This window comes from Hordeum vulgare, chromosome 4H (assembly GCF_904849725.1).
Source record: "Hordeum vulgare subsp. vulgare chromosome 4H, MorexV3_pseudomolecules_assembly, whole genome shotgun sequence".
Taxonomy (NCBI): domain Eukaryota; kingdom Viridiplantae; phylum Streptophyta; class Magnoliopsida; order Poales; family Poaceae; genus Hordeum; species Hordeum vulgare.
In genome coordinates this window covers 32,365,822-32,437,910 of record NC_058521.1, presented here as the reverse complement: position 1 = coordinate 32,437,910, position 72,089 = coordinate 32,365,822, and the positions used below count along the sequence as shown (strand labels likewise).

The window sequence follows — 72,089 nt, the reverse complement described above, 5'->3', positions numbered from 1 at the left end:
AAGTGCGGGAGGAGAGGAGGAGCAAAGGAAAGGAGGAGCAAATGAAGATATACCTCGAGCTCCAAACAAAGAAGCTTGAAATGGAGGAGGCCGCAAAGAAGATGAAGCTAGACATAGAGGAGGCCATGGAATTCAAGAAGCTCGAGATTGAAGCCACCAATGCTGACACCAAAGCAAAAGAGGTTGCACTAGCGATCATGACCTTTGACAAGAACAACATGTCACCGGAGAGGGAGGCTTGGTTCACGAACCGGCAGAAGGAGATGTTCGCCCGTTGATACGTCCATTTTGCATCATACTTTCATGTTGATATTTATTGCTTTATGGACTTTTATTATACTTTGTGGTACCATACTTATGCCTTTTCTCTCTTATTTTTCAAGGTTTATTTGAAGAGGGAGAATACCGGCAGCTGGAATTCTGGACTAGAAAAGGAGCAAGTTTGAGTCATCTATTCTGTGCAACTCCAAATGCCCTGAAAATCAACGTGGAATTTTTTGGGAATATAAAAAATACTGGGTGAAAGAAGTGCCAGAGGGGAGCTGCCAGGGGCCCACAAGCCTGGTGGTCGCGGCCTGCCCCCCTGGCCGCGGCAACAGGGCTTGTGGGCACCCTGGTGGCCCACTGGCCCCCCTCTTTTGCTATATGAAGGGTTTCGTCCGAAAAAAATGAGGACGGAGCTTTTTTCGTGGATTCTCCGCTGCCACGAGGCGGAACTTGAGCAGAACCAATCTAGAGCTCCAACACGACGATCCTGTCGGGGAAACTTCCCTCCTGGAGGGGGAAATCGTCGCCATCGTCATCACCAACACTCCTCTCATCGGAGGGGACTCGTCTCCATCAACATCTTCATTAGAACCATCTCATCTGCAAACCCTAGTTCATCACTTGTAACCAATCTCCGTCTCGCGACTCCGATTGGTACTTGTAAGGTTGCTAGTAGTGTTGATTACTCTTTGTAGTTGGTGCTAGTTGGATTGCTTGGTGGAAGAGTTTATGTTCAGATCCTTGATGCTACTCATTACACCTCTGATCATGATTATGATTATGCTTTGTGAGTAGTTACTTTTGTTCCTGAGGACATGGGATAAGTCATGCTAATAATAGTCATGTGAATTTGGTATTCGTTCGTTATTTTGATATGTTGTATGTTGTTTTCCTCTAGTGGTGTTATGTGAACGTCGACTACATAACACTTCACCATTATTTGGGCCTAGAGGAAGGCATTGGGGATTAGTAAGTAGATGATGGGTTGCTAGAGTGACAGAAGCTTAAATGCCAGTCTATGCGTTGCTTCGTAAGGGGCTGATTTGGATCCACTAGTTTAATGTTATGGTTAGACATTGTCTTAATTCTTCTTTCGTAGTTGCGGATGCTTGCGAGAGGGGTTAATCATAAGTGGGATGCTTGTCCAAGTAAGGGCAGTACCCAAGCGCCGATCCACCCACATGTCAAACTATCAAAGTAACAAACGCGAATCATATGAACATGATGAAACTAGCATGACAGAAATTCCCGTGTGTCCTCGGGAGCGTTTTTCCTCCTATAAGACTTTGTTCAGGCTTTTCCCTTGCTACAAAAGGGATTGGGCCACTTTGTTGCACCGTTGCTACTACTTGTTACTTGTTACTTTTCACCTGCTACGGTTCACCTCACTACACCATCACTTGTTACCGCTACTTTCAGTGCTTGCAGTTATTACCTTGCTGAAAACCGTTTATCACAGCCTTCTGCTCCTCGTTGGGTTCGACACTCTTACTTATTGAAAGGACTACGATTGATCCCCTATACTTGTGGGTCATCAAGACTCTTTTCTGGCGCCGTTGCGGGGGAGTGAAGCGCCTTTGGTAAGTGGAATTTGGTAAGGAAACATTTATATACTGTGCTGAAATTTATTGTCACTTGTCACTATGGAAACTGTTCCTTTGAGGAATTTGTTCGGGGTATGTTCACCACGAACGGAAGCACGAGGAGTTGCTCCTAAACCTAAGGTACCTACTGAAAATATCTTTTATGAAATTCCTTCGGGTATGCTTGATAAACTGCTGGCTAATCCTTTTACAGGAGATGGATCATCACATCCAGACTTGCATCTAATCTATGTATATGAAGTTTGTGGTTTATTTAAGCTTGCAGGTTTGCCCGAGGATGAGGTAAAGAAGAAAGTCTTTCCTTTATCTTTGAAGGATAAGGCGTTGACATGGTATAGGCTATGTGATGATACTGGATCATGGGACTACAATCGGTTGAAATTGGAATTTCATCAAAAGTTTTATCCTATGCATTTAGTACATCGTGGTCGGAATTATATTTATAACTTTTGGCCTCGTGACAGGGAAAGCATAGCTCAAGCTTGGGGGAGGCTTAAATCAATGCTATATTCATGCCCCAATCATGAGCTCTCGAGAGAAATTATCACTCAAAACTTTTATGCTCGGCTTTCTCATGAAGATCGTACCATGCTTGACACTTCTTGTACCGGTTCTTTTATGAAGAAGGATATTGACCACAAGTGGGATTTATTGGAAAGAATCAAACGTAACTCTGAAAATTGGGAGCTTGAAGAAGGTAAGGAGTCAGGTATGAATTTCCAGTTTGATTGCGTTAAATCTTTCGTTGAAACAAACACTTCTAGAGATTTTAGCGCTAAGTATGGACTTGACTCTGAGATAGTAGCTTCTCTATGTGAGTCTTTTGCTGCTCATATTGATCTTCCCAAAGAGAAGTGGTTTAAGTATCATCCTCCTGTAGAAGTCAACATAGTTAAACCCAATCTAGTTGAAGAGAAAGTCGTTGCCTATAATGATCCTATTGTTCCTTGTGCCTACACTGAGAAACCACCTTACCCTGCTAGGAAAAAGGATTATTCTAAAGCTCCAACTGTGATACGTAGGGGTTACATTAGACCACTTGCACCCCCTGAGGAAATTAGAGTTGAACCTAGTGTTGCTATTATCAAAGATCTCTTAGCCGAAGATATAGATGGGCATGTTATTAAATTCTGTGAGGACTCCGCTAGAACAGCTAAATCTCACGCGAAAGGCAAATACGGACCTGTAGTTGGCCTGCCCGTTGTTTCTGTCAAGATAGGAGATCACTGTTATCATGGTTTATGTGATATGGGTGCTAGTGTTAGTGCAATACCCCGGTCCCTATATGATGAAATTAAAGATGAGTCACACCTGCTGAGTTAGAACCCATTGATGTCACTATTATGCTAGCTAATAGAGACACTATCTACCCTGTGGAAATTGTGAGAGATGTAGAAGTCTTGTGTGGTAAGACGAAGTATCCTACTGATTTCCTCGTCCTTGCTACTGCACAAGATAGCTTTTGTCCCATCATATTTGGTAGACCCTTTCTCAACACTGTCAATGCTCATATTGATTGCGTTAAACAGACTGTCACTGTTAGTTTCGAGGGTCTGTCTCATGAATTTAACTTCTCCAAGTTTGGAAGACAACCCCATGAAAAAGAGTCGTCTGGTAGGGATGAAATCATTGCTCTTGCCTCTATTGTCGTGCCTCCTACGGATCCTTTAGAGCAATATCTACTTGAGCATGAAAATGATATGCATATGGATGAAAGAGATGAGATAGATAAAATTGTTTTAGAACAATATCCTATTCTTAAGAATAATCTGCCTGTTGAACTGCTTGGGGATCCTCCCCACCAAACGGTGATCCTGTGTTCGAGCTAAAATAGTTACCAGATACACTTAAGTATGCCTATCTTGATGAGAAGGAGATATATCCTGTTATTATTAGTGCTCACCTCTCGAATCACGAAGAGAAGAAGTTATTAAAAACTTTGAGGAAGCACCGTGCTGCTATTGGATATACTCTTGATGATCTTAAGGGTATTAGTCCCACTCTATGTCAGCACAAGATTAAAACAGATCCTGATTCTAAGCCAGTTGTTGATCATCAACGGAGGTTAAATACTAGGATGAAAGAGGTCGTGAGAAAAGAAATATTAAAGCTTCTGGAAGCAGGAATCATTTATCTTGTTGCTCATAGTGATTGGGTAAGTCCAGTACATTGCGTACCCAAGAAGGGAGGTATCACCGTCGTTCCTAATGATAAGAATGAACTAATCCCACAGAGGATTATTACTGGCTATAGGATGGTGATAGACTTTCGGAAACTGAACAAGGCAACCAGGAAAGACCATTATCCTTTGTCGTTTATCGACCAAATGCTAGAAAGGCTATCTAAACACACACACACACACACTTATGCTTTCTAGATGGTTATTCAGGTTTCTCGCAAATACCTGTTGCACAATCTGATTAGGAGAAAACCACTTTCACCTGCCCCTTCGGTACCTTTGCTTATAGACGTATGCCTTTTGGCTTATGCAATGCACCTGCCACCTTTCAAAGATGTCTGATGGCAATATTCTCTGACTTTTGCGAAAAGATTGTTGAGGTTTTCATGGATGATTTCTCCATTTACGGTTCTTCCTTTGACGATTGCCTCAGCAACCTTGACCGAGTCTTACAGAGATGCAAAGATACCAACCTCGTCTTGAACTGGGAGAAGTGCCACTTCATGGTTAATGAAGGCATCGTCTTAGGACACAAAATTTCTGAGAAAGGCATTGAAGTTGATAAGGCTAAGGTTGATGCAATTGATAAAATGCCTTGCCCCACAGATATCAAAGGTATACGAAGTTTCCTAGGTCATGTTGGTTTCTATAGAAGGTTCATTAAAGACCTCTCTAAGATTTCTAGGCCCCTTACCAACCTCTTGCAGAAGGATGTTCCTTTTGTTTTTGATGAGGATTGTGAGGAAGCTTTCGAAATACTTAAGAAGGCCTTGATAACCGCACCTATTGTTCAACCACCTGATTGGAACTTGCCCTTTGAAATCATGTGCGATGCTAGTGATTATGCTGTTGGTGTTGTTCTAGGACAAAGAGTTGACAAGAAGTTGAATGTTATTCACTACGCTAGTAAAACTCTAGACAGTGCCCAAAGAAACTATGCTACTACGGAGAAGGAATTTTTAGCAGTCGTGTTTGCATGTGAAAAGTTCAGATCTTATATAGTTGACTCCAAAGTCAGTATTCACTCCGATCATGCTGCTATTAAGTACCTTATGGAGAAGAAGAACGCTAAGCCTAGGCTAATCAGATGGGTTCTCCTGCTACAGGAATTTGATTTGCACGTTGTTGACCGAAAGGGTGGTGATAACCCTGTAGCAGATAACTTGTCCACGCTAGAGAATGTCCTTGATGACCCACGGCCTATTGATGACAGCTTTCTTGATGAGCAATTGAATGTCATCCACACTTCACATAGTGCACCATGGTATGCTGATTACGCAAACTATATCGTAGCCAAATACATACCACCCAGTTTCACCTACCAGCAAAAGAAGAAATTCTTCTTTGATTTGAGACACTACTTTTGGGATGATCGTCACCTTTATAAGAAAGGAGCAGATGGTGTTATTAGACGTTGTGTGCCTGAACATGAACAGGGACAGATCCTGCGGAAGTGTCATTCCGAAGCCTACGGAGGACACCATGCTCGAGATAGAACTGCTCATAAGGTATTGTAATCATGTTTCTATTGGCCCACTCTCTTCAAGGATGCCCGTAAGTTTGTCTTGTCTTGTGACGAATGCCAAAGAATAGGGAACATTAGTAAACGTCAGGAAATGCCTATGAACTATTCACTTGTCATTAAACCATTTGACGTCTGGGGCTTTGATTATATGGGACCCTTCCCGAGTTCCAATGGGTATACTCACATCTTAGTTGTTGTTCATTACGTCACTAAGTGGGTAGAAGCTATCCCCACTAGAAATGTTGATCACCACACCTCTATTAAGATGCTTAAAGAAGTCATTTTCCCAAGATTTGGAGTCCCTAGATATCTGATGACTGATGGCGGTTCACACTTCATTCATGGTGTTTTCCGCAAGATGCTCGCTAAGTATGATGTCAACCATAGAGTTGCATCTCCTTATCATCCTCAGTCTAGTGGTCAAGTGGAGTTGAGTAATAGGGAGATCAAATTGATCTTACAAAAGACTGTCAATAGATCTCGAAAGAATTGGTCTAGCAAACTTGACGATGCACTATGGGCTTATAGGACTGCTTATAAGAATCCCATGGGCATGTCGCCGTATAAAATGGTTTACGGTAAGGCCTGTCATTTACCTCTTGAGCTAGAACACAAATCTTATTGGGCAATCAAAGAGCTCAACTTCGATTTCAAACTTGCCGGTGAGAAGCGGTTGTTTGATATCAGCTCATTAGATGAATGGAGGGCCCAGGCATATGAGAATGCCAAGTTATTCAAGGAAAAGGTTAAGAGATGGCACGATAAAAGAATACAAAAACGTGAGTTCAATGTAGGTGATTATGTCCTGCTATACAATTCTCGCTTAAGATTCTTCGCAGGCAAGCTTCTCTCTAAATGGGAAGGTCCCTACGTTGTCGAGGAAGTATATCGTTCTGTGCCATCAAAATCAATAACACGGAAGGTAATTTTCCTAGAGTGGTAAATGGTCAAAGAATCAAGCATTAAATCTCTGGTACTCCCATAAATGTTGAGACCAATATCATCAATATCATAACTCCAGAGGAGTATATAAGGGATGTTTATCAGCCTGTTTCAGACTCTGTAAACGAAGAGATATGTGTTTCGGTAAGTAATTGGACCCCAAAACTTTTCCAGTAGGAAATTTTCTCCGTTTTGGAATTTATGGAGAAATAGAAAAATAAAAAGTAGTCCGGAGAGCACACAAGGCGGCCACAAGCTTGGTCGCCGCGGCCTGCCCCCTGGCCGCGGCGACAGGGCTTGTGGGCACCTCGTGTGCCTCCCGGACTCCGTTTTCTTGTGGAGCACTCCTTCTTGTCCAGAAAAAATCATTATATATCTGCCCGAGGGTTTTGATCTCCGTATCACGCAGTTTTCCTCTGTTTTCGTTTCGAGCCTGTTTCTGCTGCAGATCTAGACTGCTATGGCGTCCCCAAAAGCTCCGAAGGACAAGGTCTTTGAGAAGGTTATCAATCCTTACCTCGCGGAAGTGTTGCAGCACCCTCAATCTATCAAGATGAGTAAGGGGATGTTGCACATCCGTGATGTTGAGGGGCCTAAGAAGACCGGAAGCGTGGAGACGAGGCTCGAAGCAATGGAGCAACAAGTCTTCAAGTGCCAAGGGATGGTGGAGCATGGACTCAACGCCAACCACATGATGATCACGGAGTTCACCAACAAGCACAAGATGGATGCCAATGACATTGGAAGCACCTCTCGAGGCTCTATGACAGGGTTGATCAACTCCAGGGCCAGATCTATGACCTGCAGAACCAAAAATGTGAGTATGAGTATAGATTTAAATCAATACTGTTGGCTGCAGATTTGAGGATTCCGGCGACTCGTTCATCCTGCCATGATGGAGCACCTATGCCTTGGAAGACGGAGGATCAGACTCATGTTGCAACTCCTCCACCACCACCAAAGGAAGACAACTGAGCATTGGTATGAGCAATCCCCTTGGCTTTTGCCAAGCTTGGGGGTGTTGCCCTGGTATCGTATCACCTTTATATCTTTTGCTTTTACCTTTGTTTTAGTTCTTTCCTTTTCAGTTTTTATTTCTTCTCTTAGTGGGATAAGTCCTTAGTGTTTAGTTTGAGTCTTTTGCCTTGTGTCTCCCCCGATGTATTCGAGCTTGCGAGCTATATAATAAAGAGTATCTTAGTCAAGGGCTTTGTTTTGTGCCGTGATCAAAAGTATGAAAAGAACGATAGCATGAAAGATCATGAGATGATCTTATGAAAAGTGATAGCTTCATATATAACAAGTATGATGATTGAAACTTGTTGAGAATAGACCAACATAGACCCCAGTCATTGTTGCAATTAATAAGAAGTAATAAGGAAAGAGAGGTTCACATATAAATATATCATCTTAGACACTTTCTATAATTGTGAGCACTCACCAAACTATTACATGATTAGAAGTAGACGTTGGACAAGGAAGACAACATAATGAATTGTGTTTGCTTGATTCCAAACAATGTTATATGATTGGAGATCCCTTAGCATGTGACGATTGCTTCCACCTCATATTATCCAAAACTCCCGCACCAAGTAGAGATACTACTTCTGCATCCATAAACCTTCAACCCAGTTTCGCCATGAGTGTCCATCATACCTACCCATGGATTGAATAAGATCCCTCAAGTAAGTTGTCATCAGTGCAAGCAATAAAAATTGCTCTCTAATATGTATGATCTATTAGTGTGTGGAAAATAAGCTTTATACGAACCTGTGATGAGGAAGACATAAAAGAGACAGACTGCATAATAAAGTTCTTTATCACAGGAGGCAATATAAAGTGACGTTCCTCCGCACTAAGAGGACACGCATCCAAACCTCAAAAGCGCATGACAACCTGTGCTTCCCTCTGCGAAGGGCCTATCTTGTACCTTTACTTTTGTCCTTGTGAAAGTCTTGGTGATCAACACCAATTCCCTATTCCGTCTTCATCTTGGTGAACGTCATATGCTAGGGAAAGATCTATATTCATATATCAACTTGGACATGAGTACTTATGCTTTATTATTGTTGACTTTACCCTTGAGGTAAATGGTTGGGAGGCAAAATTATAAGCCCCTATCTTTCTCTGTGTCCAACTAAAACTTTGATACCATGAGTACCACGTGAGTTGTAACAATTGTGGAAAAAAAAGACGATTGAGTATGTGGATTTGCTTTACAAGCTCTTATTTGACTCTTTCTGATGTTATGATAAATTGCAATTGCTTCAATGACTATGGACTGTTGTTGGCTACTTCTCGGAAAGGTTTTTGATTCATACTTTGCTTTGTGAAAGAATTGTTACTTTCCCATAAGAATCTTTATGATTTATTGTTGTTCTATGTGTGATCATGATGCCCTCATGTCCGTATTATGTTTTATCGACACCTTCATCCCTAAACATGTGGACATGTTTATGGATCTTGGTTTTTGCTTGAGGACAAGCGAGGTCTAAGCTTGAGGGAGTTGATACGTCCATTTTGCATCATGCTTTCATGTTAATATTTATCGCTTTATGGACTGTTATTATACTTCGTGGTACCATACTTATGCCTTTTCTCTCTTATTTTGCAAGGTTTATTTGAAGAGGGAGAATACCGACAGCTGGAATTCTGGACTGGAAAAGGAGCAAGTTTGAGTCCTCTATTCTGCGCAACTCCAAATACCTTGAAAATCAACGTGGAATTTTTTGGGAATATATAAAAAATACTGGGCGAAAGAAGTGCCAGAGGGGAGCTGCCAGGGGCCCACAAGCCTGGCCGCGGCAACATGGCTTGTGGGCACCCTGGTGGCCCATTGGCCCCCCTCTTCTGCTATATGAAGGGTTTCGTCCGGAAAAAAAATGAGGGCGGAGCTTTTTTCGTGGATTCTCCGTCGCCATGAGGCGGAACTTGAGCAGAACCAATCTAGAGCTCCGGCAGGACGATCCTGTCGGTGAAACTTCCCTCCTGGAGGGGGAAATCGTCGCCATCGTCATCACCAACACTCCTCTCATCGGAGGGGACTCGTCTCCATCCACATCTTCATCAGCACCATCTCATCTCCAAACCCTAGTTCATCACTTGTAACCAATCTCCGTCTCGCGACTCCGATTGGTACTTGTAAGGTTGCTAGTAGTGTTGATTACTCTTTGTAGTTGATGCTAGTTGGATTACTTGGTGGAAGAGTTTATGTTCAGATCCTTGATGCTACTCATTACACCTCTGATCATGATTATGATTATGCTTTGTGAGTAGTTACTTTTGTTCCTGAGGACATGGGATAAGTCATGCTAATAATAGTCATGTGAATTTGGTATTCGTTCGGTATTTTGATATGTTGTATGTTGTCGTTTCCTCTAGTGGTGTTATGTGAACGTCGACTACATAACACTTCACCATATTTGGGCCTAGAGGAATGCATTGGGAAGTAGTAAGTAGATGATGGGTTGCTAGAGTGACACAAGCTTAAACCCTAGTTTATGCGTTACTTCGTAAGGGGCTGATATGGATCCACTAGTTTAATGCTATGGTTAGACTTTGTCTTAATTCTTCTTTCGTAGTTGCAGATGCTTGCGAGAGGGGTTAATCATAAGTGGGATGCTTGTCCAAGTGAGGGCAGTACCCAAGCGCCGGTCACCCACATGTCAAACTATCAAAGTAACGAACGCGAATCATATGAACATGATGAAACTAGCATGACAGAAATTCCCGTGTGTCCTTGGGAGCGTTTTTCCTCCTATAAGACTTTGTTCAGACTTGTCCCTTGCTACAAAAGGGATTGAGCCACTTTGTTGCACCGTTGCTACTACTTGTTACTTGTTACTTTTCACCTGTTACGTTTCACCTCACTATACCATCACTTGTTACCGCTACTTTCAGTGCTTGCAGTTATTACCTTGCTGAAAATCGTTTATCAGAGCCTTCTGCTCCTCGTTGGGTTCGTCACTCTTACTTATCGAAAGGACTACGATTGATCCCTATACTTGTGGGTCATCACCCGCGATGGCCTGAACTAGGTGAGACCTCGACCGTGGACTATGGTTGTTCATTTTGAACGCTAGCTGGTGTGTCAGTCGCTGGCTTTGTTACCAGCGCCAAAAAAATGTTTATTTTGAAGGTTGGCTCGTGTGACGACGGCTAGCTTTGTTGCCGACGTTAAAAAACATGTCCATTTTGATGGTTGGCTAGTGTGTCGACCGCTGGCTTTGTTGCCGGCATGAAACTAGAGGCCGCTGGCTTTATTTTCGACCGGCATGAACTGACCTGAACAATAACCGCTATCATCTAGATACATTTTTTGTTTGCTTTCCTATTTACATGCACGCGGGACCTCCCATAGATGCGGCGATATGTTGGACGCCCGTTCAAAGCATCCATAAATCCAGACGAAGAACTGAACAAAACTGACTTTGTTTTAGATCATGCGCTGGAGTTGCCCTTAGATATTTAGGACAATGCATGACACACTCCAGATTGGTTTTAATGCAAAGATACAAAATCGGGGCATCTACAGCGACCCCCCCGTAGTAAAACCTCTAGATCGATCCCATAGTCCTTTGTACGAGTTGCGTCGTTGGTGATCTGTCTATTCCCATTACACTTTCTTTATAAATATATTTCCCTCTATCGCGTGTCCCACTGCCATATCATGCCGCCCGGGGTTTAGATATTTCCACCTCTATACAATCCAATCGAGCAGTGGGGCCGGTTGGCTGCATCCTTATCCGCCACGACTGTCCAAAGCCCGGGCTCGTCACCCAACCTTATCACCCCAGCGCTGGTTCCGCTCACCGTCCAGTGCAAATAAGCTAACCTCACCGGGATTTTTCTTCTCTAGGGAGGCACTGAGGACACGCCACACTCCTTGTGTGTACAGGTGTCCGTGTCTGATCTACAGCGGTAAGGCAACGCGAAGGTGACCACACCTCCGTCTCTGCATGATTTAAGTGTTCCCCGGTCTCACCTAACGCAGTCGGCCAGTGCACTTGATCTTATCGGTGGTGGCAGTACTCTACAAGCTAGTACGTGACACAAGTTCTTGCACCGATCAGATCCACCTACAAGATGCTGGACAAGCTGTGGGACGACGTGGTGGCCGGGCCTCGGCCGGAGACGGGCCTCGACAAGCTCCGCCGGGCCGCCGCCACCCAGCCCCTCGCCATCAACACAGGTACAGTACGTCTACATACGTTAGTACTACGTCCAGAGGTGCCGACATGGCTTGAAAGTTGAAACTAGCGAGAAGAACGTGAGAACTGACGGCGGTTTTTATTACGTGGGTGTTGGTGGGGGTGCAGCTGCGGGGGAGGCGATGAAGCCGTCGCAGTCGATGCCGACGACCCCGACCACGCCGGTGACGCCGTCGTCGTCGTCGACGACGCCGCCGCGCGGCGGCAGCGTGTGGCGGAGCGTCTTCCACCCCGGGAGCAACCTCGCCACCAAGGGCCTCGGCGCCAACCTCTTCGACCGCCCCCAGCCCAACTCTCCCACCGTCTACGACTGGTACGTACGCTAGCTCATGATCCATCTCGCAATATAAAATGGGTTTTTGATAGCACTGTCTACTGGGGCTTGGAACGGGTTAGCAGCATGCATGGAAATAATAACGGTGCAACGTACGTGCGTACGTTTGATGTCCAGGCTTTACAGCGACGAGACCAGGACCAGGAGCAACCACCGCTAAAGAAGAGGAAGACGGGGGTGCTCGATCGACAACTTCGATCTGGGACGACGCCATGTTTGCTGCTCTTTTGGTTATCTAAATCCTGCGTACGTACGTTGCTGTCCGAGGCTGCATGTAGTTTCTCCTAAGCTTAGTAGCAGTACTACTATACTAGTGCTTGTAACTTTCTTTTGTTACCTCAGTTTGCTCTTTGCTCGCCGCATGCTAGCGAGTGATGGGTGTATGTGTGTACTTTGTGTGCGCTCCATGTGTAAATTCTCTCGTGTGGGTGGTGTGGTCTTCTCAATGTTTAACCGACTATGGTAAGATAATAACAGCCTCAGAGCAAGTTCTTTCTTTTTCTGATACCTTTATTTTAATAAAAAGTACGTACAACCTAAAATATTAGACATGGTAATTATCGAGGAAAACAAACTGGGCACATGAGACGGACATAAACAAATATGACCGACGCGTCCTGAGGCATAGGATGATATAAAAAATTCAATTGGATCATTTTTTATATATATTTTTATCTGATCACTTATAGAAAAATTCAATTGCATCATTTTCTATATTTTTTTATCTGATCACTTATTCTACGGACGAAAGTCGAGTTATAGATGCTCTAATAACTAGACGCGAAACGAGCAATACATTGAGAATCATAGCAGCCTCGTTCTTCTTCTTATCCTACGCCTGCCGTCCGTAGGAGATTAATTGCACGAGACGTTGTACTACTAATTACACTGGACCAATAGATTAATGTCATGAAGTTTGGATATAGGTCCTGTTTGAATCAATGGATTAAGTTAGTTCGGATTTGGATCAATGGATTAGATTTAGTTCGGATTAGTTTATACTCAACTAATCAAAAATATCAAACAGAAGGGTTAGTTTGGCCATATGAAAAAACTAAAACTAACTCATTCAAAAGATGCTTATTTGGGTTAGTTCTTTTCGGGATCATTAAAAACACTTCTCTCTCTCTTCCCGCAGTGGATCCCTCCCCATTTCCTCGAAGCTTCTCGTCCTCTCACTCCCTCCATATCGCACCGTCATCCGCGCTCCCGCCTGCCGCCGGTAAGCAGCCCCGCCCTATCCTCCCGTTCCAATCCCCTCCCCTCGCCTCCCTGCGCCCCGTCCGCCCACCGGTAAGAAGTTATGGCTCCTTGCGTGGACCATCCCCATCGGCCTCGGCCAGGGCGGCTCCTTGCGCAGGGACGACGGATTCGGTCGGCGGGCTGCACGAGAGGCCATCGCAGCTCCTTGCGCGGGCGCGTCCTCGTCTGCCTCGGCCAGTGCAGCTCTCGGACAGGGCTTGCTCTGCTAGCGCAAGAAGGCGAACCTCTTGTTGAAGATATCAACATGAATGCCTTCCGGGATGAGTTAACTCATGCTTTTGTTGGGGAACGTCGCATGGGAAACAAAAATTTTCCTACGCGCACGAAGACCTATCATGGTGATGTCCATCTACGAGAGGGGATGAGTGATCTACGTACCCTTGTAGATTGTACAGCAGAAGCGTTAGTGAACGCGGTTGATGTAGTGGAACGTCCTCACGTCCCTCGATCCGCCCCGCGAACAATCCCGCGATCAGTCCCACGATCTAGTACCGAACGGACGGCACCTCCGCGTTCAGCACACGTACAACTCGACGATGATCTCGGCCTTCTTGATCCAGCAAGAGAGACGGAGAGGTAGAAGAGTTCTCCGGCAGCGTGACGGCGCTCCGGAGGTTGGTGATGATCTTGTCTCAGACGGGCTCCGCCCGAGCTCCGCAGAAACGCGATCTAGAGGAAAAACTATGGAGGTATGTGGTCGGGCAGCCGTGAGAAAAGTCGTCTCAAATCAGCCCTAATACCTTAGTATATATAGGATGGAGGGGGAGGGAAGAGGCAGCCTCAAACCCTCAAGGGTTGGCCGAAATTGGAGGTGGAGGAGTCCTACTCCAATCCTACTTGGAGTAGGATTCCACCTTCCCACTTGGAAACTCTTTCCACCTTGTGTTTTTTCCTTCTCAAACCTTATGGGCCTTAGTGGGAACTTATTCCAGCCCACTAGGGGCTGGTTTATCTCTTCCCATAGCCCATGAGACCCCTTGGGGCGTGACACCCCTCCCGATGGTCCCCGGCACCCCTCCCGGCACTCCCGGTACACTACCGATGAGCCCGAAACTTTTCCGGTAATGCACGAAAACCTTCCGGTAACCAAATGGGGTCATCCTATATATCAATCTTCGTTTCCGGACCATTCCGGAAACCCTCGTGACGTCCGTGATCTCATCCGGGACTCCGAACAACATTCGGTAACCAACCATATAACTCAAATACGCATAAAACAACGTCGAACCTTAAGTGTGCAGACCCTGCGGGTTCGAGAACTATGTAGACATGACCCGAGAGACTCCTCGGTCAATATCCAATAGCGGGACCTGGATGCCCATATTGGATCCTACATATTCTACGAAGATCTTATCGTTTGAACCTCAGTGCCAAGGATTCATATAATCCCGTATGTCATTCCCTTTGTCCTTCGGTATGTTACTTGCCCGAGATTCGATCGTTAGTATCCGCATACCTATTTCAATCTCGTTTACCGGCAAGTCTCTTTACTCGTTCCGTAATACAAGATCCCGTAACTTACACTAAGTTACATTGCTTGCAAGGCTTGTGTGTGATGTTGTATTACCGAGTGGGCCCCGAGATACCTCTCCGTCACACGGAGTGACAAATCCCAGTCTTGATCCATACTAACTCAACTAACACCTTCGGAGATACCTGTAGAGCATCTTTATAGTCACCCAGTTACGTTGCGACGTTTGATACACACAAAGCATTCCTCCGGTGTTAGTGAGTTATATGATCTCATGGTCATAGGAATAAATACTTGGCACGCAGAAAACAGTAGCAACAAAATGACACGATCAACATGCTACGTCTATTAGTTTGGGTCTAGTCCATCACATGATTCTCCTAATGATGTGATCCCGTTATCAAGTGACAACACTTGCCTATGGCCAGGAAACCTTGACCATCTTTGATCAACGAGCTAGTCAACTAGAGGCTTACTAGGGACAATGTTTTGTCTATGTATCCACACAAGTATTGTGTTTCCAATCAATACAATTATAGCATAGATAATAAACGATTATCATGAACAAAGAAATATAATAATAACTAATTTATTATTGCCTCTAGGGCATATTTCCAACAGTCTCCCACTTGCACTAGAGTCAATAATCTAGTTCACATCACCATGTGATTCCAACGAATCCAACACCCATATAGTTATGGGGTCTGATCACGTCTTGCTCGTGAGAGAGGTTTTAGTCAATGGTTCTGAAACTTTCAGATCCGTGTGTTCTTTACAAATCTTTGTGCCATCTTATAGATGCTGCTACTACGTGCTATTCGGAAATGCTCCAAATATCTACTCTACTATACGAATCCGTTTCACTACTCATAGTTATTCGGATTAGTGTCAAAGCTTGCATCAACGTAACCCTTTACGACGAACTCTTTAACCACCTCCATAATCGAGAAAAAATTCCTTAGTCCATTAGTTACTAAGGATAAATTTTGACCGCTGCTAGTGATTCAATCATGGATCACTCTCTGTACCTCTCAACATACTTTGAGTCAAGGCACACATCAGGTGCGGTACACAGCATGGCATACTTTAGATTCTACGGCTAAGGCATAGAAGACGACCTTCGTCTATTCTCTTTATTCTGCCGGGGTCGGGTTTTGAGTCTTACTCAAATTCACACCTCACAACGCAACCAAGAACTCCTTCTTTGCTGACCTATTTTGAACTCCTTTCAAAAACTTGTCAAGGCATGCATCTTGTTGAAACTTCCGTTAAGTGCTTTTCGATCTATCTCCATAGATCTTTGATGCTCAACGTTCAAGTAGCGTAATCCAGGTACTCCTTTGAAAACTTCTTTCAAAACAACCTTCTATGCTTTACAGAAATTCTACATTACTTCTGATCCACAATATGTCAACCACATATACCTATCAGAAATTCTATAGTGCTCCCACTCACTTCTTTGGAAATACAGGTTTCTCATAAACTTTGTAAAAAACCCAAAATCTTTGATCATCTCATCAAAGTGTATATTCCAACTCCGAGATGCTTGCACCAGTCCATTGAAGGATCACTGGAGCTTGCATACTTGCTAGTATCTTTAGGATCGACAAAACCTCATGGTTGTATCTCATACAATGTTTGCTCAAGGAAACCGTTGAGGAAACAATGTTTTGTCATCCTACATGCAATATTTCATAAATAATGCAGCAACTACTAACATAATTCTAACAGACTTTCAGCATCGCTACGAGTGAGAAAGTCTCATCATAGTCAACTGTTTGATCTTGTCGGAAACATCTTTGCGACAAGTCGAGCTTTTCTTAATAGTGACTTATCACTATCATCGTCTGTCTTCCTTTTAAAGATCCATCTTTACTCAATAGTCCTATGACCATCAAGTAGTTCTTCCAAAGTCTACACTTTGGTTTCATACATGGATCCTCTCTCGGATTTCATGGCTTCCAGCCATTTGTCGGAACCCGGGCCCACCATCGCTTTCTCCATAACTCGTAGGTTCACTGTTGCTCAACAACATGACCTCCAAGACAGGGTTACCGTACTACTCTGCAGCAGTACGCGACCTTGTCGACCTACGAGGTTTTGTAGTAACTTGATTCGAAGCTCAATGATCATCATCATCAACTTCCACTTCAATTGGTGTAGGCGCCACATGAACAACTTCCTGCGCCCTGCTACACACTGGTTGAAGTGATGGTTCAATGACCTCATCAAGTTCTACTACCCTCCCACTCAATTCTTTCAAGAGAAACCTTTCCTCGAGAAAGGATCCGTTTCTAGAAACAAACACTTTGCTTTCGGATCTGAGATAGGAGATGTACCCAACTGTTTTGGATATCCTATGAAGATGCATTTATCCGCTTTGGGTTCGAGCTTATCAGACTGAAACTTTTTCACATAAGTGTCGAAACCCCAAACTTTCAAGAAACGACAGTTTAGATTTCTCTAAACCTCAGTCTATACTGTGTCATCTTCAACGGAAATACGCGGTGCCCTATTTAAAGTGAGTGCGGTTGTCTCTAATGCATAACCCATAAACGATAGTGGTAATTCGATAAGAGACACCATAGTATGTATTATACCAAATAGTGCGTGGCTATGATGTTCAGACACATCATCACACTATGATGTTCCAGGTGGCATGAACTGCGAAATAACTTCCACATTGTCTTAACTGCGTACCAAAACTCGTAACTCAGATATTCATTTCTATGATCATATCGTAGACAGTTTATCCTCTTGTTACGACGAACTTCACTCTGAAACAGAATTGAACTTTTCAATATTTCAGACCTGTGATTCATTAAGTAAATACTCTAGTATCTACTCAAATCGTCAGTGAAGTAAGAACATAATGATATCCACTGCGTGCCTTAGCACCCATTGGACTGCATACATCAAAATGTATCACTTCCAACAAGTTACTATCTTATTTCATCTCAATGAAAACAAGGGCTTGCTCATGTGGTATGATTTGCATGTCACTAGTGATTCGAAATCAGGTGAGTACAAAGATCCATCAGCATGGAGCCTCTTCATGCAATTTATACTAACATGACTCAAGCGGCAGTGCCACAAGTAAGTGGTACTATCATCATTAACTCGTATCTTTTGGCACCAATATCATGAACATGTGTGACACTACGATCAAGATTCAATAAACCATTGAAGGTGAATATTCAAGAAAATAGAGTAACCATTATTCTCTTTAAATGAATAATCGTATTGCAATAAACACGATCCAATCATGTTCATGCTTAACGCAAGCACCAAATAACAATTATTTAGGTTTAACACCAATCCCGATGGTAGAGGGAGCGTGCGACGTTTGATCATATCAACCTTGGAAACACTTCCAACACGTATCGTCACCTCGCCTTTAGCTAGTCTCCGTTTATGTCGTAGCTTTCATTTCGTGTTACTAATCACTTAGCAACCGAACCGGTATCTAATACCCTCATGCTACTAGGAGTACCAGTAAAGTACACATCAACATTATGTATATCAAATACACTTCTTTCGACTTTTGCCAGCCTTCTTATCTACCAAGTATCTAGAGTTGTTTCCGCCTCAGTGACTGTTCCCCTCATTACAGAAGCACTTAGTCTCGGGTTTGGGTTTAATCTTGGGTCTCTTCATTAGTGCAGCAACTGCTTTGCCGTTTCACGAAGTATCCCTTCTAGCCCTTGCCTTTCTTGAAACTCAGTGGTTTTACAAACCATCAACTATTGATGCTCCTTCTTGATTTCTACTTTCGCAGTGTCAAACATCGCGAATCGCTCAAAAGATCATAGTATCTATCCTTGATATGTTATAGTTCATCACGAAGCTCTCATATCTTGGTGGCAATGACTTTGGAGAACCATCACTATCTCACCTGGAAGATTAACTCCCACTTGATTCAAGCGATTGTCGTACTCAGACAATCTGAGCACACGCTCAACGATTGAGCTTTTCTCCTTTACTTTGTGGACAAAGAGTCTTGTTTGGAGGTCTCGCACCTCTTAACAAGGGCACAAGCATGAAATCACAATTTCATCTCTTCGGAACATCACTTATGTTCCGTGACGTTTTACAACGTTTTCGGCGGCTTGCTTCTAAGCCATCAAGTATTTTGTACTGAACTATCATGTAGTCATCAGAAACGTGTATGTTGGATGTTCACAACATCTACAGACGACGCTCGAGGTGCAGCACACCGAGTGGTGCATTAAGGACATAAGCCTTCTGCGTAGCAACGAGGACAATCCTCGGTTTCACAGACTCAGTCTGCAAAGTTTGCTACTATCAACTTTCAACTAAATTTTCTCTAGGAACATATAAAAAACAGTAGAGCTATAGCGCAAGCTACATCGTAATTCGCAAAGACCATTAGACTATGTTCATGACAATTAGTTCATTTAATCATATTACTTAAGAACTCCCACTCAAAAGGTACATCTCTCTAGTCATTTGAGTGGTACATGATCCAAATCCACTATCTCAAGTCCGATCGTCACGTGAGTCGAGAATAGTTTCAGTGGTAAGCATCTCTTATGCTAATCATATCAACTATACGATTCATGCTCGACCTTTCGGTCTCATGTGTTCCGAGGCCATGTCTGCACATGCTAGGCTCGTCAAGCTTAACCCGAGTGTTCCGCGTGTGCAACTGTTTTGCACCCGTTGTATGTGAACGTTGAGTCTATCACACCCGATCATCACGTGGTGTCTCGAAACGAAGAACTGTCGCAACGGTGCACAGTCGGGGAGAACACAATTTCGTCTTGAAATTTTAGTGAGAGATCACCTCATAATGCTACCGTCGTTCTAAGCAAAATAAGGTGCATAAAAGGATTAACATCACATGCAATTCATAAGTGACATGATATGGCCATCATCATGTGCTTCTTGATCTCCATCACCAAAGCACCGGCACGATCTTCTTGTCACCGGCGCCACACCATGATCATCCATCAACGTGTTGCCATCGGGGTTGTCGTGCTACTTATGCTATTACTACTAAAGCTACATCCTAGCAAAATAGTAAACGCATCTGCAAGCACATATGTTAGTATAAAGACAACCCTATGGCTCCTGCCGGTTGCCGTACCATCGACGTGCAAGTCGATATTTCTATTACAACATGATCATCTCATACATCCAATATATCACATCACATCATTGGCCATATCACATCACAATCATACCCTGCAAAAACAAGTTAGACGTCCTCTAATTTTGTTGTTGCATGTTTTACGTGGTGACCAAGGGTATCTAGTAGGATCGCATCTTACTTACGCAAACACCACAACGGAGATATATGAATTGCTATTTAACCTCATCCAAGGACCTCCTCGGTCAAATCCGATTCAACTAAAGTTGGAGAAACCGTCACTTGCCAGTCATCTTTGAGCAAAGGGGGTTACTCGTAACGATGAAACCAGTCTCTCGTAAGCGTACGAGTAATGTCGGTCCAAGCCGCTTCAATCCAACAATACCGCGGAATCAAGAAAAGACTAAGGAGGGCAGCAAAACGCACATCACCGCCCACAAAACCTTTTGTGTTCTACTCGAGAAGACATCTACGCATGAACCTAGCTCATGATGCCACTGTTGGGGAACGTCGCATGGGAAACAAAAATTTTCCTACGCGCACGAAGACCTATCATGGTGATGTCCATCTACGAGAGGGGATGAGTGATCTACGTACCCTTGTAGATTGTACAGCAGAAGCGTTAGTGAACGCGGTTGATGTAGTGGAACGTCCTCACGTCCCTCGATCCGCCCCGCGAACAATCCCGCGATCAGTCCCACGATCTAGTACCGAACGGACGGCACCTCCGCGTTCAGCACACGTACAACTCGACGATGATCTCGGCCTTCTTGATCCAGCAAGAGAGACGGAGAGGTAGAAGAGTTCTCCGGCAGCGTGACGGCGCTCCGGAGGTTGGTGATGATCTTGTCTCAGACGGGCTCCGCCCGAGCTCCGCAGAAACGCGATCTAGAGGAAAAACTATGGAGGTATGTGGTCGGGCAGCCGTGAGAAAAGTCGTCTCAAATCAGCCCTAATACCTTAGTATATATAGGATGGAGGGGGAGGGAAGAGGCAGCCTCAAACCCTCAAGGGTTGGCCGAAATTGGAGGTGGAGGAGTCCTACTCCAATCCTACTTGGAGTAGGATTCCACCTTCCCACTTGGAAACTCTTTCCACCTTGTGTTTTTTCCTTCTCAAACCTTATGGGCCTTAGTGGGAACTTATTCCAGCCCACTAGGGGCTGGTTTATCTCTTCCCATAGCCCATGAGACCCCTTGGGGCGTGACACCCCTCCCGATGGTCCCCGGCACCCCTCCCGGCACTCCCGGTACACTACCGATGAGCCCGAAACTTTTCCGGTAATGCACGAAAACCTTCCGGTAACCAAATGGGGTCATCCTATATATCAATCTTCGTTTCCGGACCATTCCGGAAACCCTCGTGACGTCCGTGATCTCATCCGGGACTCCGAACAACATTCGGTAACCAACCATATAACTCAAATACGCATAAAACAACGTCGAACCTTAAGTGTGCAGACCCTGCGGGTTCGAGAACTATGTAGACATGACCCGAGAGACTCCTCGGTCAATATCCAATAGCGGGACCTGGATGCCCATATTGGATCCTACATATTCTACGAAGATCTTATCGTTTGAACCTCAGTGCCAAGGATTCATATAATCCCGTATGTCATTCCCTTTGTCCTTCGGTATGTTACTTGCCCGAGATTCGATCGTTAGTATCCGCATACCTATTTCAATCTCGTTTACCGGCAAGTCTCTTTACTCGTTCCGTAATACAAGATCCCGTAACTTACACTAAGTTACATTGCTTGCAAGGCTTGTGTGTGATGTTGTATTACCGAGTGGGCCCCGAGATACCTCTCCGTCACACGGAGTGACAAATCCCAGTCTTGATCCATACTAACTCAACTAACACCTTCGGAGATACCTGTAGAGCATCTTTATAGTCACCCAGTTACGTTGCGACGTTTGATACACACAAAGCATTCCTCCGGTGTTAGTGAGTTATATGATCTCATGGTCATAGGAATAAATACTTGGCACGCAGAAAACAGTAGCAACAAAATGACACGATCAACATGCTACGTCTATTAGTTTGGGTCTAGTCCATCACATGATTCTCCTAATGATGTGATCCCGTTATCAAGTGACAACACTTGCCTATGGCCAGGAAACCTTGACCATCTTTGATCAACGAGCTAGTCAACTAGAGGCTTACTAGGGACAATGTTTTGTCTATGTATCCACACAAGTATTGTGTTTCCAATCAATACAATTATAGCATAGATAATAAACGATTATCATGAACAAAGAAATATAATAATAACTAATTTATTATTGCCTCTAGGGCATATTTCCAACAGCTTTGTTTCATGAAGTGCAATATTTTTTGAAGCTTCGTTTGACGGCTTGTATGTTTAAGTGGGACATCTCATTTGTATGGACAAAATAAAATTTATCATGTTTTGCATGCTTGATTTATAAAGATGGTTCGTTTATGTCAATTGTGAGCGGGGGAGGCCACACAAGAGTCAGCCACACCAAATCCGACAGAAAATAGGGTCCAAAGTAGCCAAATGATTGAGAAAGAGCATTTATTATCAATCCAACCCTGTCATCCAAACACCTCTTTTATTAGAGTTAGTTTAGGGTTAGAATCTAACTCTAAGACCATCTATTAAAAATCACACTGTACCAATAGTAAAGAAAACACACAAGCAACATTTAAAAAGCAACACGCGAAGTCAAACCTAGCGACCCCCGCTTCGTCTTCCCTCGGCAACATGGGGAAACATAAGCCCTCCCCTGCTCTCACTCCCGCATTGCCGCCGTCGGAGGGTGGGCCGACGAAGCTGCATCGGGCCCATGATGGCGGCAGCGGGGCGTTTCAACCTCTCTCACGCGCGGTGCACCACCCTTATAGTCTCCTCCCCGAGATCCAGATCCCCCCACTCCCACCCCCTTCCGGCTGCTGCTCCTGCCGGTCACGCAAGCGTCATGCGGCTTGCGGCGGGCCTGTGTCGTCCGGTTGTGGAGAGTCGTGCTCGAAGTCCCCCATCTAGTTCTAGCCTACAGGCCCAACGGGACCGGGGCGATGTAGGTCGGTGCTTGGTGGGCCGCACTCTGGCGCGGTGGTGCTCTACACCTATTGGAGCAACTGCATGGTGGCTTCGGTAGTGTGCAGGGCGGCAATACCCACATCTGGGTTCGTCGGGTTTTAGGGGATCTCCGGGGTGGTTGGTCCTGTTGTTCTTCACGATCCAAAACTTTGATTTGTTTCATGTCAGCCTTCTCGATCTGGACACCGACGGGTTCCGGTCTTCCTCTCGGAGATCTCAGCTTTTGGCGCATGGCGTCACTGAATATCTATTGGAATTGATCCGATCATGCGCGCCCTCATCTTCGGCTAGGGTGGCTTCATGAGGGCGTGGCGCGAAGCTTCTTCGTCTTGTCGATGTCATGGGACATGTCTAAGTATAGATTTCCACGGAGTTGCCAAAAGTGAAGAAAGTCATGTTGGCTGCGATCGGAAACTGGTAACGGTGAAGAGGATTTTTGGTTGCATTGAAGAATGTCGACACATGCTTTTCCTGTGTATCGGGTGATTGAGTACTTGCAGCACTGGCCTTGGAGGTGCAATGTTGGTGGTGCTCTCGACTACCAAGCCGTGTTTTTGAGGGTGAAAATTCAAGGTCTGGCTTTTATTAGCTGTACGTGGCAATGGCCTTATTGAAGGAATTGTTTTGGGATCATGGTCTTTCTTCAACGTGAAAATTCAAGATCCTTGATAGGGCGACGACAACGCTTGTGCATTGTTTCCTTCTTGGAGACGTCGCTTTTGGATAACCTCTTTTGCATCCGAGTGTTGTCTTTGGTGGTGGTTAGAGCGTTGTCGCTGCGAGTATTCTGTCACTGCGACGGGGTCTTTGTTTTTTATATTTATATTTTTTATTTTTTTTCTTAGTTGTGTGCATCGTGGATGTCTTTCAATATCTTGTTGATGTAGAGGCTGGGTGTAATTGATATCTTCGTGTTATTAATATATTCCCCTCTTAAAAAAGGTAAAGAAAACAGACTCATGCAAAACGCTCTCACCGTGTCAGGTTTTGAAGACCACATTGGCCATTCATCCTATGAGATGCGGGATTTATAAACCAGAATGGTCACTCGCATCTTGAGCTGAGAACTAAAAATCGTTGAAGCAACATCGATTAAAGCATCACCCAAAAAATACATACTTAGGACATCTACAGCCGAACTTAGCAAATCTGACCCTTCAAACATTCACGGACAAGTCCAGACGCTTTCATGGACACTGATCGATCATGCCTCAAATAATGCATTCTATAACCGGATACCTTAAATTAGAAACCTCAAATTCATATTATTACAGATACAATGTAAAGATTTTTAAGCGGATCTCGTCCGGCTCCGTCGTGCCCATGTCTGGTGCCTTGCTACGCCCCTCGTAGTGTTGGCTGAGTCGTTGATGAGGTAGAGTAGGACATGGGGCACTATCGGGCTCACGGGGGTCGAGCTTGATCGTCTGCCATCCCCTACTATTCCTCATTGAAGCCGGGCGATGTCGATAGACGTGAGGCCAATGATGATCCTTCCTGGGAGGAGCCGACTTTCACCACGACGCGTTTGCGGCGCCCGCAAATTGGACGAAACTTTTTGGAGAATTTTTTTGAAATATATAAAATTACTAGAACAAAGATCCACTTGAGGAGGGCCACTAGCTGTTGCCAAGGAAACAGGGCGTGCCCACCCCCTTGGACACACCCTGATATGTTGGAGGGGCCACGTGGCTCCTTCGTCCTTTTCCTCCTCGGGAGGGCCGATCTAAAGTCCGTTTGGGGCTCCATAGAAGGGGATTCATCGTCGTCGTTGTCACTAACCATTCTCCATCAACACCACCATGATGCTCACCACCGCGAGTGAGTAATTCCTGTGTAGGCTTGCTGGACGGTGATGGGATTGGATGAGATTTATCATGAAGAAGTTTAAAATGGATCAGTCAAAGAAGAGGTTCTTGCATGTCCTACAAGGTGTGAAGTTGAGTAAGACTCAATGCCCATCGACTACAGAGGATAGAGAAAATATGAGTGTTATCCCCTATGCTTCAGCTATAGTCTCTACAATGTATCTGATGCTATGCACAAGACCAAATGTCAGCCTTGCCATAAGTATGACCGAAGGTTTCAAACTGATCCAGGAGTGGAACACTGGACATCAGTCAAGAATATCCTTAAGTACATAAAAAGTACTAAGGAAATGTTTGTCTTTTATGGAGGTGATCAAGAGCTCGTCGTAAAGGGTTACGTCTATGCTAGCTTTGACATTGATCCGGATGACTCTAAGTCTCAATTCGGATACATATATATTCTAAATAGCGGAGTGGTAAGCTGGTGCAGTTCCAAGCAAAGTGTGGTAGCTGATTCTACATGTGAAGTGGAGTACATAGCTGCTTCGGAAGAAGCGAAGGAAGGTGTCTAGATGAAGCAGTTCATAACGGATCTTGGATTTGTGCCGAGTGCATTGGATCTAATGACCCTGTTTTGTGACAACACTGGTACCATTGCTCTAGCCAAAGAACCAAGGTTCCACAAAAGGACCAGACACATAAAGCGTCGCTTCAATTCCATCTGCAATTATATCAAGGAGGATGACATAAACATTTGCAAAGTACACAAGGATCTTAATGTTGGAGATCCATTGACTAAATCTCTTCCACGAGCAAAACATGATGATCACCAGAACTCTATGGGTGTTAGATTCGTTACCTTGTAATACTAGATTATTGACTCTAGTGCAAGTGAGTTGTGACAGCCCGATGCCGACGTTCCAGAAGCTTCCCTTGTCTTTCCGTTTTCGTCGTGTGGGTATTTTCAGTTGCCGCATCATCATCGCATCATGCGCATCATCTGCATTGCATCGGCGTCTCCGTTGCCGCCCGTTATCAAAACGTGCATCCTCTATTAGTTGTCGGTCCTCGTCGTTGTCCGTTCTGAGTCCGACCGCACACGCACGCGCCCGCGGCACCGTCGAAACCCTGTTTTTAAAGTGCGTTTAAAACTTTCTCTGATCGGGTTGAGATTTGACGTGCGGTCGTGAGTAGTTATCGCTAGGACGCCTGTCGAATTTCGTCGCGATCACAGACCGTCTGGTACCCGAACGGTCGACCGTAGCGGCACCGTATTCGGGCTACCGTCGGACGTGTGTCGGTGTTTTAAAATTCGTGCCGCGCCGCCCGTTTCCCCTCTCGTCTCCGGACATCTACACAACACGGCCACTTAGCATGTCCCGCGTTCGGAATCTTCCGAATCCGACCCCGCGGTTGGATCCGGAACGCGATTCCGGTTAACCGAGCCCCTCTTTTCCTTATAAATACCCCCCTCCTCCTTCATTTTTGGACAACCTCCTCTCTCCTCCTCGAAATCCACGCACTAACCCTAACCCTAGCCTCCCACCTCTCTCTCCTCCACCCACCAGCTGCCGCGGGCCCGCCGAGCCCAGATCGGGCCCGGGCAGGCCCATCTGCGCGCCGCCGCCCGGATCCGGCCGCCGCCGCCCGTGCCCGCAACAGCAGCCCCGTCGCGCTGCCTCCCGTCGCTGGCCGGAGCCCCGCCGTCCTCGGCCCCCGTGCGTCCCCGGACCCGCCTCGGTCCCGCCGCCTCCCGCCGGCCACCGGCAGCCGCTGGAGCGCCGCGCTCTCCTTGCCGGCCGAAACCTTGCGGCCTTGCCCCGCCAGCCGCCGCCCTGCTGCCTCGCCGCCGCCGGTGACCAGATCCGGTCAGCTCTCGCCGCTCGCCGGCCTCCGTTGCCAGATCTCGCCTCCCCCGCGTCGGTGTGCCGCTCCAGGCCGCCTGCACAGCCGGCGTCGTCGCCCCCGCAACGCTCGGGATCGAGCAGGCAACGGGAGGACGACGAGGGCCTCGCTCCAGGCCGAGCTGCCGTCCTGGGCCTTCCCCAGCGACGCGGCCCACCTCGGCCTCCTCAGCTTCCCCCTAGCGCCTGAGCCAGGCCTAGCAACCGGCTCGGCCCCGCCTCGCCTGGCCCAGCTCCCCAGCCGGCCCGAGAGCCCCGCCCCAAGGTGAGCGATCCACTTCCTCGCCCCCAGCGCCGCATAGTTAATTTGCGCCCATGTACGGCCCGTTAGTATTTTAGGTTGTTTTTCGGAATTGTTTATATTCCAGAAAATAGGTATATATTAGAACGTCCGTAGTTTCTAAACCGTAAGTCGGAACGACGCGTTTTATATATGCTTTTGTGGTAGTTTCGCGCGTAGAGTACGAATTAGAAACTTGCATATTTATTTGGCGTCGTTTGGCGTGCCGTATGCATAGATTAACTTGTTGTCCTAATTTGTTACAGCCCGTATTTATTTTCCGTGCAAGTCCGGACTGCCAGTATACCGTAGATTAGATGTCCATGTTTTAGGGACCATATTTCTACGTATTTTAGTGCCGTCACTCGTATTTTTGCGTGTAGGGGTTTGCCGCTAGATTATTTTTCGTGTCTAGGGTTATTTTCCGCATTAATGTGTGGCTTTATTTTGTGTTGCAAACCCCACATATTTTATATGTTTCCGGGGTAGAAAAATCCCATGGATTTTTTTGTGCAATTAGTTTTAGCTTTTGAGGAAGTTAGTTCGCGAGATATTTTGCTATGTTGCCCTTTTGTTTAATTCGTAGGATTTATTCTGTGCCTCGTTTGAATTAGTTGTCAACTAGTGATTTGATCTTGGATGTTTTGTTTAGTCCCTGTTATTTTTGGTTGCAATAGAAATGCATGTTTAGGTGTTGTTTGCTCGCTCTCTAGTTGCTAGGAATAGTGCTGTTTTAGAGGAGCTGAAATATTTCTAAGTCTGGAATCTGTTATATTTTGTTGCTGTCTTGTCTTGCTTGCATCTTGTGATCTCTAGCTCTTTTGAGGTTGGCCCAATGGAGTTAGTTGTTCCCCTTATGTTTCTCTAGCATGCTGTTAAGTTTCATGCCATTTGGAGACCTGTAGCTTGGGTTTTTGCTTCTGTCAATATGTCTTCAGGCTGAAAACTGCACTTTCAGGAGGTGTTATTTTCACTAAGTCTGAATAGTGTGTGTGATGCCATTTTGTGTCTTCTTTTCCTAGTGCTCCTTGCTGCCATGATAGTTGTTGTTAGTTGTTTGTAGTAGTGCTTCTTGCCCTCTTCCGTGCCATGCCTTTCTTGAGCTTATCGGAGTTGGGTAGCCGAAGTTGTGAGGCATAGAATATGCTATGTGGCTGTTTTTGGCAGATTGTAGAGATTTCTTGTTTTGTTCGTAGTTTGTGAACCGTAGCTCCGTTTTGATCGTGTCCTACATGAAACTTGCTTAGAATCTCGTGTAGTTTCATTTTATTTTGCTGTTTGTAGGTGTTGAAGTGCTCGTAGCCGCCGTTGCACACATTTTTGCATTCATGCCATCATATCTTGCGGTGCTTGTATCTTTTGATCCGTAGCTCCGTTGGAGATGTTCTTTATGTGTAGGTTGCTTGCCTTGACGTGTAGAATCACGAGAACCTATTTGTTTTGCTGTTTAACAACTAATTAACTGCATTAGTTCAGATCTGGACAGAAATGTAAATTAACATGTGAGGTCGTCTCGGAGATGCTATATGTCGTTTCCGACCTCATTTAAAATGTCTAGATAGGTAGTTTAATTTCCGCTTCACCTCTCGCATGTTTGACAACATTAATATTGCCGTGTAAATAATCGTAATAGAACTAAATAACTAACGTGGAGTTTCGTCAATATGCAACCCGTTGCATATTGAACTTCACTTAATGTGTAGTGTTTGATTGTGTGATTTGTCATGCCGTGACTTGCATGTATTCAGTTGTTCTTGCATCATTTGTGTTGTGCATCGTGTGGTGAATTCCGTGTGTTGATTTGTGTTTCCGGTTTGCTCCGTCTCGATAGAGTTCCGCAAGCGTGTCGGATGTGAGGACCCGTTCGACTACGTCGGTTCGTCTGCTTCACGGAGGCATTCTTCTTCCAAGCGGGATCTCAGGCAAGATGATCATTTCCCCAGATACCATTACTATCATTGCCATGCTAGTTTTACCGCTGCTATCGATTATGTCTCGTTGCCTACCACATGTTAAATATCAGCCTCTCAACAATGCCATGATCACCTTCAACCTGTTCAACCTAGCAAACCACTGATTGGCTATATTACTGCTTGCTTAACCCTGTGTTAGCGTTGCTAGTTGCAGGTGCAGTTGCTTCCATGTGAAAGCATGGGTTCCTTGTTATACCACCCTATTAACTGCTATTTAATTTAATGCACCTATATACTTGGTAAAAGGTGGAAGGCTCGGCCTTTCTAGCCTGGTGTTTTGTTCCACCTTTGCCCCCTTAGTTTCCGGCTACCGGTGTTATGTTCCATAATTGAGCGCTCCTAACACGATTGGGGTTGTTATGGGGACCCCCTTGATAATTCGTTTTAGATTAAAGCTGGTCTGGCAAGGCCCAACTTTGGTACTACATTTGCCTAATCACCTAATAAAATTGCATAGGGACTTTCCGGACCCTGAGGATAATTTAATCAACCCCCCGGGCCAGTGCTCCGCATGAGTGTTGGTCCACCCACCTAGCAGTCGGCGGTGCCACCTCGGGGCAACTCGAGGTTTGGCTACCGTCCACTTTGCATAGACGGTGTGTCCTGAGAACGAGATACGCGGCTCCTATCGGGTTCGTCGACACACCGGGTGGCCTTGCTGGATTAGTTTTACCTTTGACGAGATATCTTGTGCATCGGGATTCCGGTGATGCTTTGGGTAATCTCAGAGTTGAGGTTTTCCACTAGGGAATCCCACGAGATCGCGAGCTTCGTGATTGAGGGTTTCTATGCGGCTTGTGGTAATTTGTGATGGACTAGTTGGAGCACCCCTGCAGGGTTAAATCTTTCGGAAAGTCGTGCCCGCGGTTATGTGGCAACGTGGAAACTTTGTTTAACACTGGTTCTAGATAACTTGAAGTTAATTTAATTAAAATATGCCAACTGTGTGCGTAACCGTGACTGTCTCTTTCGTGAGTTCCTTCTCCGATCGAGGACACGGTGGGGTTATGTCTGACGTAAGTAGGTGTTCAGGTTCATTCATTTGATCATCTGTAGTTCACGTCCGCTATGCGTAGATCTTCCCCCTCTTATTTCTGGTACTCGTAAGTTAGCCACCAAATATATGCTTAGTCGCTGCTGCAACCTCACCACTTAACCATACCTCACCCATTAAGCTTTGCTAGTCTTGATACCTTTGGAAATGAGATTGCTGAGCCCCCTGCGGCTCACAGATTACTACGACACCAGTTGCAGGTACAGGTAAAGGTTATTTGACACGAGCGCGTTGATTGATCATTTGGAGTTGCTTCTTCTTCTTCTTCTTCTTCTTCTTCTTCTTCGATCTAGGATGGGTTCCAGGCCGGCAGCCTGGGATAGCAAGGATGGACGTCGTTCTTATTTTTCTCGTTTGTTTTCGTCCGTAGTCGGACCCTGCTCTTACTCTTGATGATTATGTAATGTACTGATGTGACTCTGATGTAGCTTGTGGCGAGTGTAAGCCAATTCTTTATATATATCTCCTTTTCAGTACATGTACTTGTAACAATATCCATTCTTGCGACACGATGAGATGCGCTTCTATCCTTGACGAGGCCCCCGTGTCAAATTGAGGATAGGGTCGCATCTTGGGCTGACATGAGAGACTGTTGAAAATATGCGCTAGAGTCAGTAATAAAGTGGTTATTATTATATTTCCTTGTTCATGATAATCATATATTATCCATGCTATAATTGTACTAATCAGAAATTCAATTACATGTGCGGATACATAGACAACTAAGTGTCCCTAGTGAGCCTCTACTCGACTAACTCATTGATCAAAGATGGCTAAGGTTTCCTAGCCATAGACATGAATTGTCATTTGATAACGAGGTCACATCATTAGGAGAATGACGTGATGCACAAGACCCAAACCATAAGCATATCGTTTGATCGTGTCAAGTTTACTGATATTGCTTTCTACATGTCAATGTATATGTTCCTATGACCATGCGATCATGCAACTCCCTGACACCGTAGGAATGCCTTGTATGTATCAAACGTCACAATGTAACTGGGTCATTATAAAGATGCTCTGCAGGTATCTCCGTGGGTGTCTGTTGGGTCGGCATGGATCAAGACTGGGATTTGTCACTCCGTGTGACGGAGAGGTATCTCGGGGTCCACTCGGTAATACAACATCACAGTAAGCTTGCAAGCAATGTGACTAAGGAGTTAGTCACGGGATCTTGTATTACGGAACGAGTAAAGAGACTTGCCGGTAATGAGATTGAACTAGGTACGGAGATACCGACGATCGAATATCGGGCAAGTAACATACCGATGGACAAAGGAAACTGCATAAGGGATTAGCTGAATCCTTGACATCGTGGTTCGACCGATATAGATCTTCGTAGAATACGTAGGAACCAATGTGGGCATCCAGGTCCGCTATTGGTCATTGACCGTACAGATGTTTCGCTCATGTCTGCATAGTTCTCGAATTCGTAGGGTATGCACACTTAACGTTTGGTGACGATATAAATATAGTTGAGTTATTGTGTTGGTGATCGAAGGTTGTTCGGAGTCCCAGATGAGATCTCAGACTTTACTAGGAGCTTTGGAATGGTACAGAAGTAAATATTGTTATATGGGAACTTGGTATTCGAGTTCCGACAAAGTTTCGAAAGGTTACCTGTTTTGTAGGTTCCGGAAGAGTTCCGGGGGTCCACCTGCCTCGTAGGGCCCCATATGATGTGAGGGTAAGGCACCATCCCCTGGTGGGCTGGCCGACCCTCCCACCTAAGGCATGTGCGGACAAGGAGGAGGGCTGCCCCAGAGGAGGTCGTCACCCCTCCTTCCTTGGGGGGGGGGGGGGAAGCCACCTATTGGTGGACGCCGCCCCACCCTAGGGAAACCCTAGGGCGCCGGCCTCCTCCTCCCCCCCCTATATATACTAGAGGAGAGGGAGGGCAGCCCGACCTGAAACACACGGCGCAACCCTCCTCTCTCTCTCATAGTATTTGTCCACCGTCACAATTTGTGGTAGTGCTTGGCGAAGCACTGTCGAGATCGCACCACCACCGCCGCCGTCACGCCGTTGTGCTACCGGAGAACTCAGCTACTATTTCACCATCGCTCGCTGGATCGAGGAGGTGAAGGCGTCATCGAGCTATATGTGTGTTGAACGTGGAGGTGCTGTCCGTTTGACACTTTATCGGGATGTCCATGATTGGATCGCGACACGGACCGTGATTGGATAACGAAGACGTTTGACTACATCAACCGCGTTTCTCAACGCTTCCGCTTAGCGATCGATAAGGGTATGTAGATGCACTCTCCCTCTCGTAGCTGTTGATCTCCATAGATTGATCTTAGTGAGCATAGGATTTTTTTTGTTTTCCATGCGATATTCCCCAACAAGTTCACGATTGTCACACGCGGGCGTTGCAACAGTCCAAAGCCCCGTAAAGCCTCCTAGATTGTTTCTGATTTATGAGAAAACACATGTGACAGGTCGACGAACCGATACAAAACCGCGTTGGATGACAAAACACGTACGAAGGTTCTGATACCTTCCATGATCAGCGCACCGCGGATCCCAATTTGTGAGCTTGTGATCGATGCATCACAATCTTAAAGGTTTTACGACTAAAAGTGCACATGCATGCCAAGTCCAGTGACTCGAGATGCTGTTTCAGCCTTGTGAGAGCATCTAGAACCGGACCCCTTAAACCTGCATCAAACATTCGGGCACCCCGCTCGGTCATTAACCGATCACAAAAAAATCTACCTAATAAGATCTTTCATATCCATTTCAAACGTCCGGACTAACCGACATCTCTCATATCCATTTCAAATATGAGGATGATATGGGGGCTCGCGGACGCCCCCTCACACACCTGGTCAGCCAGTAACGTTGGATGCAACCCCATCCCGAACCACTTTTTATTTAATTATTTTCAATCTCTTCTTTTTCTTTTTCTCTATCAATCACGTGCAAATGTGAACATATGAGAAATGCGGCTGCGTGGACGAAAAAGTAAGAGTTCGAGATGAACACGCTCGGTCATTGATCGGTCGTGTCCGCAAACATTTGAGAGACCGGATTTACAAGTCACGGTTGTAGATGCTACAGTTCATCCAAATCGAACTAATTGACCGGACCGCCGTTTCCACGCAATTTCCCTCCACCAGCACGCCCACGGCACGTTCGACGTTAATGCTCGAGAGGGGCGCCGCTGCGCGCCTGCGCCACCACCCCACCCCACCCCCACGGTACCGTCGGGGGGTTGACGTCGCCGCGACCGCGACGCGGAGCGGTGGGCGGATGGGAGTTTGTTAGCGCGGGGCGAGAGCCGTCGCTCGCCTCCACCACCACCCCCCCACCCCCACCCCCAGATTCGCATTTTACTTTCTTGACTCGCCCTCCAGCTTCCCCGTCCATGTCACGCTCTCCCCGCCTCCTCCTCCTCCCCCTCCTCCCGTCCGTTTCGCCTCCCTTCTCTCCCTCGCCGGAGCACTCCGCCGCGCCTCTCCGGCCGACGAATAGCCGCCAAGACCGGACACGCGGTGTGGCCGGAAGTTCCTTGTGATTCATTTCATATAGCATCCCACGCGCAGGCAGTTCCGGCCCCGTCCGTGCTCTGCTGAATCCAGCCAAGGTCGCCGGCGCGCACCTCTCCTTCCCTGAGAGGTAAGAGGCCATGGCTTTCCCTTTCTCAAGTTCCAGTGCTGTTCCGGGGCTTCTTTTTCATGATCTGCTCCCTCTGAGAGCCTGCCGTTGACATTTCCACCAAAATATCTTGTCGAGTCCACCCTCAGATCAGATGGATTCTGAATCACTATCCCCTTTTTTTATACCTGAGGCTGGGGTGATCCATTCCAAAGCAGATCTCGCCTAATTGCTTGCTCCAAGTTCTTGATAAATTCTTTGAGCGGCGACTGTCTAGGAACACGGCACAGCCTTTTGCCTATGTATGTATTTTCCGAATTCGATAATTGAAAATCGCATTTTCAAGGGAAATTAGTTGCTCTAGGCATGTGAAGTACAGTGTGAAACAAGATTTGGGGCAATAGTCACACATATTTTAGTAACAACTGTACTGTTTGTTTCCTAGAGCATTAGCACCCACTACTGAAATCTATACTGAAAATGAACAAAACGAGATACTAATGGAGACGCAGGCCTAGAGCCTCTTAAATTCAACTTCCTCCCAAAGTTGTCTGATAATGCAAACAAGAAACTCAGCTGTGGGTCTCTCTTACCTTATTTCTGCATGATTTTTCCTTTTTCTGCAGGCACAAGGATCTTCCACCTTCGGATGCACAAAATGAATCGTCATCCTCCAAGGGATCGCCATCCTCCAAAGGATCGTCATCCTCCAAAGGAGCGTCATCCTCCAAGGGATCGTCAACATCGGGTGAACAAAATAGATTTTCACGATCGGATCGACAAAATGGATCTTCATCCTCCAATAAAGAAATATATGGGTTGGCTGAGCAAAGTTGTTAAAAGTTCGGTAAATAAAGTTATAAGAGGACAGTACGACGGGAATTTTGGTGAAGGCTATTCAACAACTCAGCACGCTACGCCATATGTACTGCCCAATTTTTTGCTTTTTTCTTCTTCGGTGCAAATAACTATCTGTAAAATGTACATTCATAAAAATGCATAGAAGCGAATAGTGATTCTTTGGATCTTAATTCTTACAATCATATATTGTCGTTTAATATGCACTTGTCTCGTTACTCTCTGAATTTGAAATTGCTCTTCTTTTTGACAAATCATGTGGGATAATACGATCCTGGGAAGTTTAAGCTTGAATGCTACAGAAGTATAGATAGTGAACGACCGAACAATTTCTGCTTGATTTTTCAGGAGCCACTGCATTTTTAATATAAATCAGGAGGCACAACGTGGTACATGATTCCAAGATAAAATGAACATCACAGGTTGTTGCTTTATTTACTTTGCTGTTGCTAATTTTGTCCCAATTATACTGTAGGGTACACATGCCAGTGACAATGAAGACATAGATCGTGCTATTGCATTATCCTTATCAGAGGAAGGTCAAAGGAAGGGAAAGGCCATTGGTCTGTATTATCCCATCTAAACCAGTTCTGTTAATCTCTAGTTTAGAGATTCTTTTACCTGATTGCATGTGTCATTAAAGTTTCTTATTTTGGAATAGCAGTTCTAGGTTAATGAGCATGTCCAAATATCTAAAGTTGATAGAAAGTATATTTTAAACGTTTCTTCATTTTCTTTTACTTATGAACCAGATACTGGTGATCATTTAAAAGAAGATGAAGAGCTTGCACGGGCTCTGCAAGAAAGTCTGAAAGATAAACATCCTAAAGTTCCGGCGGGAGGTGTTCCCTCAGATAGTCCAGCAACTAGCCTACTGCCAGATATCTTGCCATCAAGTAGATTGAGGTATTTGTTACAATGGTGCAATATGATTCATCTCTAGTTTCATGATAATTTAGCTTGTGGACTTGGAAAAGTTTGTTTTGCTTTTGTTGACACCACTGAGTGGCACTTGCATTACATGTTGCATTAGTGTGAAACAGTGAATAACAATCTACTGTGTTGATTTTTTTTCTAACTACTTAATTTTAGAGGAAAAAAACATGCATATATATTTGGTTGAGATATGCTTCATTTACGTCCATTGCTGTAACTTGTTGATCTCACAAAAGGTGAGAACGAATATGATTTTGGATGTTTAACCTCGTGTATCATCAACTTGGGGATGAAGCAAAATTTAGGACATGTAATATAATAGCATTGGGCCATTGATTCATGACCAGGTTCATAGCATATGAGAACGTAGGTACATTTCTGTGGGATGACAACGAATACCAGGGCGTTCTGTTCATCTGGCTTGTGAATATGTGGTTCATACTCTGCAACCTGCTTTATACAATATAGAAACAGCAGAAACCTTATCGAAACTGCTGATCTAAATCATACGGCTCAGTCCAAGATCAGGACGTGATTGGGACCGGGGATCACTATTATGTTTCAAAATGAGTTAGTACTCCACTGCAAAATCGTTCATGTAACAATGACCTTCTACAGTCCTACTTGTGAATTGCGGTACATACCACCAGGATAGTTTCATATTTTTTCCCAAGCGTATGGGTTGTAAAATTTTAAGCTTGGAAAGACTTGGGGAGGCAGGTGGATGCAGGTAATCCAGTTGACTGCTATATGGTGGAACTGTCCCGGATTAGGAACATTTGATTAGTGTTGGGAGCATATGCACTGACTTGTTGGTTGGCTTGATTATGGGTAAACATATGCATTGTCCCAGAAGTACTTATATATTAGTTACCTCCATTGTATTTTACTTGTTTCCGGCACTCAATGTGGTCTCAATACAGGCCTTTGACCATTCATATCCAAGTACATGTTAGTAAAAATAAAATAAAATAAATAGAGAAATGAAAAAAAATCTGCAAAAAGCTAATAATGTTGTTACATGTGGCAAATCTAAATACTTTTGGTAGTCATACATTTTTTTCGAAATTTAACTGCATGATGACTTCTATCTCCCGCTTGCTTTTATGTTGTGAAACAATTCTCTGTTTGCATGTTGCCATTGTTAAGTAACACTCTTATACTTGCCATATGAAGTCAATTGTCTCCTCGAGTTCTCGTACCCTTACTGTAGAGTAAAATAAAATAGTGGAAACCTTGGGTTCTCAGAACTCTACTCTATTATAAGATGGTAGAATCATTGGGTTCTGTCTCCATTTGTTTTTGCCAGGAGCTTCTCTGTTTTATACTTTTAACAGATATGGTGCACCATATTGACCCGTGTAGGGTTTGTGCTGGATGTAAAGCTCCACTTGGACATGGACAGTTTCTCAGTTGTATGGATTCTGTTTGGCACCCTCAGTGCTTCAGGTGTTCCACTTGCAGTGAGCCAATATCAGATTCCGAGGTACAAAAACTTAGCACATTTGATTTAACATACTTAACTTGTGATAACATTATAAATGTCAACCTTTCTGTTGGCAAGTTTGCAGTACATGATGATCATCCATACCATAGTCCCTGCTACAAGGAGCACTTTCATCCAAAATGTGATGTTTGCAAGAACTTTGTAAGAATCGGTTTTTCAAGTTTATGCATGAGCTTGAGTATTTAGCAGTACCTAATTTTTAATTATCTGTTAAAATGCGCTGATTATATTTTTGTGACCAGATTCGAACAAATAAAAATGGTTTCATTGAATACCGGGCCCATCCTTTCTGGATGCAGAAGTATTGTCCTTCACATGACAATGACGGTACTCCTAGGTGTTGTAGTTGTGAACGAATGGAGGTTAGGGTTATGACTATACAAATCTGAAGTTAACTGACAGTTTACTTCAGTTACAGCTGCTTCTATTCATAATGCAAATATTCACTTTTGGTTGGTCTAATGAATTTGTGTCTTCCGTTTCTTATCATCAACCCCAGCCAAAGGATATCAAGTACATAACTTTAGATGATGGCCGGAAGCTCTGCTTGGAGTGTCTGTATACTTCAATAATGGACACAAACGAGTGCCAACCAGTATACATTGATATCCAGGAATTCTATGAGGGTTTGAACATGAAAGTAGAACAACAGATCCCCTTGCTTTTGGTTGAACGTCAAGGTTTAAATGAAGCCAGGGAAGCAGAGAAAATGGTAAGTGACATGATATTCACCATTTTGTAATGTATGTTGACTAACTAATTTTTTAACCTGCTTGATTAGGGGCATCACCTTCCTGAAACCAGGGGTCTCTGCCTATCAGAAGAGCAAATTGTCAGAATGGTAAGTTCTTAAACTTTTCTAGTATGTGACCTTCATACTTAAGAGAATTCGTGGTAAAATAACATACCCCATACAGATATTGAGACGGCCAATACTTGGACCAGGAAGCAAAATGATAGACATTTCTACAGGACCACAGAAACTAGTTCGGCGGTGTGAAGTGACTGCAATTCTTGTACTATATGCTTTGCCAAGGTAAATTTAGTTATCTTCATACGTTTTCCGAACTGAGCACAGTTGATATTTGTGTTTGATTGATGTTGATTCTGCAACCAGTGTACGAACCTGTTATGAAGTCCTTTGTTGCGAATGTGCATATGTTTGATTTCCACTGAATAATTGCTTGCAGACTGCTCACAGGCTATATTCTAGCTCACGAGATGATGCATGCATACCTTCGACTTAAAGGTACTATTGTGCATGTCTATTTTCCTTTTGCAGAATCTTACGCATACTTCTATTTTCGTGCCATCAAACACTGCTGCATGTACGTATATTGATATATTTTCTTTGTTTATAGGATACCGAATCCCTAGTCCAGAGGTTGAAGAAGGCATCTGTCAAGTCCTAGCTCATCTCTGGCTTGAGTCTGAAATCGTATCAGGTTCAAGTAGTAGCATTGCAACCACATCTGAAGCAGCAGCAGTAGCAGCAGAAGCAGCAGTAGCAGCGGAAGCAGCAGACGCAGCAGTGACTCCTTCGACATCTTCCTCGACGAAAAAGGGTGAAAAGACTGACTTTGAGAAAAGACTTGGAGAATTCTTCAAGCACCAGATCGAAACAGACCCCTCTGCAATATATGGAGATGGGTTCCGAGCTGGCATTCGAGCAGTTGAACGCTATGGCTTGAGAGGTACCCTTGATCATATCAAGCGATCAGGTTCTTTTCCAAGTTGAGGCAGTGTTTTGCATGTTCGGTTTGTGAGCAGGGGGTATATCCTATGATGGCTTTTTGGTTCAAAGTTAGGCATACAAAATGGTTTGTGAGCACGGGGTATATCCTATGATGGCTTTTTGGTTCAAAGTTAGGCATACAAAATGGTATACGCACAAGATGGCAAATAGAAGCTAGAAAATTGAGGATTTAGTCACCATATACCATAAGTTGCAGGGACCTTTTCTGTTGTGCTTTAGATATGAAATTTGCCAAGGTGATAGCAAACATGAGAAAATATTTAACTGGCCAGTCTCATTTTATGATTGTGTGCACAATGTAGAGTATTGATATTTGATATATGAAAAGAAAGTTAAGAATGTATTTTGATGTCCGAAAGCAATGCCTTTCTGCGTGTGTGTGTGCGCGCGCCCACGGGGTTCCATTTTTTGGTCTTGCCTATATTTCAACATTGGTGATTGAGCTAAACTAAATATTTCCTCCGTTCCTAAACGTAGGTCATTTTAAAGATTTCAATATGGATTACATCCCTCCGTCCGGAATTACTTGTCACCAAAATAAAAAGAAATGGATGTATATACGTCTAGATACATCCATTTGTATGACAAATAATTCCGGACGGAGGGAGGACATGTTAAGGGCCGGATGTAAAATGTGTACGTTTGAGTATTGAGTGAGGAAATCTGGTTTCAAAATTTACTACTCCCTCCGTTTCTAAATATAAGTCTTTTAAGCGATTTCACTAGATGTCTACATACGGAACAAAATGATTGAATGCACACTCTAAAATATGTCTATATACATCCGTATGTAGTCCACTAATGAAATCTCTACAAAGACTTATATTTAGGAACGGAGGGAGTAGAAGATACACATGGCATTTTTCTTTTACAAAAAGAGGGAAATGGCTGGCTATACAAAGCAAGCAGATGCCCCTGCTTCTCATGTCTGGCTAGATCAAAAGTCTGAGCTCTCAAGTCTCAAGTGCAAACTTGGAACTGTGACAACTCCACAATATGACCCTTCTCCAAGATCTGCCGCAGAATGTGTCATTGGAATTGCGACTGTTTTCGGATCATGAACAGTATTGCTTGCTTCAACCATCCCTTATGCTACAACTTGGCAATACACACGCCTAGTTTGTATACCGAATTTGACAATGAACAACAAGCCGCCAATGTGAGATTTTTTTTTTCCTTCGTAACAGAGGTTGTACAAATAGTAATTTAAATATATTCAGAATATATTTTATGCTTATATATTTAAAGTATATGGTTGACTAACAAGAAAAAAATAGGCACATATATGTGGACATACAATAAAATATAATGGGGGAATACTACCACAATCCATTGTAAAAATTTGTTCGTAGAAAATATATAATGCATTATTGTAACATCTTGTATGAATATAAGAAGAACAATATAGTGCCTCATATTTATGCTGTATTCATATAATAATACTATATGCTCAAACAATATTATTTGGTACATGTCTATAATGCTTGTATTTTATTTATGTTTACTTGTAGCATGTTATATTTAACAGTACATTCATAAATACATCAGTGTGTTTGCATGCTCGATTCTTCAAAGTGCTGAACCAAACAAAACTTATATTTGACTTCACTACTAATTCGGTTTCGCGGCATCCATATACCTGAACTGAAATTGATACCCAATTCTAGTTCTCGTAAAACAGGAATTAGTAGTTGAATTTCATTTGTCCGATCGAAACAGATCCTAAAAGACCTATTTCCCCAATGACGAAGCCGAGCCGAGGTACATTGGATCAATCTCAGTCTGTACAGGTTAACTAGTTCTATACAACTATCTACATATATGTGTTTCCATGTACATATAAATAGATTTTTTTGAGAGAAATACATATAAATAGCATTGTCCAATCTGTATGTGGGAACCATCTGATCATCTTCATCTATCTATGCTACCGTTTGTCACCGTTGTGGTCGCCGCCGGCAATGTTTCACTGCTTCCTCCCCACTCCTTTACCCTCTCTTCAGCCAACATAGCCTGCATGTTAAAAGTTCAGACACTTTCTATATAAAGACCTGCTCAAACTACGATCGAGCCATTATCTATGGGAAATAACTATGATAAACGGATCGGGTGATGTTAGAATTGTACAGCACCTGTTTCTCCCACTTGGTTCTGAAGCAAATTATGAGAAGTACAGCGGTCTGCAGCAGCGTGCCAATGGACATGCCCACCCAAATCCCCTGCAGAAACGCATTGTTGTATATTCAGAGCAGGTTATAATCCGACTTCCCGTTTATAATTATGCATACATCTTAATTATTTCTCAGAAAACAAATCTACATCCATATTTAGAGGTTGATCTGATTTTGTCCTTACCAATGCACCAAATCTAAGCTTAAAGCCAAAGAGGACTCCGAGCGGGATGCCAACCAAGTAGTAGCACCCAATGTTTATGAAGGCAACAAGCGCCTGCCACCCTGCTCCTATCGCCACACCTGCACAGTGAACTTGATGTTCAGATGTTCCAGTTGCCACTGGGATTATTGTATTAGTTTGATATATATATATAATTGATCAGTGTTAGTGGTACGTGCCTGAGAGCACAGGCTGAATGCTGTTGAGGAAGATGGTTGCTGCAAGAAGGTAGCCGAGCTTTGCGGCCTCGCTCACCACCTCCTCGTTGTCGCTGAAGAAGCGCGGCAGCTCGGTCCTCCAGGCAAGGAACACGGCCAGGAAGACCGCCCCGATGGCGGCGGACGTCGACACCGCCATGATCACCGAGAACCTGGCCGCCTTGGGCCTGTTGGCGCCCAGCTCGTTCGACACCCTAACGCTGCATGTCATAGATTTTTTGCATTAGCACAATCACTGATGGATTTCTTCTTCTTTTGTACAGTTGCAGTTTTGTGTTGGCAGTGCTACATTTGTGTTGTTGCGTGTATTATACCTCACTGCTGCATTGAAGCCTAGTGCAACCATCAGGGTCCAGAGCTGGTAGTTGATGCTGCAGATTTCAGACACCGTTTAATCACTGAACCATTTCTTTACATGTACACAAAAGTTCAGTTATATGGTTGTCAGAGGAAATATGCTTACCAGACTGACATGATGTCAACCTCGAGCTGAGCATTCTTCAGGAGGCCCACAAGGATGAGCACTGCAGTGTAGTACCAGAGCTCCAAGCTACATAACACATAACACACACATGCATGTATAAATTCAAAATGATAGTACATTTTAAGCAATCTGCCAGCTGATTTCAGTTGAATTCGTGTATATATCTACCAACCAGAGCATGACGGCGGAGGCAAGGGAGAGCCTGACGAAGGCGGCGAGGTTATTGAAGGCGAGCATCGAGAACCCCTTCCACGCCTCCGGGAAGCAGCCGGAGACGAGGTAGGCGAACTGCGCGACGATGATGAGACACCAGGTGACGTTGCCGATCATGGCGGCGCCGAAGAGGCCGTGGCCGAGGCGGGCGACGAAGACGTAGTTGAGCACGACGTGGAGGGCGAGCCCGGCGCCGGAGATGAAGGTCATGGCCCAGACCTTGCTCTGCGCCTGGAAGAACTTCTGCAGCGGGAAGTTGGCGGCGTAGGCGAACAGCTGCGGCACGACCCAGCGCGCGAACCGGCCGGCAACGGCGGAGACGGCGGCGGGCTGGTGGAGCGCGCGGAGGATGGGCGCCGTGAAGGCGTAGGTCGGCGCGAGCGCCAGCGCGGCGGCGCCGCAGATGATCCAGGAGCGCTGGATGTAGATGCCCAGCATGTCCACCTGCCCCGCGCCCACCGCCTGCCCGCACAGCGTCTCCAGCGCGCTGCCCATGCCGAGCTGCATGCAAACGCAACCCCGTAGCGTCACCTCGTGTTCTTCTTACTCGCAACGTCGCATGCGTGCGCGGGAAGGAGCGAAATTCAAACGCCGATCGATCCAATTATGAACTTCATCTCATAACTTGCAAAAAGGGTGGTGACTCGTGGTAGCCTTTAGGGCATCTCCAACGGTTCACCAAGAAACTACCGCAATGTAGATACCACTTTTATAATTATTGGAGAAGGACGCTTTAACAGTTCCCTAATAGTTTTCGAATCGGACCACCTTCTTCGTGAGCACACAGGCGTAGTTTTGGTCTCATATGGCTTTACTGTTGCCACTTTGTCATTTTTATATTCTTTGTTAGAGTGTTTATGTTATGGCTGCGTGCATCTTAGCTATGAGTTAATAAAGAAACTCTTTATAAAAAAAAACAGTTCTCCAATAATCAACCTGACATGCAGAGGATTCACTTGTCAATCGGTAGGCGATGATGCGGCGGTGCTCGGATGGCTATTCCAACGGTCTATGCATGAGATTTGGCAGCGGCGGCAAACACACCATTGGTGGCAGCGGTGCTCTGACAACGGTTCGACATCGCTTCAACGGGTCCGATGACATTCCGGCGCCCATTATGGCAATTTTATGATGTGGTAGTATTGGGGATTGGGTTGAGAAAAGGCGAAGCCCCCCCCCCCCCCCCCTTTCAAATAAGGGAAGATGGTTTCTTTGTTATCACCAATAATTTTTATGAGGGAAAGGGGAGCAGTTGGGGCTGTTTTTTTCCAACTCCTTTAGTGCTAGGATTTCATTGGGAAAAGGGGAGCTGTTCCAGATGCTCTTACCAAGAAGAACACCGTCACGCGGGTATACACACTCTGTGGGAAGGCTATGTAGGAGTTAATTTACATTGAAAAATGACGCACTTCTTATCTTTTACCGTTTAAACCTTGTTCAACGGTAGAGATTACTTAACTTCATTTTCCCTTTATCTCTCTCAACACCAAAACCCAACTCTCCTTCACTCTTACTTTCTCACTCTCCACCACACCAGCGCTCCACACCATCCTCGACTTTTCCGAGGGCTAGCGTCATTGGATTTGGCCATCAATTGAGCGCCTCCTGGTTAACCACTCATCTACAGGTGAACAATTATGGCGTTGTCATTTCCTTTGTGCCCTGACCCCTCATATCGATGCATTGCCCTCATACAATCCGCGGTGCAGTCTACCCACATAAGCGTAAGCAATAACCATGTTGTTACGATCTGTCTTTGTTCCTATGGAGCCGAAAGTCCACAGGTCACCCAAGGTGAACCCTAACACTAAAATCTCAAACTCTAACCCTCCCCTCCAACATTTGCATTATCGCCTTTAATCAACCCTCTCCTGTTGATCTAGATTCACCTGGCCCGCCTTTGGTGAAGCTATGGAAGTGATAAATGGAGGGGCACAATGGCAAAAGATTGACCAGAGTTGTATTTTAATACTTGCATTTTCATGAGTGAGGCTTCGTGGCTCTCGCCCGAGTTTTTCAATTTTCCTTTTACCTTTTATATTTTAAAGGAATTATGAATATAAATACACAAATACTTATAGATGTATACAAGATGTGTGTAAAATTTTATTATGGAATACGTTTTGATGTGAGATGTAAAATAAGAAATCATATATACTTTTAAAGTGGTGCTAGAAATACATTATTTTGTTATTTTTGTGTAGCTCGCTTAAAAATGTATTTTGTCATGAAACTTTACAGACAATTAGATCCATAGATATGTGCGTATATATTTATAGATGTTTTAAAACCTACCTATTTTTATTTTTGTTTTTTCAAATTCACCCACTAAGCTCGAGCTCCATTAGAAATTTCCGCTTTTTCCATATTAAAATATCACAGAAAATATCCATGAGGAATATACCACTATTTTATTAATATAGCTTCTTTTGTGAATATCCAAAAAACGTGTGTTTATGAAAGCATTATTGGGTGTGGGAAAATATTGACAGAATTAAAATATATGTCCATGTTTTAAAGAAAACATTTGCATTTTCAGGGGAAAATATCGATATATAGCATAACAAATATTAAAACATTTACTTACTATAAAAAATTAGCAACATATTAAAACTAAACAATATTTGAATAAAAAAGGGTGAAACAGAAAGCGAATAGATAAATAAATAAATACCAAACGCTTAATAAAGCGGCTCATACACATGATGAAGAGGTGAGTGAATGCTTGGTATTGGTTGCAATAAACAAGATATAGTTTTTTTCACCGTAGGGTATAATTAATAGGCGGACGTATATAGAACATCCATCAATAACCAATTTAATCGACCAACTCGAAGAAAAAAAAGAAAAAAATCAATTTAAATAGTCCACACTATCATTGTCATTTTTGTCACGCCTAAATAGTGACATGGTCTTTGGGTGCCAAAACGAACGACGTGTACGCGCCGTATGTGTACATGCACTGCCCCGACGGCGGCATATGGATCGAGTACGCTCTCGTCCACCGATCGAACCGGGTGTAGAAGAGAATCTATTCCATCCTGCTTTCTCGATATAGCCGTTATATATATATATATATATATATATATATATATATATATATATATATATATATATATATATATATATATATATATATATATATATATATATATACCGCATATGGTATAACATGAAACCACATTCACACCACGATCCAAACACCTTGATTTATCGTATATCAAGCAACATCTTAAGAAAATTAATGACGACGACGACACTGTTGTCCGGACACGTCCTAGGGTTTCCTCCATACACTTCTGGAATGTGAGGAGGAGGAACACCCGACACCCTTTAGGAAGGAAGGACGACACTTTCAAACGTCACCGTATCGGTGTTAGAAGACAATGATTTCTCCCGACCTTCAAATTAACCACCACCATCCGAACAATCAGAGGCGCTCCACCAAGCGTGTCATCCACCAACAAACGTCATACGGTCTTGCAGTCACCATCGTGGTCTCACCATGACCAACATAGCAAGGCCAATCAGTCTGAGGCGAACCACCCGAAGACAAGGTCCGACAGGAGGACAACCACGCAGGAGGGGACCACCTCCACCGTCCAAGACGATCGCCGCCCGGACACGACGACGAGAGCACACCGAAGCATTAAAACCGGAGGACGACAGCAACAAAGCAACCCGGAGGACGTCCTCCACCGCCATAGGCGTATGCCGACCGGACACATCAGTCGGGACGCACCAGACTAGATAGGCCCGACCGAGCGCCGGTCAAGTCCCGGGGCTCGTAAAGTCCCCGCCGCCGTGCTGCTGCACGTAGGCCGCCACCACCGCTAGCCTCATGCAGCCCAAAAACTCAGACGGACATGAACAAGCATGTAAAGCCTTCATCACCGTGCGATGTCAACGCTGTCATGTACACCACGGACCGCATCGTAAACCAACTAGAAGCAACGAGGCAGGCTCGACATCGGCCCCGAGGGCCGAAGCGCCGCCACGGCCGCCCATCCACCAACGACAGCGCCACCGCACATCCTGCTTTCTCGGTGCACCGAACGATCGAGAAAACGGCGGCCCGCCCAAGCAGGAGGTCAGAGAAAATGGTTCCCATGGACGTGTCGTCCCTGTCGTTGGTTGGTTCGTTCGTCGGTCAATCCCGATCGAGTGTGGGTGTGGCGGCAGCGGCACGACGAGTGATGGGCACGCACGACACGCACGTACGTGCGCGCGGCAGCTTCGCCCAAACATCCGAGGGAGATCTGCAGAGGACGGTTGTGCTTACTCTTACTTTGCAGGTCGTGGCAGGCTTGTTTTCTAACGCAACCTTGCCGCTTTTCTTGTGTTCAAAGAGAAAGAGAGAGAGAGAGAGAGAGAGCACGGCTCTTTGCTGGAAATGCATGCATGCATGGATGCCCCTGCACGGTGCAGTGTCGGCCAGCGCACAATTACCAGCTAGGTGTGCGGTCTTACGAGGATAACGGAGTCCATAGCCTATTAAAGTTTAAATCCGTTAGTATTATTTTTGAATTTATTTTGAGTTTTTTTATTATGTGCGTATAGTAAGAGACTTATACGTACGTTTCGATCTACTACGAGGTGTTTGTGATGACTTCGTCAATCTTATGATGATATGCAGGTTTAGTCTCTCAAAGATGCTTGTAGGGATAGTAGGATAAGTATGTGTTCGTAAAAATAAGTGCATATATGCACGATCTATATTAATGCCTGCATCCATATCGTGTTGTTGAGAAAAAGCTGTGCGGACACACATGCATGGCTCACCATGTGCCATTGGTAAGCTTTTCCGCATGTGATCCCTTTCCCTTGGCTTTTCCCGATTCCGGGCTAGAAAACACGCGCACGCGCACGCGAGTACACATGTTTGCACAACCGAATCCTTAGCTTGATCGATCGATGGTTGGCCAGCCAGCCAGCCAGCCCGATGCGGCCTCCCTAGGCAAACTGAAAATTAAACAATCACTAACTACTAACCCCAGCTTCTTCATGCGTAAGCTGGTACGTACGTAATATCCGTCACAATTGCAGGCTTTTCTTCTTATTACTACAAGTTTTATTATGGTTAAGCAAGCACGCACAGGGAGACATGCATGTTTTGTTAATAATTCCTTAGGTCATACGCATGACCAGACCAATCAAACCCTTGTTTCTACTGGTGTCCTGCTGAGTGCTGACCCAAGTCTCCAACTCCAAGGGAAGGAACAAACACGGGTGTTACTTTGCGACGCACGGGAGCTGACCTAAGATGGGGACGTGCAAACCACCCTACATTACCACGGCACATTGCTCGCTAGCTTAATTAATCAGCTGTATATACCTGCTAGCTGCGCTTCATGCATCCTGATTACGAGTACTGACCTCTTAATGTATACCTACGTGCTTCGCAAATTCTGCAGTCTAATTGACTACTTATAAAGCTGATCTGAATTGATCGAGACATGATCGATAATCCAGTTAATCAAGAGTTACGGCATGTGCTTAGACGTGCTGCGTCCGTACGTGCGACTGAATTTTGCCGGGTTAACCGGTGCAAATCAAGAGATGGAATGGAAGCATCTAGTATGAGCTATGAAAGCAGCAATGTTAATGGTTTCGCGTTAGCATATGTGCAAGTGGGTTGGCGCGGGGCGGGGTCGGCGGGCGTGCGTACCAGGACGCCGTAGGCGAAGCCCTCGATGACGTTCTGGACGACGGTGACGGCGGCGAGCTCGACCTCGCCGATGTGGCCCGCGAAGCCGACGGTGACGAAGCCGATGGAGAACTGGAAGACGGCGGTGAGGATGGCCGGGAACGCGATGTGCCACAGCAGCCTCGACTCCTGCCAGCTCTTGCCCACCATCTTCCCCATCAACAAACAATCTGATCGGTCCGGCCACCGGTAGATCAGGCCAGGCCAGCTAGCTAGTGTGTTTTGTGGCGTGCGCTCTTGAGTTGAGCAGAGGAGGAAGACGGATGGATGTGAGAGAGGAGTCGCAGAGTTATTTATAGGCTTCTTCCAGAGCCCGGGCATATTCCGTGCCCATGCCTTCAAAGCCTGCTTTATTATCTCCGCCGATGCTACCGCGTCTGCGTCTGCACACATGAGAGTACACAATACACACACAGATGTGGCTAGCTACGCTCCTACTTTACTTAGTAGCTATTGATCGGCTGTTAATGCGTCGATTGTTTGACGGAGCACAGGTTCCGGTCCGGGTTGTGGGTGGAGCGATGTGGATTGGGATGGGACGTGGGTACACGGCAACCGGTGTTGTTGACTTGCTCTGATTTTCAGGGGATTCCCATCAATCATGGGATCATGACCGGCGTGTTCAACAGCTAGCGGAAAAGATTTGTGTCGATAGCAGCATCGAGCGTGTTCTAGCTGCTGCTAGCCTGCAGTGTTTGGTGGGGAGTGCGTAGGTAGATTGGTGGAAACTTGAAACCGGTGCTGCCCGGAATAGCATGCGCTAGCCTATATATTTGGTGCGTTTCTTAAAGTTGACACCGCGCTAATTAACCAATGTTTGTTGTAGAAAAAAAAGGAGAGTTTCTTATTTTCTTTTGGACTTTGCTGATCATAGCTTATGCTTAGGCCCTGTTTGGAACCATAATAGATTATAATAATCTAGATTATGAAGATAGATTATATAATCTGCTGGTTTATAAATATAATCTAGGTGGGCATGTTTGGAGGCCAGATTATATAAACTGTAATCCAGGCTTTACAGCGCATAATGACCTGTGTGCCTTCTATTTTGTTTTTAAAAAGAGGAGGGTGGCGGTGACAGGAATGTAATTATCTCCAACTTTACAAGGGTAATAGGTCATTAGCAATTCATAATCTGATTTTAGCTGGGGTAGAGTAGATTATTAGTTTTTAATAATCTGTCCATCTAGTTTTTATAACCTACACCATAATCTGTCCTGTTTGGAAACATAATAGATTATAAAAACTGGATTATACAATCTAAGTGGTTCCAAACAGGGCCTTAGCAGGAGGATTTAAACTCGGAAGTTTGGGGCACGCGCTATCGTGATCATGGGAAAGTTGCATTAATTTCGAATGACTTCGATTACTTCATGGAGCTCGATGAAATTCGGAGAATGTAAGTTGTTGTGCTTATAAGTTGGACCTAACTAACATTTTGTTTTGGATGTCTTTATTGAGTCCATTATCATTTTAAAAGTATTCAAAAATATAAGATATTTCATAAAGTTAAAGTTTCTCATTTTAATAGATCTTTGATGCACTTTAATTGCATTCATTGTTAAATAAATCATATTTAAAGGGTTGTCCATCCAAAATTCTTTTACATTTACACAGAAACTTTTCAGAAGCTCTGAAGAGAATTTATTTCAGCATTCCTTTTCGAATACATATTCCGAGGTTTTAAATTATCCTCATTTGACATGCACCCATGTCTGGTTTTGAACTCTTATGTCATTTCATTTTGGGGGCAAATCCCTACGTTTATGGATTGCAAAATTTTGGAACAAACCTAGACATGTGGATTTGGGAGATAGAGACGACCCCATCAATGCATCTACAAAGTGAGAGTTACTAGAAAGAGAAGGAAAAAAAGACGGATGTGAGCCAAACACGGTTGTTAGGGTTGAATAAGATTGAACCGAGGACACATCGATGATGGGGCTAAGGCTGCATGGGGGTGAGCGTGAGAAGCCAACAGAAGAGGTCGAGGAAGAGAATGTGAATACATCAGTTGGGCTCGCCAGCACACCAGTCGGTTCCTCCTATGAGGTTGAGCCGACAAATAGGGTCAGTGGAGAATCCAGAAAGAAAATGGAGGGCAGGCTCAAAGTTAACGACGAAGAAACAAAACGTATGCTTGTCACAAGAAGGCATCATAGTAAGGAAGCAACAAAAATAAGTCTTGCACAACTAAGTAGTTAAACTAATAAGAGTAACATCTATACCTCTATGGAATCACATTAAATTCACGAGGTAAATGTCCTTTTTGATCCCTCATTTTCTGAAATTGTATCATGATTTTGTCATCATGAATGCTTTTGAATATCTCTTTCTCGCAGTAGCACACCATTAAATCATTTAGCCAATCATCTGATAGTTTATTGCGCAAATTTGTCTTGATGATCTTCATTGCCGAAAGTATACGCTCAACTGATGTAGTGTCCACAGGAAGAATGAGTGTCAACTCGATGAGGCGATATACCAACTGGAAAGTTGTGTTTTTATTGTTTCAAACATCAACCGAGCAAGTGTGGACACATCCCGACATCCATTAAATCCATCACTTCTTCTAATGTTCATAAGGAATCTTGGGAGGTCTACTCTTAGCAACAACCGGTCAACTTCTCTAAAGTCCTCGTCATAAATTTCAGCAAGCCGAATAAGATTGTCAATGTTAAACTTCGAGAAGTTGTTTGCTAGATTAAGACAAGACATATAATCCAATGACTCGGTGGTAACTTCATTGAATCAGTGATTCATCTCAACGATAGTTGCATCAATAGCAACATTGAATATGCTAACCTTGTAATAGTGGAATCCAGTCACCTTATTCTTAGTGCGAACTTATTGATCCATAGTTCCAACAAGATCATCCATGTTTGGCACATCAATATCATGTGTTTCACAAAAGTTCTTGGCTTGGCAGAATAAAGACTCACACCCATTGTCCCTCATGTCCCGCAAGCTTTCTTTCACATCCAAGATCAAGCGCATGGCTTCAACAATATTTTGATTCTTTCTTTGCAAAGCTTGGGATAGATGATTTGTGTTGCTCAACAAGTTTTTAAGAACGACATGATGAATACAAATTCCAAGCATTCCATGTTTTTTAAGAAAATCTCTAGTTCCACCTTGACATGTGTGTTCCCGAGCATCAACCACGACAATTCCTAGCACATCCGCCACAGTATTCCACATTGAGAATATATGAAACAAGGTTCTGAGATGTGAGCCACAACGAGTATCTCTTGGTCTTGTTATGCTAGATTCTTGATGCAAACCGGTTCCGGCTGAAATCTTTCCATTCTCCATCAAATCTAACAATTCATCTTGATGTTTGACAAGTAATGCATCTTTCCTTTTGCAAGACGAACACACTTGAGTCACTATCAAGGGAATATAGTTGAAGAAATCAGCAATAGCAGGACTACATTGAGCAACGGTGACAACCACCAATTGTAACTGGTGAGCAAAGCAATGAACATAAAAGGCATATGGAGCTTCATCTCTAACCAAATTTTGCAGAACGTTGAATTCCCCTCTCATATTTGAAGCACCGTCATAACCCTGGCAACGTAGCTTAGAAGGTGACAAACCATGATATTCCAACACATCAACCAAAGTTTCTTTAATTCCAATAGATGTACAATCTGTGATGTGCTTAATTGCAAGGAATCTCTCTTGGAGCACTCCATGATCATCTAGAAATCTACATGCATCAAGAAATCACATTAGTATTTAGTAGTACAATATTAAAAAACACTACAATATGGTATGAGTTACCTCACAATCACCGCCATTTGCTCCTTTATTGAGCAATCTCTAGCCTCATCAATGAGTATTGAGAAATTCTTATCTCCAATGCCATTCTTAATAACTTTGGTTACCTCCATTCCACAAGTTGTAGCAAGGTCCTTCTGGATGTCGGAACAAATCATATGTGCATTTCGTGCCCCCTTATCAAATGCCTCCTTCACATATTCTTTCTTGTCCTTATACTAGTCTAACAACTTTGTGAAATTGCCCTTGTTGATGGAAGTAGAGGATTCATCATGCCCACGAAAAGCTTCCCCTTTTGATATGAGATACCTTGCGTGAGAAGCCAACAGAAGAGGTCGAGGAAGAGAAGGTGAATACATCAGTTGGGCTCGCCAGCACACCAGGCGGTTCCTCCTATGAGGTTGAGCCAAACACTAGGGTATAGGGTTATGTATGGCCTTCACCAATATTTCCACGCACGATCACCCTCCACTTCCACAAGACCTTGCCGTCATCGGGGTCTTGATGTCCACGACCCTCATGTGACTGTAGGGCTCTTGAACAATTCTTATTAGGCTAGGGACATGTTAATATTTTCTCCCGTTGTATTGCACGGACATGTTTGCTATAGAAGACCCGTGGAATCTTGAACTGCGCTTTTGTAGGCTAAGACCATCTTTGTTTGGACCGTATCTACAAATTCTCAGATTATAGACCATTTTTCGTAAACTAAGATCATGTAGTACTATTTTCTTCCGTTGCAACGCACAAGGCTTTTTGCTAGTAATAGCTCATATAACGTGTTTTCAATAATATAAGAGCAAGAATGGTATTAAAGGATCATAATGAAAATGGTAATATGACATATGGATCCATAGTTGTCCTGATGCACTCGAGGCGTAGTTAGTAGCCCACAATGAATGGATTCAGCTGTCCCTCCAATGGTCAATAATGCCAATTATCCTCTAGACGGATAGGAGGAAGGTCTTGTTCATGATTCCCTCTGGAAAAAAGAAATGTCCAAATATGCTTAGCGAGTTGCCGAGATTAGATGTTACACCCTCGATTTTGACCATACGTTAATTATACACGCAATGCGTACGCCCAAGATCAAGGACTCACGGGAAGATATCACAACACAACTCTAAACACAAATTAAAACGTACAAGCTTCATATTGCAAGCCAGGGGCCTCGAGCGCTAGAATACAGAAGCTCGAGAAACACACGAGTCAGCGAAAGCAACAAATACCTCAGTATATAGATAAAACAAGGAGATGCCTTAAAGAAGGCTAGCACAAAAGAGACATCGATCGGACGAGGCGAGGCCTGCTACTTCTTGAACTTGCGTTGGTTTTTACTTAAAGATAAAAGGGTGTTGCAACAAAGTACATAAGTATTTCCCTCAGTTTGTTGAGAACCAAGATATCAATATAGTAGGAGGAACAAGCAAGGCCCCAATCTTCGCACCTACACAAACAATCAAACACTTGCACCCAACGCTAAAAAGGGATTGTCAATCCCTTCACGGTTATTTGCAAGGATGAGATTTGATAGAGATAGATATAAAAGATTTCTATTAAACAATTACTAAATAAACTATTTCTATTAAACACTTACTAAAAATAGTAAAAAACATTATACTTATATTGAAATATAATGTAGCACAAGGAAATAAACTACTTGTGGCTAAAATGTGAAGCAACTAGAATGCCAAAAAAATCCTGATGGTAAAAGCCAGTACAATCTCCAAGAAAGAGCACTGATTCCAGGTTGCAGATTTGCAGCAACTTTACTTGTATTGTAGACAACTCATGCTAAAAATTAAGCAACTAGAATGGAAAAAATCAGTACAATCACACACATATGTTCATCTGACTTGTGCTATCTTTGCAGGTAACTTTGTGCAAAAAGTATGAACACCTTGCATCAATCGACTTAATCAGTAGACAATAATTACTAATGTTTCATTGCTAGATATATGTATTAATTCACCCATCCACACATCCACCCAACCCATGTCAGGGACACTTGAGCAACACAAGAACCTGATAAACTTGAGGAACTAGTACCTACTTGAGCAACACACGAATGAATATACAAGAAAAATCTACACATGAAAAATCTCTAGATATGTACAAGACATAAAATGTGTGTCACATTTCTATGTGGTGAGCTTTTGCATGATTTTCTCTGTGTCGCTACTACATCCTGCAACAGTTGTGCTCCTTCAGTTCTTCTAAATTTTGCATAAAACATTGATGAACTCGAACGACGGGGGGGGGGGGGGAGGAGGGAGGAGAGAGGAGGAGGAGGGAGGAGGGAGGAGGAGCACCAGGAGCGGCGGCGGCGGCGGGCGACGGGAACGAAGGCGGCGGCGGACGATGGGCGACGGGAACAACGGCGGCGGTGGACGACGGGCGACGGGAATGGCGGCGGCGACGGACGACGGGGGTGCAGGGGGAGAGTGAATTGGAGTTGAGAGGGGAGCAGGAGGGGCGGACGGTTGGATAAGGTGGAGAAGATATACTTAGTAGTACCGCTCGTTTAAGGCAAGCGCTACTGCTATTCAACTTACCAGTAGCGCTTTACACAAGTGCGCGCTGCTACTAACGCTACCGTCAGTGCACCTCATTGGGCCTCCTTTAGCAGTAGCGTTGGGTATATATCCAGCGCTACTGCTAAGGTGTTAGTAGTAGCGCTTAACCGGATCAGCGCTACTGATAGTTAGCAGCAGCGTTTTCTTTTTTCCAGCGCTACTACTGAGGTCCTGCCTATAAGCATTTCCCTAGTAGTGCTAGTTTTGATAAAACACTCCGTTGCCTTTATCATAATATCTTTTATTCATGTGGTTCAAAGGACCATATGATTGTTTGTTCCATCTGGTCTCTTTTAACTGCTTGCTTCTATTTTTGTATGTCTTTGTGGCATACGATCCTTTTATTTGCAATCTTTGGGTCCTCGATATAGTTCATTTTCCTCCAACTTCTTATCATTGTATATGTGTATTTCTCTGCACTCATTTGTTGAGAAGTACACACTTTTTGGAGGACCACCTACTATATTGGCTTTCTAAACTTTTTGTGCATTTTGGCAATCGATGCCAATGGGGGAGAAGTTTAGAGAGTTTAGTTTGGTTATGCTTAGAGGGTTTTGCTTTTATTGCATAGGCATTTACATCTTGTACGCATGCATTATTGCTTTGTATGCGTGCGCTTGGGTATGCTTATTTCCTTATATAAACTCTCTTTAAGTGGTTGTCATCAATTACCAAAATGGGGGAGATTGTTAGAGCATATTTCTCCATATGTGGTTTTGGTAATTGATGACAATTCCTATGGACTAATGGTTGCCTTAAGTTATAGTTATAGGATTTGTCCATAGGCACTTCTTGAAGTCCATCTGTTGGGTTCAAGGAGTTTATATGATGACCAAAGTGGTATTAAGGGTATTATCAAAAGAATGGTCATAGAGACACATGTTTGATCAAGATCGTCAAACAAAGAGTAAATCAAGATGATCAACACACAAAGCATACAAGATGTACCGAGAGGGATCAAGTGATCCCATGGTATGGTAAGTGATAACCCACAAGTATAGGGGATCAATTGTAGCCTTTCTTGATAAGTAAGAGTGTCGAACCCAACGAGGAGCTAAAGGTAGGACAAATATTCCCTCAAGTTCTATCGACCACCGATACAACTCTACGCATACTTTACGTTCTCTTTACCTAGAACAAGTATGAAACTAGAAGTACTTTGTAGGGGTGATAGGATAGGTTTGCAAGAAAATAAAGAACACGTAAATAAAAACTAGGGGCTGGTTAGATAAAGAAACAATTACGTTAGTTTAACGAATGTGGAAAAGTGGTGGTAGGAGTTGTGGAATTGTCCCTAAGCAATTGACTACGTTACTAGACCGATAGCAAGTTTTATGTGGGAGAGGCCATGCTAGCATGTCATCCCTTACTTGGAATTCTATACACTTATGATTGGAACTTTTAGCAAGCATCCGCAACTACTAACGTTCATTAAGGTAAAACCCAACCATAGCAATAAGATATATTGGTCCCCCTTCAATCTCGTATGCATCAATTTCTATGCTAGGCTGAAGCTTCTGTCACCCTTGCCCTCCAATACATAGTCCTATCAACATACTACTAACCCTATGGTGTGATCCACGCGCGCGCTCATATGATGGGCACCAAAGGACAACAACATAACCACAAGCAAATTAAACCAATCATAGCAATTCATCAATCACCAATAGGACAACAAAAATCTACTCAGACATCATAGGACGGCAACACATCATTGGATAATAATATGAAGCATAAAGCACCATGTTCAAGTAGACGGTACAGCGGGTTGCGGGAGAGTGGACCGCTGAATATAGATGGGGGGAAGGTGATGGAGGTGTTGGTGAAGATGACGGAGGTGTTGGTGTAGATCACCGTCACACGATGATGTCCCAGGCGGCGTTCCAGCGCCGCCGGGAGAGAGGGGGAGAGAGCCCCCTTCTTCTTCTTCTTCCTTGACCTCCTCCCTAGATGGGAGAAGGGTTTCCCCTCTGGTCCATGGTCTTCATGGCGGCGCAGGGGCGAGAGCCCCTCCAAGATTGGATCTCTCTCTCTCTCTCTCTCTCTCTCTGTGTGTGTGTGTGTGTGTGTGTGTGTGTGTGTGTGTGTCCTTCTGTTTCTGCGCTCCTAGATTCTGCCTTTCACCGTTTCTTAAATTCCCGGAGATCCGTAACTCTGATTGGGCTGAAATTTTAACATGATTTTCTTTTGGATATTAGCTTTCTTGCGGCGAAAGAAGGGCCACAACCGCCTTAGGTATTGGTCACAAGCCTGCCAGGTGCCCCCCCTCTAGGGCGCGCCTAGGGGGCTTGTGACCTCCTCGGGCATCGTTTCGTGTAGATTCTTCTTCCCAAAAATCATAAATATTCCAAAAAAAATCCCCGTAGGTTTTTTATTGCATTTGGACTTCGTTTGGTATGGATAATCTGTGAAACAAAAAACATGCAACAAACAGGAACTGCATTGGGCACTGGATCAATATGTTAGTCCCAAAAATAGTATAAAAAGTTGCCAAAAGTATATGAAAGTTGTAGAATATTGGCATGAAACAGTCAAAAATTATAGATACGACGGATACGTATCAATAAGCATTGTCCATTACGTGTTTGTGTACTAACCCATGGTCTTCGTGAGAGTTCTGTGTGGGGTTAGGTGTGTTTCCATGGGCTTGCGTCAAGAGGAAGATCTCATACAACCCATGGAGGATGACGTCAAGTGGTGATCGTCATCAAGATTGCGGTGTGCAAGTTCAAGTGGATCACCATGAATATATCATGCTTGAACCTTGCCATCCATTGTAGTGGCAATGGACTTGTGAAGATATGCTGAAGAGCGGCTCACCCATGTTGTGTATGGGGGAGCAATCAACTAGTATTCATCAAGCCAACACAATCAAGAAGGTGGTCCATCTTTAGGAAGCCAAGATCATCATCATCTAGCTCAAGAGGACGAGGTGCAAGGTATAGGTTTGCCCTTGATAGGTTTTCTATTTTAGGATAGATTGTCGTACTGTCAAGGGGGGCTCTTAAGTGAGGAGCTTGATCATATCATTCGTTGAGAACTCAAACCATTCGCATCCTTGCATCATATTTCTTGGTTCTTGTTTGGTGTTTCTCTTTGGGAGTTTTAGAGCTTATGGTCATCTTCATGACAAGCTCGAGTTCATCGAAAACGGAGTCCATATGCATCTTCTATGATGTTTTTGATGTTGGAAGTTTTTGTCGATTCTTCATTAATAGAGGTCTCACTTCTCTATATCATAGTGAGTACGGTGGAGAAATCAAGAAAGGTGGTCCATCTTCAGGAAGCCAAGATCATCATCATCTAGATCAAGAGGACTAGGTGCAAGGTATAGGTTTTCCCTCTATAGGGTTTTCCATTGTAGGATAGTTTGTCGTACTGTCAAGGGGGGCTCTCAAGTGAGTAGCTTGATCGTATCGTTTGTTGAGAGTTAAAACCATTTGCATCCTTGCATCGTATCTTGGTTCTTATTTGGTGTTTCTCCTTGTGATTTTTAGAACTTATGGCCATCTTCATGACAAGACCGAGTTCATCGAAAACGGAGTCGATATGCATCTTCTATGATGTTTTCGATGTTGGAAGTTTTTTCCGGTTCTTCATTCATAGTGGTCTCACATATCTATATAATTAGCATTCTCATAACTGCATGTTCCTAAGATTTTATGTCTCTGTTGGATAGCTCTTGTCGTTGTGAATTCAACAAGCTTGAGTTTGCTCGATTCGGAGTTCGTATGCGAAAGTTAGAGCAGTTTCAGTATCCAGCGGTAGTACTGCTCGTGGTGCCACCGGTAGTACCGCTCCCGGAGCGGTAGTACCGCCCCCGGAGCGGTAGTAATTTTTTACTACCGCTCCCTAGTGGTAGTACCGCTCTAGGAGCGGTAGTACCGCTCTGTCGGACTGTTTTTGCACATCCTTTTTGGCCTCAGCATGGTTGGTGAACCTACCGAGCGGTAGTACCGCTCTGTGCGAGCTATGAAGCATAACGATTGGATTTTTAACCACCTATAAAAGTGGGTCTTCTTCCCCATTGAACCTTATCTCTTCAGCTCGTGTTCTTCTCCCATTGTTGACCTTCTTCGAGCTTCCTAACTCTCAATCCCTCCAATGATTCTTGCTAGTTCTTGAGGGAAAAGAGAAAGGAGATCTAGATCCATATTTCCACCAATCACTTTCTCCTCTAAGTGAGGGGAACCCCTTGGGTCTAGACCTTGGAGTTCTGCGTGTTCTTCTTCGTTCTTACTCTCATTTTCCTCCCTAGCATTAGTTGCTTTGGTGGGATTTGTGAGAGAAGGACTTGGGCACTCCGTGTGCCCTTGCCATTGCATTTCGTGCATCAGTTTGAGTTCTCCACAGTGATACGTGGAAGTGAGAAGTTGAGAAGCTTATTACCCTTGGGTATTTGGTACCCCTAGAAGCTTGGTGGTGCCTCAGAGCTCAATCATTGTGGTGTAAAGCTCCGGGCAAGCATCAGGGTCTCCAATTAAATTGTGGAGATTGCCCCGAGCATTTGAGGTCACCTAGAACCCATATGCCATTGTGGTGAAGTTTCGTGGTGTTGTTGGGAGCCTCCAATTAAGTTGTGGAGATTGCCCCAACCTTGTCTGTACGGGTTCGGTGACCGCCCTCAAGGGTCCCTTAGTGGAATCACGACATCTTGCATTGTGCGAGGGCGTGAGGAGATTACGGTGGCCTTAGTGGCATCTTGGGGAGCATTGTGCCTCCACACCGCTCCAACGGAGATTAGCATCCGCAAGGGTGTGAACTTCGGGATATATCATCGTCTCCGCGTGCCTCGGTTATCTCTTACCCGAACCCTTTACTTATGCACTTTACTTTGTGATAGCCATATTGTTTCTTGTCATATATCTTGCTATCACTTACTTGTTTATCTTGCTTACCATAAGTTGTTGGTGCACATAGTTGAGCCTAGTTGTTTTAGCTTTTGTGCTTGACAAATTAAAAGTTAGTTTTATTCCGCATTTGTTCAAGCCTAAACCGTAATTATTTTAAAGCGCCTATTCACCCCCCTCTAGGCGACATCCACTTCCTTTCAATTGTATCAGATCTAGGCCTCTCTTTATTATTTTTAACCACCTAGAGAGTAAGGATGTCGACTAGGGGTTTAGGATTCTCTAACACTCTTAGTTTCGATGGCAGAAATTTTGATGTTTAGGTAATTCGCATGCTTAATCACTTTAGGGTCATGTACCCAAACCTTGAGCGAATTGTAGGTATGGGTTTTTCTCCTCCAAAGGATTATCAAAATATATCTTTAGAGGATGAGAAAAACTCTTATCTTAATGCTCAAGCTTCTAATGTGCTTTTTGATGCTTTGAGAAATGTAGTTATATTTCAACTCATGCCATTCCGGGATGCTCATGAGTTGTGGACAAAGCTTCAAGATAAATATGGTATGTCCAAGATTTGTGGGAATGATTGTTCTCCCTCCACCTTCGGTCGTGTGGTCTTCTCAACTTCATCTACTTCACCTACATGTGGATTGCCACAAGGTAGTGATATGGTGAGTAGTGGAGATCATTGCAATGATGATAGTGGGCTTATTGTTGATGATCCTTCATCACTATATTATCGCAATGCTTCATCTTTGGGCATTAACACTTCAAGCACTCTAAATGTTTTACATGCTTGTGTTGACAATCCTTGCATATCGTGTAAAAACTGCTTGACTATTTCTCATGATGATATGCTTCCTATATCTTGTTGCCATGATAAAAATGTATCTATTTCCTCGAGTTGTTGTGCTAACAACGTAGAGGAAATTCATCACTCCATGGAACAAGATGTGGCCTTGAATGATGCTTCAAGGGATCCTGAATCATCATCTATTATTACTCACTTTTGCCTTATCAGCCAAATACTTGGGGCAGTTGCGCTTCCAGTGACCCAGTCCCTTGCAATAATAACACTCTGTTTCAGGCTTAGGTCCAACCTTGGGTTTCTTCGTCGGATTGGTAACAGGCTTGTCGCTCTTCTTGGAGTTACCCATCTTGCCTTTGCTGTTTCTCTTGAAACCAGTGGTCTTATTGACCATCAACACTTGATGTTCTTTCCGGAGTTTTGACTCTGCAACTTTCAGCATCGCGAATAACTCACCGGGTGACTTGTTCATCCCTTGAATGTTATAGTTCAACACAAAGCTCTTATAGCTAGGTGGCAGTGATTGAAGAATTCTGTCAGTGATGGCCTCTTGCGGGAGTTCAATCCCCAGCTCAACTAGACGGTTTGAGTACCCAGACATTTTGAGCACATGCTCACTGATACACGAATTCTCCTCCATCTTGCAAGCATAGAATTTATCGGAGGTCTCATACCTCTCGATCCGGGCGTTCTTCTGAAAGATAAACTTCAACTCCTGGAACATCTCATATGCTCCATGATGCTCAAAGCAACGTTGAAGTCCCGGCTCTAAGCCATACAAGACTGCACATTGAACTATCGAGTAGTCCTCCTTACGTGTTAACCAGGCGTTCAAAGCATCTTGGCTAGACGTAGCAGGTGGTTCATCTCCTAGTGCAGCATTAAGGACATAATCCTTGTTCCTAGCTTGCAGGAGCAGCTTTAGATTACGAGCCCAGTCTACAAAGTTGCTTCCATCATCTTTCAACTTAGCTTTCTCTTGGAACGTATAAAAATTCAGGCTTGCTACTGCGTGAGCCATTGATCTACAACACAAATATTGCAAAGTGTACTTAGACTATGTTTAAGATAATTAGAGTTTAACTAATCAAATTACTCATAAACTCCCACTCAAAAAGTACATCTCTCTAGTCATTTGAGTGGTACATGATCCAAATCCACTAACTCAAGTCCGATCATCACGTGAGTTGACAATAGTTTCAGTGGTAAGCATCTATATGGTAATCATATCAACTATACGATTCATGCTCGACCTTTCGGTCTCATGTGTTCCGAGGCCATGTCTGCACACGCTAGGCTCGTCAAGTTTAACCCGAGTGTTCCGTGTGTGCAACTGTTTTGCATCCGTTGTATGTGAACGTTGAGTCTATCACACCCGATCATCACGTGGTGTCTCGAAACGACGAAGTGTCGCAACGGTGCGCAGTCAGGGAGAACACAATTTCATCTTGAAATTTTAGTGAGAGATCACCTTATAATGCTACCGTCGTTCTAAGCAAAATAAGGTGCATAAAAGGATTAACATCACATGCAATTCATAAGTGACATGATATGGCCATCATGTTGTGCTTCTTGATCTCCATCATCTAAGCACCGGCATGATCTTCTTGTCACCGGCGCCACACCATGATCTCCATCATCGTGCCGCCATCGAGGTTGTCGTGCTATCTATGCTATTACTACTAAAGCTACGACCTAGCAATATAGTAAACGCAACTGCAAACACAAACGTTAGTTTAAAGACAACCTTATGGATCCTGTCGGTTGCCGTAGCATCGACGTGCAAGTCGAAATTAACTATTACAACATGATCATCTCATAGATCCAATATATCACATCACGTCATTGGCCATATCACATCACAAGCATACCTCGCAAAAACAAGTTAGACGTCCTCTAATTTGTTGTTGCATGTTTTACGTGGCTGCTATGGGTATGATCGCACCTTACTTACGCAAAAACCACAACGGAGATGTGCAAATTGCTATTTAACCTCTCTCCAAGGACCACCTTGGTCAAAACCAATTCAACTAAAGTTGAAGAAACTAACACCCGCCAGTCATCTTTATGCAACGAGTTGCATGTCAGTCGATGAAACCAGTCTCTCGTAAGCGTACGAGTAATGTCGGTCCGGGCCGCTTCAATCCGACAATACCGCCGAATCGAGAAAAGACTAAGGAGGGCAGCAAATCAAACATCAACGTCCACAAAACCTTTTGTGTTCTACTCGAGATAACATCTACGCATGAACCTAGCTCATGATGCCACTGTTGGGGAACGTTGCATGGGAAAGAAATTTTTTCCTATGCACACGAAGACCTATCATGGTGATGTCCATCTAACCCTTGTAGACCTATCATGCAGAGGAGATTAGATCTATGTACCCTTGTAGATTGCTAAGCGGGAAGCGTTAAGAAACACGGTTGATGTAGTGGTACAACTTCGTGATTCAAATCACCGTCGTCCCACGATCCGTTCCGATCTAGGGCCGAACGGACGACACCTCCGCGTTCAGCACACGTACAGTTCGATGACGATCTCGTCCTTCTTGATCCAGCAAGAGAGACGGAGAAGCAGATGAGTTTTCCAGCAGCGTGATGGCGCTCCGGTGGTGGTGATGATCTACTCCTGCAGGGCTCCACCCGAGCTCCACAGAAATCCGATCTAGAGGTAAAACTACGTGCTATAGGTTTGAGCTGCATGCGGCAAAGTTGTGTCTCAAAAACCCTAAAACCACTAGTATATATAGGATGAGGGGAGGGGCTAGCCTTTGTTCTCAAGAGAGCCCCAAGGGCACCGGCCGAAGTGGAGAGGAGGACTCCAACTCCAATTCGGTTTGGGGAAGGAGGAGTCCTCCTCTCCCTTCCCACCTCCCTCTTTCCTTTTTTTCTTTCCTTTGGTGTTTTTTCACTTGTGGATCCATGTCCCTATTGGGCTGCCCTCACCAGCCCACTAAGGGCTGGTGCGCCACCCTAGTGTCATTGGGCTCACTCCCGGGTGGGTGGGCCCCTCCCGGTGAATATCCGGAACCCATTCGTCACTCGTGGTACACTGTCGGTAATGCCCGAAACTTTCCCGTGACCAAATGAAACCATCCTATATATCAATCTTTGTTTCCGGACCATTCCGGAAACCCTCGTGACGTTCGTGATCTCATCTGGGACTTCGAACAACATACGGTAACCACACATATTAACTCAACTATACTAAAACATCATCGAACCTTAAGTGTGCAGACCCTGCGGGTTCGAGAACTATGTAGACATGACCCGAGACACTCCTCGGTCAATATCCAATAGTGGGACCTGGATGCCCATATTGGATCCTACATATTCTCTGAATATCTTTATCGGTTGAACCTCAGTGCCAAGGATTCATATAATCCCGTATGTCATTCCCTTTGTCCTTTAGTATGTTACTTGCCCGAGATTCGATCATCGGTATCCACATACCTATTTCAATCTCGTTACCAGCAAGTCTCTTTACTCGTTCCGTAATACAAGATCCTGTGACTTACACTTAGTCACATTGCTTGCAAGGCTTGTGTGTGATGTTGTATTACCGAGTGGGCCCCGAGATACCTCTCCGTCACAAGGAGTGACAATTCCCAGTCTTGATCCATACTAACTTAACAAACACCTTTCGGAGATACCTGTAGAGCACATTTATAGTCACCGAGTTACGTTGCGACGTTTGATACACACAAGGTATTCCTTCGGTGCCAGTGAGTTATATGATCTCATGGTCATAGGAATAAATACTTGACACGCAGAAAACAATAGCAACAAAATGCCACGATCACATGCTACGTTTATAGTTTGGGTCTAGTCCATCACATGATTCTCCTAATGATGTGATCCAGTTATCAAGTGACAACACTTGCATATAGTGAGAAAACCTTGACTATCCTTGATCAACTGGCTAGCCAACTAGAGGCTTGCTAGGGACATTGTTTTGTCTATGTATCCACACATGTATCTATGTTTTCATTCAATACGATTATAGCATGGATAATAAACGATTATCTTGAAATAGGAAATATAATAATAACTATTTTATCATTGCCTCTAGGGCATATTTCCAACAGATATAATAATAACTTATGGTGGCAATGGACTTGTGAAGATATGCTGAAGAGCAGCTCACCCATGTTGTGTATGGGGGAGCAATCAACTAGTCTTCATCAAGCCAACGCAATCGAGAAGGTGGTCCATCTTGAGGAAGCCAAGATTATCATCATCTAGCTCAATAGGATGAGGTGCAAGGTATAGATTTGCCCTTGATAGGTTTTCTATTTTAGGATAGATTGTCGTACTGTCAAGGGGGCTCTCAAGTGAGTAGCTTGATTGTATCATCCGTTGAGAGCTCAAACCATTTGCATCCTTGCATCATATTTCTTGGTTCTTGTTTGGTGTTTTTCTTTGTGAGTTTTAGAGCTTATGGTCATCTTCATGACAAGCTCGAGTTCATCGAAAACGGAGTCCATATACATTTTCTATGATGTTCTCGATATTGGAAGTTTTTGCCGGTTCTTCATTAATAGAGGTCTCACTTCTGTATATAATTGGAATTTTATAACTGCATGTTCTTAAGATTTTATGTCGCTGTTGGATAGCTCTTGTCGTTGTGAATTCAACAAGCTTGAGTTTGCTCGATTCGGAGTTTGTATGTGAAAGTTAGAGCATTTTTAGTATCCAGCGGTAGTATCGCTCGTGGTGCGAGCGGTAGTACCGCTCCGTCGGACTGTTTTTGTGCATCCTTTTTAGCCTCAGCATGGTTGGTGAACCTACAGGGCGGTAGTACCGCTCTGTGCGGGCTGTGAAGCATAACGGTTGGATTTTTCCCCACCTATAAAAGGGGGTCTTCTTCCCCATTGAATCTTATCTCTTCAGCTCGTGTTCTTCCCCCATTGTTGACCTTCTTCGAGCTTGCTAACTCTCAATCCCTCCAATGATTCTTGCTAGTTCTTGAGGGAAAAGAGATAGGAGATCTAGATCCACATTTCCACCAGTCACTTTCTCCTCTAAGTGAGGGGAACCCCTTGGGTCTAGACCTTGGAGTTCTTCGTGTTCTTCTTCGTTCTTCCTCTCATTTCCCTCCCTAGCATTAGTTGCTTTGGTGGGATTTGGGAGAGAAGGACTTGGGCACTCCGTGTGCCCTTGCCATTGCATTTGGTGCATCAGTTTGAGTTATCCACGGTGATACGTGGAAGTGAGAAGTTGAGAAGCTTATTACCCTTGGGTATTTGGTACCCCTAGAAGCTTGGTGGTGCCTCTAAGCTCAATCATTGTGGTGTAAAGCTCCTGGCAAGCGTCAGGGTCTCCAATTAAGTTGTGGAGATTGCCCCGAGCATTTGAGGTCACCTCGAAGCCATATGCCATTGTGGTGAAGCTTCGTGGTGTTGTTGGGAGCTTTCAATTAAGTTGTGGAGATTGCCCCAACCTTGTGTGTACAGGGTCGGTGACCGCCCTCAAGGGTCCCTTAGTGGAATCACGACATCTTGCATTGTGCGAGGGCGTGAGGAGATTACGGTGGCCTTAGTGGCATATTGGGAATCATTATGCCTCCACACCGCTCCAACGGAGATTAGCATCCGCAAGGGTGTGAACTTCGGGATATATCATCGTCTATGCGTGCCTCAGTTATCTCTTAACCGAACCCTTTACTTATGCACTTTACTTTGTGATAGCCATATTGTTTCTTGTCATATATCTTGCTATCACTTAGTTGTTTATCTTGCTTAGCATAAGTTGTTGGTGCACATAGTTGAGCTTAGTTGTTTTAGGTTTTGTGCTTGACAAATTAAATGTTAGTTTTATTCCGCATTTGTTCAAGCCTAAACCGTAATTATTTTAAAGCGCCTGTTCACCCCCCTCTAGGCGACATCCACGTCCTTTCAAATGTGAACATAAACCAACAATTCATCGGATTTCAACAAACACACCTCAAAAGAGTATTACATCGGATAGATCTTCATGAAGATCATGAAGAACATGATATTGAAGAACAAAGAGAGAGAAGAAGCCATCTAGCTACTAGCTATGGACCCGTAGGTCTGTGGTGAACTACTCACGCATCATCGGAGGGGCAGTGAAGTTGATGTAGATGCCCTCCGTTATCGATTCCCCCTCCGGCAGATTACCGGTAAAGGCTCCCAGATTGGGTCTCACGGGAACAAAGGCTCCCGCCGGTGGATTTTTTTTGTTGCTCTTTTTGGTATTGGGGGAATATTTGGGAATTTATAGGAGGATGATTGTGGTTAGGAGGCCTGCAGGGGGCCACAAGGCACGCCCCCTAGGATGTGCCCTGCAGGCTTGTCGTATCCCGGCAGGTCTCCTTCCCCCTCTCCAAGTCCAGCAGGTTTCTTCTGGTCCAAGAAAAATCATTCCGGAGATTTTATTCCGTTTGGACTCCGTTTAATATTCCTTATATGCAATACTCAAAAACAAGGAAAAACCAGAAACTAGCACTAGGCTCTAGATTAAGAGGTTAGTCCCAAAAATAATATCAAATAGCATATTAATGCATACAAAACATCCAAAACATATAATATAATTGCATGGAACAATAATAAATTATAGATACGTTGGAGACGTATCAAGCATCCCCAAGCTTAATTCCTTCTCTTCCTCGAGTAGGTAAATGATAAAACAGAATTGTTGATGTGGAATGCTACCTAACATATTTATCCATGTAATATTATTTATTGTGGCATGAATATTCAGATCCATAAAATTCAAAACAAAAGTATAATATTGACATAAAAACAATAATATTTCAAGCATACTAACAAGGCAATTGCGTCCTTTCGAAATAACATGGCCTTAGAAAGTTATCCCTACAAAATCATATGGTCTCGCTATGCTCCATCTTTCCCACACAAAGTATCTAAATCGTGCACACCCCCGATGAAAGTCAAGCAATTGTTTCACACTTTTTATGTTCTCAAACCTTTCAACTCTCATGCAATACATGAGCGAAGCCATGGATACAACACTATAGGTGGAATACAATATGGTGGAGGTTGCAAGAGAAAAAAAGGAGAAGATAGTCTCACATCAACTAGGCATATCAACGGGCTATGAAGATGCCCATCAATAGATATCAGTGTGAGTGAGTAGGGATTTCCATGCAACAAATGCACTAGAGTTATAAGTGTATGAAAGCTCAAAAATAAAACTAAGTGGTTGTGCATAACATGAAAAATTCCACTAGTTATATGAAAGTGACAAAATAGGAGACTCTCTATGAAGAACATGGTCCTACTTTCAAGCACAAGTGTGGAAAAATATAGTTGCATTGTCCCTTCTCTCTTTGTCTCATTTTCTTCTTTTTTTGGTGGGTATCTTTGGCCTCTTTTATTTTTTTATATGGACTTATCTGGCCTATTTCATTTTTTGTAAAGTCTGGAGACTCATCCCAACTTGTGAGGGAATCATAGATTCCATCATCATTTTCTCACACGGGACAATGCTTTAATAATGCAAATCATCACACTTTTATTTACTTACAACTCAAAGATTGCAACTCGATATATAGAACAAAATATTACTGTATAAGCAATATGGAAGTGATGGTGCGTGTCATAAAAAACGGAACGGCGGTGTTGCATGACAATATATCTCGGAATGAATATGAAAATGCCATAATAGGTAGATATGGTGGCTATTTTGAGGAAAGTATATGGTGGCTATTTTGAGGAAGGTGGGTTTAATGTACTGGCGAAAGTTGTGTGGTACTAAAGAGGCTAGAAAAGGTGGAAGGGTGAGAGTCGTACAATCCATGAACTCAACATTAGTCATAAAGAACTCACATACTTATTGCCAAAGACTATTAGTTATCAAAGCAAAGTATTAGACGCATGCTCCTAGGGGAAGGGTTGGTAGGAGTTAACCATCGCGCGATCCCGACCTCCATACAAAGGTTGACAACCATTAAACAAATCATGCTCCGGCTTCATCACATAATGGTTCACCATACGTGCATGCTATGGGAATCACAAACTTTAACACAAGTATTTCTTCCAATTCACAATTACTTACTAGCATGACTCTCATATTACCATCTTCATATCTCAAAACTATATGCAAGGAATCAAACTTCTCATCGTATTCAATGCACTTAATATGATTTTTTTTATTGTATCCCTCTTGGATGCCCATTATATTAGGACTAAATTCATAACCTAAACCAACTACCATGCTGTTTAAAGACTCTAAAAATAATATAAGTGAGGTACGAGAGTTTAATAATTTATACAAAATAAAATACCATCGTGCTCTAAAAGATATAAGTGAAGCACTAGAGCAACATTGCCTAGCTCAAAAGATATAAGTGAAGCACATAGAGTATTCTAATAAATTCACGATTCAGAGTTTTTCTCTCAAAAGATGTGTGCAGCAAGGATGATTGTGGCAAACTAAAAAGTAAAGACTTATATCATACAAGACACTCCAAGCAAAACACATATCATGTGGTGAATAAAAATATAGCCTCAAGTAAATTTACCGATGGATTGATGACGAAAGAGGGGAAGCCTTCCGGGGCATCCCCAAGCTTAGACTCTTTGGTATCCTTGAATATGACTTGGGGTGCCTTGGGCATCCCCAAGCTTAGGCTCTTGCCACTCCTTATTCCATAGTCCATCAAATCTTTACCCAAAACTTGAAAACTTCACAACACAAAAATCAACAGAAAACTCATGAGATCCGTTAGTATAAGAAAAATAAATCACCACTTTAGGTACTGTTGTGAACTCATTCCTTATTACTATTGATGCAATATTTACTGTATTCCAACTTCTCTATGGTTCATAACCCCTGATACAACCCATAGATTCATGAAAATAAGCAAACAACACAAATAAAAAACAGAATCTGTCAAAAACAGAATAGTCTGTTGCAATCTATAAACTTCAAATACTTTTGTAACTCTAAAAATTCTGAAAATTTAGGACAATCAGGAAAATTTGTATATCAATCTTGGGTAAAAATTTCAGACCAATATTACGTTCGAGTGTGTTTACAAAATTCCTGAACTGGGAGCGAAAGTTTCTGTTTTTCAGCAAAATCAACTTGCAAACACCGTAGACCATCCCAAAGGTCTTACTTGGCTGAAACACTAATTGAAACAATAAAACACAATTATTACAGAGGTAATAATGTGTGAAGCACTCAAAAGCAGAAGCAAAAAACAAAAGCATAAAAATAAAATTGGGTTGCCTCCCAACAAGCGCTATTGTTTAACGCCCCTAGCTAGGCATAACACAATAGATCTAGGTATTGTAATCTTTGGTATGAAAATACTCAATTGCACACTTGTAAACCCTAGGACATCCTTTGGTTTTATCTATAATCATACTCCTAGGCGAGAAATCCAGAAATCCACTTGTAGTAATAGGTTCCCTAAGAATATCGATAAAGCTAGGGTGAACACTTATCATCTTAAGATCTCCATCCTCATTTCTAGAGGATTCACTCTTATTTTTGGGAACATAAACAAACTTGTCAGTCTTAGGAGGAGGAAATTTTGGAGTGGTTTTAATAGAGGCAAAAGCAGAGCCCAAGTTGGTAATAATGTCCTCTAGCTTTCCAATTCTAGAAGAATCTTGATCCAGTTTTTCATTAACTATGGGTTCCTTTTCCCTTAGGTTTTTTAAAGTAACTCCTACCTTGGATTCATATTGATTAATATTATTATGAATATTTTTGTCCAAGTTTTCAATGAGCTCAGTGGTAGCAACTTTATTTTCAATAGTATCAAGCCTTCGCATCACATGTTTCAAAGTTAAGATTGTTTCATTAACCATGAGTGGGGGTGAACCTACTAAATTCGTCATAGCATTATAAGAATCAAAGATATGGCTAACCAATAAGTTTCCTCCCATAATGGTATCCAAAACATATCTATTCCAAGGAGAGACACCCACATAAAAATTGCGAAGGAGAATGGTATATATTGCTTACGAGTATATATATTTTGAGCATTGCAAATTCTATACCAAGCATCTTTTAAGTTTTCTCCCTCCCTTTGCTTAAAATCAAGAACTTCATTCTCGGGAATACTAGCGATGGTAGCAAGGATATCCATGAGTTTAAGAGATCTAACACCCAAGCAAACGGAAAGGCAAACGGAAGAAGGGCGAATACAAAGGCAAATCTTTTTGGTAATTTCTGAAAATCGTTTTAGAAGTGCGGGAGAGGAAAACGAGAGGCAAAAGGCAAATAAAGTAAATGCAAGGGGTGAGTTTGTGATGGGTACTTGTTAGGCTTGATCTTGCTATGTATCCTCCCCGGCAACGGCACCGGAATTCCTTCTTCCTACTTCTTGAGCTTGCGTTGGTTTTCCCTTGAAGAGGAAAGGGTGATACATCAAAGTAGATAAGTATTTCCCTCAATTTGTTGAGAACCAAGGTATCAATCCAGTAGGAGGAACAAGCAAGGCCCCAATCTTTGCACCTACACAAACAATCAAACACTTGCACCCAACGCTAAAAAGGGGTTGTCAATCCCTTCACGGTTATTTGCAAGGATGAGATTTGATAGAGATAGATATAAAAGATTGCTAGAACGAAAAGTAAAACAAAAGTAAATAAATGGTAGCAATATATTTTTAGTATTTTTGATTTATAGATATGAAAGGATAATATGGAAAATAGACCCGGGGGGCATAGGTTTCACTAGAGGCTTCTCTCATGAGGAAAATAATACGGTGGGTAAACAAATTACTGTCGAGCAATTGATAGAGAAGCGAATAATTATCAAGATATCCAAGGCAATGATAATGCATATGGGCATCACGTGTGTGTCAAGTAGACCAGAACGATTCTGCATCTACTATTATTACTCCACACATCGACCGACTCATGCGTGCATCTAGAGTATTAAATTCATGAAGAACGGAGTAACACATTAGGTAAGATGACATGATGTTGAGGGATAAACTCAAGCAATATGATGAAACCCCCATCTTTTTATCCTTGATGGAAATAATGCAATACGTGCCTCGCTACCCCTACTTTGTCACTGGGTGAGGACACCGCAAGATTGAACCCAAAATTAAGCACGTTTCCCATTGCAAGAATTACCAATCTAGTTGGCCAAACCAAACTAATAACTCAAAGAGACTTGCTAAGATATGAAATCATGCATATAAGAATTTAGAGAAGATTTAAATAATATTCATAGATAATCTGAACATAAACCCACAATTCATCTTGACAAACACACCGCAAAAGAGTATTACATCGCATAGATGTTCATGAAGATCATGAAGAACATGGTATTGAAGAACAAAGAGAGATAAGAAGTCATCTAGCTACTAGCTATGGACCCGTAGGTCTGTGAACTACTCACGCATCATTGGAGGGGCAATGGAGTTGATGTAGATGCCCTCCATGATCGATTCCCCCTCCGGCAGATTACCGAAAAAGGCTCCCAAATTGGATCTCACGGGAACAGAGGCTCCCGACGGCGGAAAAGTATTTTTTGTTGCTCTTTTTGGTATTGGGGGAATATTTGGGAATTTATAGGAGGAGGATTTGGGTTAGGAGGCCTGCAGGGGGGCACTAGCCAGAGGGGCGTAAGCCCCCTAGGGCGCGCCCTCCAGGCTTGTCGTCTCCCGGCAGGTCTCCTGCCCCCTTCTCCAAGTGTGGCACGTTTCTTCTCGTCCAAGAAAAATAATTCCGGAGATTTATTCCGTTTGGACTCCGTTTAATATTCCTTATCTGCAATACTCAAAAATAAAGAAAAAAAACTGGCATTAGGCTCTAGATTAATAGGTTAGTCCCAAAAATAATATAAAACAACATATTAATGCATATAAAACATCCAAAATAGATAATATAATAGCATGGAACAATAAAAAATTATTGATACGTTGGATACGTATCAAGGCCTCCTGCCTGGGAACCTCCTAAACCACTCCTGGTCATCAGCGGCCTCCACGTAGAAGTAGGCACCGTCCGGGTAGTAGACGTTGTCGGCGGGATACGCCGTCTCCTGGGCTCCATCATCTGGTCGCAACAGTCGTATCAAGGGGAAAGGGGGAGAAAATCAACGGTGAGTACTCATCCAAAGTACTCGCAAGCCTCACATCAGATCTATACTAAGTATGCATCAGTATCAAAGGGAAGGGGGATTTTATGTGGGCTGACTGCAGCAATGCGAGAATAGAGAGAAGGGACTAGTCCTATCGAAGACTAGCATCTTCATGGTTCTTGCATCATTAGGAGAGTGTAGAGCAAGTAACACAATTATATATTCATATTGTTGCAGCAATATTAATTATGGTCACGCTGAGAGATTCTTCCTTGACTCCCTGCGAGAAAGCAATCCCGGAGCAAACATTCTAGTTAAGTAACAGTTGAAGTTGTATAAGATCGGGGCACAACTCCAAGTCATCATG

At 43.7% G+C, this 72,089-nt stretch overlaps 3 protein-coding genes across 5 annotated transcripts; 2 read left to right on the top strand and 1 right to left on the bottom strand.

Annotated features, from left to right (window-relative positions):
* The first annotated feature begins 11,489 nt into the window (after positions 1–11,489).
* Positions 11,490–12,566, top strand: LOC123447732 (dormancy-associated protein 1). The gene is made up of 3 exons (XM_045124377.1): positions 11,490–11,708; positions 11,836–12,040; positions 12,179–12,566. Exons 1-3 carry the CDS (start codon positions 11,603–11,605, stop codon positions 12,219–12,221), a joined length of 354 nt encoding a protein of 117 aa, XP_044980312.1. The 5' UTR covers positions 11,490–11,602; the 3' UTR covers positions 12,222–12,566.
* Positions 12,567–33,323: 20,757 nt separating this feature from the next.
* On the top strand, positions 33,324–38,994 carry LOC123447731 (protein DA1-related 1-like). Of its 3 annotated transcripts, none has more exons than XM_045124376.1 (12): positions 33,324–33,615; positions 34,221–34,342; positions 34,928–35,015; positions 35,205–35,358; positions 36,754–36,874; positions 36,953–37,036; positions 37,138–37,257; positions 37,395–37,607; positions 37,677–37,736; positions 37,813–37,931; positions 38,086–38,144; positions 38,257–38,994. In XM_045124376.1, the coding sequence occupies exons 2-12, from the start codon at positions 34,244–34,246 to the stop codon at positions 38,631–38,633; spliced, it is 1,494 nt and encodes a 497-aa protein (XP_044980311.1). In that variant the 5' UTR covers positions 33,324–33,615; positions 34,221–34,243; the 3' UTR covers positions 38,634–38,994. The 3 variants fall into 3 exon arrangements, with proteins under 3 accessions (XP_044980311.1, XP_044980309.1, XP_044980310.1); XM_045124374.1 differs by having other exon boundaries at positions 34,221–34,519; XM_045124375.1 differs by having other exon boundaries at positions 33,324–33,896; positions 34,221–34,519.
* A 1,324-nt stretch (positions 38,995–40,318) lies between these two features.
* On the bottom strand, positions 40,319–47,965 carry LOC123447730 (protein DETOXIFICATION 29-like). Its single transcript, XM_045124373.1, has 8 exons — positions 47,629–47,965; positions 41,920–42,461; positions 41,727–41,813; positions 41,578–41,634; positions 41,225–41,463; positions 41,007–41,125; positions 40,784–40,870; positions 40,319–40,664 (listed from the first exon to the last, which is right to left on the bottom strand). Exons 1-8 carry the CDS (start codon positions 47,824–47,826, stop codon positions 40,566–40,568), a joined length of 1,428 nt encoding a protein of 475 aa, XP_044980308.1. The 5' UTR covers positions 47,827–47,965; the 3' UTR covers positions 40,319–40,565.
* Between the last annotated feature and the right edge of the window lie 24,124 nt (positions 47,966–72,089).

Bases quoted from the DNA above. Each gene is read 5' to 3' on its own strand.
- LOC123447732 (XM_045124377.1), top strand. From the start codon at position 11,603: ATGCTGGACAAGCTGTGGGACGACGTGGTGGCCGGGCCTCGGCCGGAG. The intron at 11,709-11,835 runs GTACAGTACGTC...GTGGGGGTGCAG, and splicing joins GCCCCTCGCCATCAACACAG to CTGCGGGGGAGGCGATGAAG. The intron at 12,041-12,178 runs GTACGTACGCTA...TTTGATGTCCAG, and splicing joins TCTCCCACCGTCTACGACTG to GCTTTACAGCGACGAGACCA.
- LOC123447731 (XM_045124374.1), top strand. From the start codon at position 34,244: ATGCACAAAATGAATCGTCATCCTCCAAGGGATCGCCATCCTCCAAAG. The intron at 35,016-35,204 runs GTCTGTATTATC...CTTATGAACCAG, and splicing joins AAGGAAGGGAAAGGCCATTG to ATACTGGTGATCATTTAAAA. The intron at 36,875-36,952 runs GTACAAAAACTT...TCTGTTGGCAAG, and splicing joins AGCCAATATCAGATTCCGAG to TTTGCAGTACATGATGATCA.
- LOC123447730 (XM_045124373.1), bottom strand. From the start codon at position 47,826: ATGGGGAAGATGGTGGGCAAGAGCTGGCAGGAGTCGAGGCTGCTGTGG. The intron at 42,462-47,628 runs GTACGCACGCCC...GTTTGCATGCAG, and splicing joins GCTTCGCCTACGGCGTCCTG to CTCGGCATGGGCAGCGCGCT. The intron at 41,464-41,577 runs GTATAATACACG...TATGACATGCAG, and splicing joins GGCTTCAATGCAGCAGTGAG to CGTTAGGGTGTCGAACGAGC.